Source organism: Rattus norvegicus, chromosome Y (assembly GCF_021556685.1).
Source record: "Rattus norvegicus strain SHRSP/BbbUtx chromosome Y, alternate assembly SHRSP_T2T, whole genome shotgun sequence".
NCBI classification, from domain to species: domain Eukaryota; kingdom Metazoa; phylum Chordata; class Mammalia; order Rodentia; family Muridae; genus Rattus; species Rattus norvegicus.
The window spans coordinates 8,724,396-8,796,484 of NC_141555.1; the positions used below are offsets into that span (position 1 = coordinate 8,724,396).

The 72,089-nt window shown below is 37.5% G+C and overlaps 1 long non-coding RNA gene across 2 annotated transcripts; it reads left to right on the plus strand.

Annotated features, from left to right (window-relative positions):
* Window positions 1-14,940: 14,940 nt before the first annotated feature.
* Window positions 14,941-36,203, plus strand: LOC147997955 (uncharacterized). Of its 2 annotated transcripts, none has more exons than XR_015647412.1 (3): window positions 14,941-15,231; window positions 35,684-35,785; window positions 35,965-36,138. It is a non-coding gene; the product is annotated as an uncharacterized LOC147997955 (long non-coding RNA). The 2 variants fall into 2 exon arrangements; XR_015647411.1 differs by lacking the exon at window positions 14,941-15,231 and adding an exon at window positions 31,809-31,954 and having other exon boundaries at window positions 35,965-36,203.
* Window positions 36,204-72,089: the final 35,886 nt, after the last annotated feature.

The following is a 72,089-nucleotide window of genomic DNA, read 5'->3' on the forward strand; positions in this document are numbered from 1 at the left end:
ATGTGAGTGTACTTTGTTTCAAAGTTAAAGTTTAGATATACGGGTTGATGACAACAGTCATCTCAGATTCACAGGGGATAAATACATCAGGGAGACATCTATTACATTACCTGCCTACTTTCTTTATTCCTGATGAAAACTCATCTCATTTGCAGCCCCTGCTGTGAGGGATGGATCAGAGAGTCTACAACCCAGTATCCATCTATAGGAAAGATAAATAACAACAACTCCAAATAGTATACACAATCGAAACTTTCTTGTAGATCTTGAAAAAAATTCAAAGAACAAACCCACATCCTAGGATATTACCACATATAGGAAACGGTAGCTGTAGTAACCATTCTCAGCGAATTTTAAACTTCTGCACCTAAGAATGAAACTGCCCCCATGAAGTTAAAGTTTTATTTCTTTGGGAAGAAAGTCAGTTTGCCTCTTGACAGTTGTGCCGTCTGTCCATCTCTAGAGCGACAGCCATGGTTTATGAATGTGTCCAGAAAAACACATACCAGTTTTCACTTCTTCAAAGAATTTCAAGAAGAACCTGAAAGAGAATATATGATGTTTTTGAGATGAAATATGGGAATTTAAATTAGCCAGCATTAATATGTTGTTAAAATTTTCTTCCTTCTATTAATAATTTTGACTATTCCTGCTATGAATAAAAAGACGGTTATGTAATGTCTATCAATCCCCAAAGCCTGAAACATTGTTGTAAAACTGTCTTATTTCTCCCTAACTTGGGTCTTTGGTCACCATACTTTTCATTGCCCATCTAAATTCTTTGTTCCTCAAGTAGATCAGAGGAATATGTGAGGGTGTCACTCTCATGTAGAAGACCAAGGAACTCTCTGTACTTGCATGTATTTGCTCTTGGGAGCATGCAAATAAATCTTTCAGTTCCAAGAAAAAAAACATGGCCGTCCAATGGGACACACATGAAACAAAATATTTCTTCCTGCCGTAACTGAACTTTAGCACACTTGGAACAATGCAGATAAAAATATAATGGAATAATCTTGTAATAATAATAATAATAATAATAATAATAATAATAATAATAATAATATAATTATAATAATTGAATAATCCTCTCAAGGGATCACGGAATAAGGAGAGTAAATATTGAGATGTGTTTTTCAAGTGATATTGTATACAGGAAAGCAAGTTTCAATAGGACAGACTCCTCACACATGAAAATCACTCAACCTACCATGGCTTTACAGAGAGAGTTGAGAACCAGAGTGGTCTTTTAGGACAAGAGAAAGATTCACCAACCTTCTAAAAAGAAATGCAACCCAGACAGTCTGTGTGGGGATGGTTAGCTTATGCATGCTTTCACACACACACACACACACACACACACACACACACACATACACACACACACATATGCACACACACACATAGATACACAGAGGTACACACAAAGAGACAAAGACAGACAAATTGACATACACACAGAGAGACATAGACAGACATACACAGACAAACACAGACACAGATACACATGCAAATACACAAACACACAGACAAACACTTGTATACTCACACAGAGACACACACACATACACACACACACATATATATATATACACAAACACAGAAACACAGACGATAACCAATATGCAGATACACACAGACAAAGACAGAGACATACACACACAAACACACATACACACACACACACACACACACACATACACTCATGTCTTGTCTCCTTCCTAGAGTGTACGGGTGCACAACAGGTGTGAAAGGATTAAGTGGACCAAGAAACAGTCAGTCAGAAGTATATTGGTCCGCGTGCAAGTGAATTTTGGTTTCTTCCAAGGATTTCAGTGTCACAGCTCTGTTAGAAGGTATTCAGGAATAGGCTATGGTTGTGTGCCTATATTTTACTACGGGTGAACAAGGGTTAAACAAACCTTAGAGTGCAGGAAGGATTTTCCTGTGCATTTACATCAATTGCAGGTTTAAGGTAACAGGAAGTCCTCATTTGCTATATCTTTATAATCTCTGTCCCAGCATCGGTCTGTTTTCAGGGATCTCCATTTTACCTCCTCAGGAATCGACTCCACCTAATGTGCCCAACCCTGATGTCCTACTTTCTGGATTTCAAAGGATTGCAGGTTCATAGTCTGCATTCTCTGTCAGATTAAATCCTCCGGAACGTGTCCCTCTGGACAACATGAATTAATCAGTGTTTCCATCGATTTCCACATTAACCCGTATGTCCCCTTTTTCTGGCTGTTTCTCTATGCGCCACGCTATCCTTCCATCTTCCCCGCTGACCCTCCACTTCTGTCCTCAGTCGCCCTCACTCACTCACAGAATCTGTTCCAGTTTTCCTTTCAGATAGGTCGATGCTTTTCCCCTCACGGGCCTTGTCCTCTCTTGTGTCCTCTCTGCATTTATGGATTGTAGATATAATATGATTAATCTCACAGCCGATAACAGGCATAGCTAAACCCCTGCCATAATTGTGTCTCTACGTCTCAGTTTCCTCTTGGGCTGATTTTTTTTCTAGTTTCATCTATTTTCTCTTAAGCTTCATGATATCATGCCTCGACCTCTATGATGCCATTCACCCACCCCTATGATGTCATGCTCCACACCTATGATGTTATGCTTCACACCCATATTGTCATGCCCCTGTCCCCATGATATCATGCGTTCGCCCTTGCTAGAATGTTTGTATATATTAACCAGGTAACATTCTGAATGCTGCTCTGTCACCACACACCTCAAGACATCCACCATTTTCAGTCCCTCCTTCTATCCTCTCCCCTACTTCTCTGAGAGAGTGGAGGACCCCTCTGGGTACACCCCCTCCCCTGACACATCAAGTCTCTGCAGCGCTAGATTCATTGTCTACCACCAGGTCCTGAAAATGCAGCCCGGGTAGGAGAACAAGATCCACAGACAGGCAACGGATTTGGTGAATCCACATGAGGACCATTGTGCTCCTCTGCCTCTCTCAGTCCTTCCCTCAGCTCTTCAGTGAGACTCACTGAGCTCTATCTGGTATTTGGCCATGGGCCTCTGCTTTGTGTCAGTCGGCTGCTCGGTGGAGCCTTGCAGAGGACAATAACGCTACCCTCCCTTCTGCAGACATTAATAATATCAGTGTTTGCCGTCTGCCCATAGGATAAGTCTCACATCCGGCCACTTATCCTTTCACCATTCCCTCATTTCCCCTTCCATTTCTGTCCCTGTGTTTCTTATAGATGGGGCAATTTCTGGGTCAAAATTTTGGCGTGGGTTTGTGTCCTTATCCTTCTACCTTATGTCTTCCGTGGCTATGGAAAGTGACCATTTCAGTATCCGTATTCCCACTTCTACGAGTCTCCACTAAAGTCACCCTAATAGATGCCGATGTAGCCTCACCCATCCCAGATTGCTGGCAAATTATAGAGATAGCACCCACCCTGGACAGTCACTGATTTCTCTTTATTCTCTTGGCCCTCTGTCCCACTTGCGCGTCTCTCCCAAGAAATGATTCTCAAACCACATTTCCCGTCCCATCCCCTAAGCCACCCAATCCTTTCCTTCCTACTGCCTCCTCTCATTATTTTATTCCTCCTTCCGTGTGAAACTCAAGCATTTTCTTGGGTCTTTCTTCATGTTTAACCTCTTTGTTTCCGTAGATCTTAGTGTTTGAATTCTGTACTTTATGGCTTATACCCTCTTTTAAGTGAGTATGTACATGTTATTTTGGGTCTCAGTTACCTCATTCAGAACAATACTTTCTCATTCCATATACTACACTGCATCTTCACGATGTCCTTATTTTTCATAGCTGCAGAGTATTCCATAGTGTAAATAAACCACATTTTCTGTAGCCATTTTTTGGTTGAGGGGCATCTTGGTTATTTCTATTTCCATCTCATTATGAAGAAAACAGTTAGCAACCTTATGGAGTACATGTCCTTGCGGTATGGCAGAGGTCTTTTCAGATATAAGGCCAGGAGTACTATAGCTTGGTGTTTAAGAAGAATATTCCCCATTTCTCAGAATCCACTGGATAGATATGCAAAGTCATTATTCGGATTTGTTCTTTCCCAGCAAATTTATTTGAATCCTGAAATTTATCTGCTTCCTCAAAGGAGGTTTCCCCTGACTAGACCTCTATCCTGGATTAAGGAGATCGCATATGAACCTTCTGTCCATTTCAACTGTTCAGTAAATACTAGAGACTATGACAGGGAGCCAGAGGGGAAAGTTGATACAGGAGTTTTGAGGGGTGGGTTAGGTAGAGAGGCAGAAGAGGGTAAGAGAGGTATAATATTGTCACTATATAATAATTTAATATAGTAACAGAATATAATAATATTAAGTATATTATATCATGAAAATAATATATAATAATTTGATATATTAATACAATATATCTCTATTTATTATTTATTATAATAATATAATTTAATAAATTAATATTGTATATTGATATTTATTATATATTATCATAATATAGATATATAAAAATTTAATATGCTAATATACTATATGAATATTAATTATATTATCATAGTGTTTGTATATAACAATTTAATATATTAATTTGTGGTGGAGAGTTGGCTCAGCCGCTAAAGGATAGGCTCACAACCAAAAATAATATATTAATTTATTATAACAATATTTTATATGTGTATACACACACACACACACACACACACACATATTGCATGGTATTTAACTTGCACAAATTTAACTCCAAGTGGAGCTCGCATGTTAATGGGAAATGCTGAGGGGAGAATATTTTTTTCAGTTCAGTTTGCTTATATGGTAGATCACTTTGATGGGTTTTCATAGATTGATCCACTCCTGCAGTCTCAGGAGGAAGCCTACATGATGGTACTGAATGGAGGTTTTGTTATGCCCTTGGATATTATTTTTGAGCACTTTACCTAGTATTTTTTCCACCAATGTTTAAGGGAAATTTGTCTGAAATTCTTTCTTTGTAGAGTCGTTTGTGATTTAGGTGTCAGGGCAACAGGTGTGTCATGGAATCAGTTTGGCGATTTTCCTCCTGTTTCTGTTTTTTGGAGTAGGTTTAGAATTCTTTAAAATCTGGTAGGAGTCTGTACTCAAACAATCTGGCACTGGGGCTCTTTCAGTGGGGAAACTTAATTAATGTTTGTGTCTCTTTAGGTGTTGTAGAGCTATTTACATAGTTTATCTAATCTGAATTTACCTGTGGTCAGTGTAATCAGTCTACACACTCATCCACTTCGTTCAGAGCTTCTAAATTTGGAGACAGTAGGTTTTTGAAGTGAGACCTAACGATTCTGTGACTATCATCAGTGTCCATTGATATGGCTCCCTGTTAATTTCTGATTTTGTTATTTGGATGCTGTCTCTCCACCTATTACATTATCTGTCTAAGGGTTTGTCTGTCTGGTTGATTTTCCCAAGGAACCAGCTCTTCTCTTTGTTGATCTTTGTATTCTCTTTGTTTCTGAAGGATCACTTTCACTCCGAGTCTGATCATTTCTTGTTGTCTCCTCCTTTAATATGTATTTGCTTCTTTTTTATTTTAGAGATTTAGGGTGTGTTGGGAAGTTGCTAGTTTGGGGGATCTCTGGTTTCTTTATGAAAATGCCCTGTGCTATATATGCATGTTACTCTTAGCACTGCTTTCCTTATGTCTCTTAAGTTTGTCGAAGCTGTGCCTTCATTTTCATTTAATTCTTTTAATGCTTTTTTTTTTCATGTCTTGTCTGAGCTGGTGTTTCTTCAGTTGCGAGCTATTGAATTTCAATGAGTTTATACACTTTTTCTTATTGTTGATGTCCAGTTTTGATCCATGATGATCTGAGAAGATTCAATGGTTAGCACAGTCTTTCTGTATCTGTTGTGTCTTTTTTAGAGTGGGATAACATGGTCAGTTCAGGATGAATTTCCATGTGGTACTGAAAAGAGATTGTGTAGTGTTGTGTTCATGTGAACTACTCTTTAGATATCAGTGAGGTCAATTTAATTGAACCCTGTATTAGTTACATCATTTATTTATTTTTTTTTTTTTAGTTTCTGTCTCGATGGCCTGGCCTTTGTGAGAGAGGGAGATTGATGTTCTCCACTATTAATATGTGAGGTTCGATATGATATTTAAGCTTCAGCAATATTTCTCTCAGCAATGTTTTTGTCTTTTGAATATAGACATCCAGAAGCGAGATGCCATTTTGGTGGATTTTTCCTCTGATTCATATGAAGTGTCCTTCCCCAACTCTTTTCATTATTTTTGGTTGAAAGTCTGATTCGCTGGATGTAAGAATGGCTACACCATCTTGTTTCTTGTGTCCATTTGCTTGGAAAATCTTTTTAAACCACTTAGTCTGAAGTTGTGTCTATCTCGGTTGCTAGATTGTGTTTCTTGAGTGCAACAGAAGGATGGATCCTGTTTATAAATCCATTGTGTTAGCCTCTGTCCTGTTACTGTTGAGTAGAGGCCACTAATGTTTAAAGGTATTAATGAGAAGTGATATTTAGTTAATGCAATTTTGATGTTGCAGGACCAGTTTTTTTTTTTTTTTGGTTGTATGTTTTTTGCCTTTTGTTTTTTCGATTGGGATGTTTGAGTGTGTATGTGAGAATTAGATCTGTTCTGTAGGGTGCATGGTTTTTTGGTTTGCATGTTTTTGTTTTTGTTTTTTAGGGGAGCTGTTAGAGTATGAATGTGAATATGAGATCCCTTCTGTAGGTTATGCTGTGTAATTATTAATTTCTAGTGGGAGGAAGGGATGGTTCAATTTCTGAAAATCTATCAATATAATCCACTATATAATGAAACTGAAAGAAAAAAATCACATGATATTCTCATTAGATGCTGAAAAGCTTACAAAAATATTCCAACTCCCTTTCATGTTAAAAGCATGAGAGCAATCAGGGATAAAAGTCCTATGCAGAACATTACAGAAGCAAGGGACAGAAAGCCAGTACCCATCATCAATCTAAATGAAAAACAACATAAAACAATTACATTAAAGTCAAGGAAAAAGTAAGGCTGCCCACTCTCCCTATTCAGTATAGTATTTGAAATTCTATCCAGGGTAAAAGCATGATTCAAATTTGCTTCTGACATGTAGTATTGCCAAGGCATGTGAAGGAGGAATGGCACAGAACTTTAGATCTCCTGGGGTATGGCCCACTCTTCAGCATAGCCTCGTTGGACCTTGGTGAGTCATGAACCCAACGAGGGCTTCATGCATTGTGTCACTCAGTTATTGTACTCGTATTTCTCTTAATCTAAGAAGTGCATGAAAATCCACGTGGAGCTTCCCGCCACTCAGAGGGCAGCATCATTTGCATTTGCAATAACAGTGGTCGAGGTCTTTTATGGATTGTGTCTGGGGCAGATCAGTGCTTTCATCATAGCCCGAGGAAATGTAGAATGGTCAGCGATGACCACCAACCTTAAAAACCATTTGGAAAAATAAATTGTTCGTGAAGCTGGCTAAGATCTTTTCCATAATGACTTTGATGTAAAAAACAATTTATTGAACAATTTGATGTTCGGAAGGCTGGGACCTTTTAAGGTAAGGGATCAAGAACATTGGCGGCACAGGCTAATGGTATGACTGTCACAAAGGCTGGACTGTTGATGTCTGATTTATGATCCAGTTTTACCCTCAGCATTCTGATAGGATTTAATAAGGATTGCCAATCACACATGTGCATTCTGATCATTTAAAGCAGATATGACATTTTTATACAGATGTTTATTTTTGTGTTTTTCTAAAGATTCTTATAGGAGTAATTTTAAAGATAAATAATACAATATTTAACCATTTCTCTGTATATTCAAATTGCTTACTTATGAAGTTATGCTGGCCTTTGCAGTAATTTGTTTTCTTTAGGTGTACTATGCAATATTTGTTCTAATACAGTATTTGGGTTTCACTTTTTCAGCACTATGTAAGAGAAGAAATCTAGAACATGATCACATTTGTGTAATACAATATTCAATAAATTAATGGTCTATAGGGAAAATACTGCCTGTTGGGAAAAAGTGAAAACTTAGAAAATTGAATTGTGTGTCACAGGAATAAACCTGTGAATAAAAATATTATCTACAAGAATCTCCTATCCTCCATGTTCCTAAATCTTTTCTACCCATGCCATGCCCCTGGCTAACTTTCTCCATTCAAAGCATGTAACCACTAATGAAGAAAAGAGAAGTCTCTAGATTTAGAGAGATGGAGTACCTAAAGTTTTCCACTGTGGCACAAGAGACACTCTTGGAAAAGGCACTCTCAAAATGGGTCAATGTAAGGAAAGCTGTTTAGCAGGTAGGCCATGACAGTTCTTAGTGACATCATCATTATTCACTCCATGAAAAATCTCTTGTAACCTTGAGAGCCCTAGCTTCTTCTGTGAGGTCACAAGTGTTGTTGTGACAGCACCTGCCTCTCAGATATTCCTTCAGTACCTCTAGGGCTTACGAATTGTCCTTTAATTCAGAGTAAACAGCCCTTTTTGAGGGAGAACAAAAAGATGAAGTGATCAGAGATGGCGAGAAGGAAGCTGCTCTTCTGTTTTGGCATAAAAAAGGAAGAAATACATGGTCCATTGGAGAGTTCAGTGTGTCCTGTGTAGGTGTATATTGGGTTCCCTGAAGAGACTGCCTTTATCTGAGCCTTCCACATATGGGAATCAGGAGATGGGACATTCTCAGAAGCATCTGGACTTCCCTGTTCTTATGGCTCCTGGAAGTCAGAGGGTTTATATCATTCATTTCTCTATTCCAAAAGCCAAGTTTTGGGAAAGGCACAGTTGTTTTCCTGAGACCTCATGGCCTTTATTCTTTTTGTGAAGAAGAAAAATGTCCTAAGGAAGAAGGGATGGACAAGTATTGTGTCCTCAGCTCAGAGTAAACTCCTCCATGTTTTGGGTCCCTATAATGCAGAATGTGTCTGACACTGACTCAACTTCTAGTTGAGATTTCATCACCTCAGTCTTTCACTAGTATTGCTTTAACTATCATTCCCTGACAGTGACTCTTTAAATTTCTGAGTCAATATGTGAGATTAGCTAGCACGTTCTTTTCTTCATTTCTTCCATTTTCTCATTTTTTTAGCAATTTTATTGCTTATTTAAATGGATATTTCTATATTTACATTTCAAATGTTATTTTCTTTCCCAGTTTTCTGTCAATAAGAGCTCTAACTGATCCCCCTCCCCTTCTTCTATAACCTCTCTTACTGCATTTTGGCATTCCTTTGACCTGGGAGTCAAACCTGGGAAAGACTAAGGGCTTCTCCTTCCATTGTTGCCCAAGAAGGTCATGCTCTGTTACATATGCAGTTGGAGCCATAGTTCTGTCCATGAACAGAATATTGGCTTAGTACCAGAAATCTCTGTTTCTTTGGCATTGTTTTTCTTATGGAGTTGAAAGCCCATTCAGTTCTGTTTGGAGCGATGAGCCTGATGCCCTCCGTTGTTGATGTTATTGTTATGGTTAGAATTAAGTATGACTATTTTCATGGAAAATCACCAGCCAGCTGCAAAATACTAATACACATCTGGTGGTCAAGAAAAATAATAATATTTTAAAGTTCTTCTGCTGACTAATAATATGACAAACCTGTCTCATTTCTGATATTATGTCAACATCAGCTGATTCCCTGACCATACCAATATTGTATCTTTGGCCTGTGTAAGTGTTTCTTACTTCTCCCCTCCCTGTGTTACAGTTGTTATGGTATAAATTCAGCCTTGAGGTAAATAAAATTGTTGACTTAAACAGACTCTTATCTTAACGTCCATCTTTGCAACCCTGGTCCCCAATCTATTCCATGCACCCTCAGACCTCTCCCTTACAAATGTCACCCAAGGTGTGGCTCTTTGCAGGTGTCCCGGAGGAGAAAGTAATTCCCTGAGAGTAGGCTGGTCTGTCTTCTTTGTCGAAGCCTTTCCTCCAGTTAGAGCTTTTGCTCCTACCACCCCACCCCTCCCAGAGCTTTTGCTGAGTGATGGGACAAGCATTCTACAGTCATCTTTTGTGACACGACTCAGGAAGTCACTCAGGACACAAAAAATAGTGTTAAAATTTAAAAAAAAAATCTTAGATTTTGTAAAAATATTTGTCACCAGGAGGGAACAATTGATTCAAAAGATAGTAGAGAGTTAGTGATTGCTAGTGGATAGGCTAACCCTTTTACTGAAATCTACCCTCTGTAATGAATAAAAGTTGTGTGCTTTTTGGGTACAAAGTTGCCTCTCCTTGTTTTGATGAGCAACCACAAATACATGGTTTAAAAACCTTATACCCTCATGCTACTGCAGTGGTCACTTTGTAAATCTGTGCTCCGTTGTTGCGCTCCAGAAGTGGTCCACTATGGGGTCATACAACATTTTGGTGCATCACAGGAACTGTCCTCCTTACAGACCAAATTTAGCTAAGAGATCTAACGTAAGCTCGAGCAAATCTGTTTTGTGTTTTGTGTTACTTTCTGTTTTGTCTCTGTGTCATGTCTCGTCTTTGTTTCATGTTGACTTGTGTTGTCTGCCTCTGCTATCTGAAGGGTATGAATCCCACAGGAGACGGGTTAGAGTCCACTTTGTGGTTGCTATTTGTCCTGTAAGGTGCTTATGGCTGTGACAGGTCGACTTGCTAGTTGTCACAGGCCATAGGTCCTAGAGGATGCTCTAGGAGGAGAAAGGAATCTAGGGGACACTCTAGAATCTTATTGGAAGGTGGGATCAGATGGTCTGCCTCATCCTAGTGGCAGCTAAGTTTAAGTTGCATTTTGGGCCAGGTACTGAAGGTAACAGGCATCTGTGGAATTCATTTATAGGATGCTTTTTCTTGGTCTTCTTTGTCCATTTTGTTTTCTTTGGTATTGTCAAGTGTCCTTTTTGGCTTTTGTTTCATTTTTGGACTTGGACTGATGATATTGTTTGAAATCTTGTAACTGTTTGCTTTGTTTCTCAAGAAGTTTTACTTGGTCCCCTTGGTGCTTAACTTGGAAAATAACTTGCTTGAGAGAAATTGTTTTCTGCCATGGAGGCTGCCTTATCTACTGGCCCTATAGCAAGTGAGGAGTTGTTCTTCAGCATTAAGTCACCTTCCTTGTTAGTCATCATTGACATAGACAGTGACTCTGATCCTATCACTGCAGCAGTCAGTTCTTGCCCCATGGTCAAAATGCCCCAGGTTGGGGGTCAGGGTAGTCCCTAAAATAGTTTCAGAAAGACTCTGCAGCAGACTGTGAGGAACTTGGTTTTTCAAGACAAAACAGGCTTTACTCTAGGATGACAAGAGGAGAAAGTCTTGGCACCAGCTCTTCATCTTACTCTAACTGGAGGCTGTGGCCAAGGTAAGGATAAATGTTTTTTTTTGTTTGTTTGTGTGTTTTTTGTTTTTTGTTTTTTTTTCTCCCGTGGCCCTATAACTAAGTGAGAAGGCTTGGTGAAGGACTACTACTGCAGTCCTGGGAGGGCTATACTTCTATTAAAGATCAGTACTCCAGTGTTAGTCAAATATGTATTGGTTGGAAGAGGCAAGAAACCCAACGCAATTGTGACCCTGCCTCAGGAATGGCAGCAGAAAGAGTCCTTAAAACCAATTGCTTCTAACTATAGCTTACTCTCTGATACCTGAGGCTTCAGTCGGATAACACCTCCCTGGGCAAGCCCCCCTTCATTACTCAAATGCTATTTTCTCCTGGTATTTTGGCACAAGGTCATCAGGCATGTCTGACAGCCTGGAAGAAATTTCCCCCCTAACGCAGACAAACCATAATATTATTTTTTCAGCCACTTGGCATCCAGCACTCAGGTCCTAACCATCTCTCCATCATTTTGTTATTAAGTCTTACTGGAAGTCCAGTGTCCTTCAGAGGCTGGGTCTCTTGATAGGCAGAGCCACTGAGCTGACTCTAAGGAGCTCAGCTCAGCTGAGTCCAGAGAGACAGCTTGTAACAGACCAGCTGCCCCTCTGCTCTCCTTTTGGTTTCACAGGCACAAAGCTTCCGCTCAATTATGGGCTGGCTTTTTCGCCCCAAGAAAGCTGGCTCATTTAGCTGTGCAAATGAATGCTATTTGTCACCGGATCTGGTTGTTCCACCAGCTCTCATCAGGCCACCCCTAGCATTCTTGCCTGGCCCCTTACAGCTCTTCTTAAGAATTTTATCACCAAGACACTGTGTTCTATATCCCATCCTGCTTATATGCACGTCCCAGATTCATGTAATGAAGGTCCTAATTCTAAAACAAAGGGATGGTGCATCCCCCTAAATATTAAATTTACCTCCACGGTCTGAACCAGGATTGGACAGACAGATATAGTTGGGGTCTTAGAATGCTTCATTCAAGTGCTGATACAAAGATTATATTTAGTATAAAATTGTTAAAAGTGACAGTGCATTTCTACTGCCACGCTTTTTGACACTGATCCAAAGAAGGAGCCCAGAGAGGCATTGAACATGGCACAAGGTACACATGACTTGATCTATAGCCTGCACTCCACTGAGAGGACCTGTTTCCTCAAAGATCTGCACTGATTCAAGCCCACTGCCATCGCCCAAGAAGAATTAGAAGCCTACCACCCACTCCAGGGCAGCTAAAATATGTATTCTTCAACAATGCAATACCTTCCCTAGGATTTGACTTTTTGGATAATGTAATTATGATTGTTGCAGGAACACAAATTGTATTGACTATTTGATTTATTTTGAAAATTTAAAAAAAATGTCAATCAGCATGTTATTTTTCCTTCTATGTATCAACACACTTTTTATTTTCCAGTTATTGATGCTGTGCTTTAATGACATGGGGTTTGCTTATTTCTTATTTGAAATGCATGGGATACCTACTTATCTCTTTGTCTTTTGCCTATATATTTTGGACCTGGACATTTAGTCATTTAACCAGCCTTGTTATATAACAGGGAGATAATGTAGCAACAAATTATTCAATTATATCACCATAGGCTAACTCTCAATGATGCTTCGATGAGGGTCAAACTCACCCAAAAATCTCCATCTCAGTCCAGGCAAGGACATTTTTGTCCTTCAGTCAAATGAGACCAACATTCTTTTCTGCCTACTGTCCTGAAGCCTTTGCTGAAAAACCAAAAATTCGCTGCATGCTGAGCTGGACAGTCAACGACAGATAAGAGAGTCATATATTCATTATTAAAGGGCCTAAAACAGGAGTTCTGACATTAGCTGCTGCCTTATCCCATGATGGGTCCTGGCTACAAGATTCTCTTGGCCATGTGACAAATAACACCCCAACCTAAGACAGTCGCACTTTCCAAGGGTTTCATTCCAGTACATGTATGGCCATTGGTCACTTTTACATGTGAATATAGGTAAGGGGGAGATCTTGGTTGCAATGCCCTTGAAGCCCTCCAGTGTAGATATTATTATTATGGTTAGAATTAAGTATAACTAGATTCACGGAAAATCCCCAGCCAGCTGCAGAAGACTATAATACAAATCTGGTTGTTAAGAAAAATAATAATATGATAATGTTGTCCTGCCGATTAATTATATGACAAACATGTGTACTCTCTGATATCCTTTCAACATCAGATCTGTGAATAAACAAATCCTGTGTTCTTGCATTGTGTAAATGTTTCTTAGTTCCTCCCCTCTGTTATCCCTGTTATGGTATAAATTCAGCCATGGAGAAAAATAAGATTGACACCTTGTTCATACTCCTCTTGGCATCCTTCTTTGCGTCCTTTGTCCCACATTCTCTTCCAGGTACCCTCAGAACCCTCACTTACACAGCATTTGTAATCCTTTCTCAAAATCTACCAAAAACAGATTAGTTGTCAGTAAACTAGATTGCCACTAGCATTCACTTCTTTATTTGATATGCTCTAGCTGTGTCTCCCAGGAAAGATCTATATCCGGTACCTGGCAGCATGCACTTCATAGCTTCATGAATCATATGTAGTTTTGGCGGAATATATATGTGCATTTGGTGTCTCCTACAGCAATGAAGTTAGGAGAATTTTAGCATGGTTTCTATGCAACTAGCTCAAGAATGTTGAATCCACTAATGACAATGCCAGATAATCTCACTCCTGTTCTTATGAACCTATTGAAGTTGAGGTTTACCTGGACCTCAAGCCATTCCACTCACTACCCATCCTCATAAGTATTATGTTTGGCCTGAAGAAATAATCATGGCAAAACATCCAAAACCCTCAAGACTGACACTGGGAACAGACTTAGGTAGATATGAGAGAACTGATACATAAATGGAAAGAGAACCAAATTCTATAATCCATGTTGTCCTAGGTTTTATTGATATCTTGTATTTTTTGGATAAAATAAGCATTTGGGAGTTTATCATTTGAAGTAGGTACACAATATTTACACTGTTATATTCACTCTATTGCTGTACCCACTTTGTTGCCAAAATCACTGAAAAAAAATCGAATTGGAAAACAGATTTTTTGATATCACATTCAGGAATATATATAAAGTACACTCTCAAGGAATGTTCAATTAGAAAACGAAATACAATATTCACTCATTTAAAGGTCTGTATGGTAAATCCAGGTCTTTGTGAAACAGAGAAAACCTAGGAAATGGAACTGTATGTCACAGGAATGAACCTGGTAATAGAATTATGATCCAGAAGAATCTCCTGCATTCTATGTTCCTAGATGTTTTCTACTCATGCAAAGCCCCTGAATGACTTTCTCCCTTCAGACCATGTAAACACTAATGAAGGAAATAGAAGTCTCTAGGCTTAGAGAGATGTAGTACGTAATGGTTTCCACTGTGTCACAGGAGACACTCCTGCATATCGCACCCTTGAATCTACTCAATGTAAGGAAAGCTGTTCAGCAGGTAGGCCATGGCTGTTCTCAGTGACATCATCATTAGGCTCTCCCTGAAAAATCTCTTGTATCTTGGAGAGCCCTAGCTTCTCCTGTGATGTCACAAGTGTTGTCATTACAGAAACTGCACCTCAGATATCCCTTCAGTACCTCTAGGGTTTACTAATTGGCCTCTAGTTTAGAGGTAACATCAATTTGGTAGTGAGAACAAAGAGGAAGAAAAGCTCAGAGTTGGGGAGGACAAAGATGGCCTTCAGTCATGGTATAAAAAAACGGAAGAGATATGTTGATCCTGGGAAATCTCACTGAGGCCTTGGTAGGAGTGGAGTAGGTAAGATGAAGTGATAGAATTCATCTGAGCCTTCCACACATGGGATCAGGGGCTTGGATCCTGTCAGAAGAAATGGACGTCCCTGCTTCTAGTGGTTCCTGTAAGTCAGAGAGTTTATATCATTAATATCTTTATCTCAAACGTCAGCTGTTGGGGTAGGCACTGTTCTTTCCTGAGAGCACATGACTTTAATTTTTTCCCAGAAGAAAAAGGTCCTAAGGTAGAAGGAATAGACAAGTATTGTGTCCTCAGCTCAGAGTAAACTTCTCTATTATTTGGATACCTATTGTGCAGTTTGTGTCTGATACTGGTATTTGGAAGAGAGACATGTTTCAAGGTCATCATATCAGTCTTTCCACTAGTTTTACTCTGACTCCTATTGCCTGAGAGTTACCCTTCAGATTTCTCAATGTGTGTTATTAGATGGCAGTTTTTACCTTTATCTTATTTAATTTTTTTATTAGCCAATTTTTATTGCTTTTTAATTTTATTTATCCATAATTACATTTCAAATATTTTTGCCTTTCCCAGTTTCCTGTCCATAAGATTCCTAACCAATCCCCCTACCTTTCTTGTATAATCCCCCTCAATGCCCTTTGAAATTCACATGAATTGGAAAAAAAACCTAGTTCAGAGCAAGAGCATCTCCTTCCATTGGTGCCTAACAAGGCCATTCTCTGCTACATATGCAGTGGGAGCCATAGGACGATCCATGTACAATCTTTCAATATTCATATAGTACCAGAAAACTCTGGTTCATTGACATTGTTTTTCTTATCAGAATAAAATCTCCTTCAGCTCTTGTTATCCTTTCCCAAAATCTACCAACAAGAGATTTGTTTTCAGTTCACTGCTTTGCCACTATCATTCACTTCTGTATTTGACATGCTCTATTGTGTCTCTCAGGAAAGACCTATATCCGTTTCTTCTAATCATGCAATTTTAAGATTCATCAATCTTATCTATGTGGTGGCTGATATATCTATCTATATAGCTATGAGCTTAGATGGAATTTTAACATGGATTCTGTGAAACAAGGTCAAGAAAATAGTATCCACAAAGGACAGTGCCAAAAAGACTCTCTCCTGTTCTTATGAACCTAATGAAGCTGAGGTTTCACTGGACCTCAAGCCTTTCCTCCTCCTGTACATCCTCCTGAATCTTATGTTTGTCCTGAAGAAAGTATCATGGTAAAACATCCAAAACCCTCAAGTATCTTCCTTGGAACACAATAAGGTAGATAATGAAGAACTGATACCAAATGGGACTAGAGAACCATTGAATTCCATAGTCCATGTTGTCCTTTGCTTTGCTGATATCTGGTAAGTTTGGGATAAAATAAGGGTTGGGGAGTTTATCATTTCAAGTAGGTACACCATATTTACATTGTTATTTTTATTCTAGAGCTGGGCCACATTTGTTGCCAAGATCATTGCAGAAAATGGAATTGGAAAACAGAATTTTTGAGTACACATTCAGCAATATTTATAAAGTCCCATATGGAGGAATGTACAATAAGAAAGTGAAACAAAATATTAATTCAATTGAAGGTCTGTAGGGAAAATACTGGCCTTTGGGAAACAGAAAATAACCTACAAATTGAACTGTATTTCATGAGTGTACCTGGGAATAAAATTATTATCCAGAAGAATCTCCTCTACTCCATGTTACAAGATCTTTTATACCCATTCCAAGTCCTTCACTAACTTTTTCAATTCCGAGCATCTAACCACTAACAAAGGAAAGAGAAGTCTCTAGTTTTAGAGAGATGGTGGATGTAACAGTTTGCACTTTGTCACAGGAGACATACTTGGAAAGGGAACCCTCAAATCTGGTCAATGTAAGGGAAGGTGTTCAAAGGGTAAGCCATGGCAGTTCTCAATGATATCATCATTAGGCCCTGGCTGAAAAATCTCTTGTAACCTCGAGAGTATTATCTTCTTCTGTGATGTAACAAGTGTTATCATGACTGCATCTGCCTCTCAGGTATTCCTTCAGTCCCTCTAGGGTTCAGTAATTGGCATCTAATTCAGAGTATAGAGCCATTTGGGAATGAGAACAAAGAGGATGAAGAGAACAGAAATGGGGAGAAGGAAGCTGCCTTTCTGTCTTGGTATAAAAAAAAAGGTAGATATATGTGTGCTTGGGAAAGCTCAGTGACTCCTTGGTAGGGGCTGAGTGGTATTGCTGAACAGATAGCATTGATCTGAGCCATCCACATATGGGAATCAGGAGCTGGGGTCCACGCAGAAGCATCTGGACTTCTCTTTTCTTATGGTTCCTGGAAGTAGAGAGTTTATACCATTCATTTCATTATTCCAAAAGCCAAGTTATGGGAAGGGCACAGTTGTTTTCCTGACATCACATGGCCTTTACTCTTTTTGACCAGAAGAAAAAGGACCTATGGAAGGAAATAAGGACATGTATTGTGTCCCTAGCTCAGAGCAAACTCCTCCATGCTTTGTGCATCTGTTGTGCAGTTTGTTTCTGTCAATGATCTCTGGGAGAGAGAAGTGGTTCTAGTTGAGATTTCACCATCTCAGTCTTCCCATTATTATGTCTCTAACTTCCATTCCCTGACAGTGACCCATTAGATTTCTGAGTCAACAGCTGTGCTTAGCTGACAGTTTTCTTTTCATTTATTTCTTATATTATTTTTTATTTTTTCAAATTTTATTTTTTTAAACAAATAAATTTCTATATTTACATTTAAAATATTATTTCCTTTAAGAGTTTCCTCACATAATATCATTAAATGGTCCCTCTCCACTTATTCTATAAACCACCTTATTGTCCCTTCACATTTCCTTTAACTGCCAGTGAAACCCAGGTAGGACCAAGGCCTTCTAATTCCATTGGTGCCCAACAAGGTAATCCTCTGCTACATATGCATTTGGATGCATATGTCTGTCCAAGTACAGTCTTTGAATATTGGTTTATTACCAGAAAGTTCTGGTTCATTGACATTGTGTTTCGTAAGGGGGTCAAAGCTCCTTCAGCTCTTGTTATCCTGTCTCAGATTCTACCAACAAGAGGTCCATTTCAGTTCACTGGTTTTCCACTAGCATTCACTTCTTTATTTGACATACTCTATCTGTGTCTCTCAGGACATATCTATATCTGTTTCCTGGCAGAAAGCAATTTTTAACTTCATCACACTTATCTAGATTTGGTGGCTGATTTTATATATATATATTAATTGGTGCCTCCTACAGATATCTGGTTAGGTGGTTAGGTATAATGTTAACATGGATTTTGTGCAACTTGGTCAAGAATGTAGAATTTACAAATGACAATGTCAAATAGTCTCCCTCCTGTACTTATGAAGGTATTGAAGTTGAGGTTTCACTGTTCCTCATGCCTTTCTTCTCCCTGCTCATCCTCCTGTTTTTTTTATATTTGGCCTTAAGAAAGAATCATGGTAACACATCTAAAACCTTCAAGTCTGGCCATGCGAACACAGGAATGTAGATAATGTAGTACAGATATCAAACATATCTAGAGAACAGAAAAGTATAATTAATGTGGTCCCTTGCTTTATTGATGTCTGGTAATCTTTGGATAAAATAAGGATTTGGGAGTTTATCATTTGAAGTATGGACATAGTATTTACACTGTTTTACTCAATCTATAGCTGGGCCCACTTCATTTCCAAAATCATTGCAGGAAATGGAATAGGAAAACAGAATTTTTGAGTACACATTCAGTAATATTTTTAAAGTACCCTACCATGGAATGTATAATAAGAAAGTGAAATACAATATTTTTTCACCTGAAGGCCTGTAGGGAATAGAATTGTCTTTACAAACAGAGAAAACCTAGAAAATTGAACTGTAAATCACAGGAATGGACATGGGAATAAAAATATTATCCAGAAGAATCTCCTCTACTCCAAGTTCCTAGATCAGTTCTCTCCATTCCAGGACCCTGACTAACTTTCTACATTCAGAGCATGTAACCACTATTGAAACAAAGAGAAGACTCTAGCTTTAGAGAGGTGGAATACATAATGGTTTCACTTGTGTGACAGGAGACTCTCCTGGAAAAGGCACTTGTGATCCTGTCAATGTAAGGAAAGCTGTTTAGAGGAAGGCCATAGCAGTTCTCAGTTACATCATCATTCGGCCCTCCCTGAAAAATCTCTTGTATCCTGGAGAGCCCTAGCTTATCTGTTATGTCACAAGGTCTGTCATGTCTGCAAACGCCTCTTACATATTCCTTCAGTACCTATAGGGTTTACTAATTGGCCTCTAGTTCAGAGGAAACATCAATTTGGCAGTGTGAACAAAGAGGATGAAAAACTCAGAGATGGGGAGAACAAAGATGGCCTTCTGTCTTGGTATAAAAAAAGGAAGAAATATGTCGAACCTGGGAAATCTCACTGAGTCCTTGGTAGGAGTTGAGTAGGTACGTTGAAGAGATAGAACTGATCTGCTCCTTCCACACATGGGACCAGGAGCTGGAGCCTGTCAGAACAATCTGGACCTCCCTGCGTCTAGTGGTTCCTCTACGTCAGAGAGTTTATATCATTAATATCTTTATCTCAAAGGCCAGGTGTTGGGAAGGACACTGTTCTTTTACTTAGAACTCATGGTTTTTATTTTTTTGCTCAGAATAAAAAGGTCCTAAGGAAGAAATGAAAGACAAGTATTGTGTCCTCAGCTCAGAGTAAACTCCTCGATTATTTGGATACCTATAGTGCAGTTTGTATCTGTTACTGGTGTTTGGGAGGGAGACGTGTTTCTAGTTCATCATATCAGTCTTTCCACTAGTATTACTCTGACTCCCATTGCCTGATAGAGACCCTTTAGATTTCTCAGTCAATATGTATGATTCGATGGCAGTTTTCTTATCTTTAACTTATTTTTTTTACTTTTATCAAGTTTTTTGCTTTTTTAATTTGATTTTTCCATATTTACATTTCAAATATTTTTCCTTTCCCAGTATCCTGCCCATAAAATCCCTAACCTATCTCTCTACCCTTCTTGTATAATCCCCCTTACTGCCCTTTGATATTCTATTCAATTGGTAATAAAACCTAATTTAGACCAAGGGCATCTCCTTCCATTGGTGCCCACAAGGCCATTCTCTGCTACTTATGAAGTTGGAGCCACAGGTCTATCCATGAACAATCTTTCAATATTCGTATAGGACAAGAAAACTCTAGTTGGTTTCTCAAAATCTACCAACAAGAGATCTGTTTTCAGTTCACTGCTTTGCCACTACCGTTCAGTTATGTATTTGACATGCTCTAGCTGTGTCTCTCAGGAAAACCTATATCCGTTTCTTCTAATCATGAATTCTCAGATTCATCAATCTAATCTAGTTTTGGTGGCTGATCTATCTATCTGTCTATCTATCTATCTATCTATTTATCTATCTATATCTCTATATCTATCTATCTATATCTATCTATATCTATTTACATATCTATCTATTTATATCTATCTACCTATATATATTTACATATAAATATATACATAATATATATATATGTATATATATATATATATATATATATGTATATATATATCCTACATCTATGATGTGAGATGGAATTTTAACATGGATTCTGGGAAACAAGGTCAAGAAAATAGAATCCACAAATGACAGTGCCAAATAGACTCTCTTCTGTTCTTATGAACCTAAGGAAGCTTAGGTTTCACTGGACCTCAAGCCATTCCTCATCCTGCACACCCTCCTGAATCTTATGTTTGGCCTGAAGAAAGTATCATGGTAAAACATCCAAAAACTCAAGTCTCTTCCTGGCAATACAGTAAGGTAGATAGTTCAGAACTGATATCAAATGGGAATAGAGAACCGAATTCTGTTTCTTTGGTTTACTGATATCTGGTAATTTTGGGATAAAATAAGAATTTGGGACTTTTTCACTTCAAGTAGGTACACAATTTTTACACTGTTATACTCATTCTGTACCTGGGCCACATTTGTTGCCAAAATCATTGCAGAAAATGGAATTGGAAAACAGAATTTTTGAGTACACATTCAGCAATATTTATAAAGTCCCATATCGAGAAATATACAATGAGAAAGTGAAATACAATATTCATTCAATTGAATGTCTGTGCAGAAATGACTGGCCTTTAGGAAACAGAGAACACCTACAAAATTGAACTGTATTACACAAAATGTACCTGGTAATAAAATTATTATCCAGAAGAATCTCCTCCACTCCATGCTACAAGATCTTTTCTATCCATTCCAAGCCCTTGATTAACTTTTTTCCATTCAGAGCATGTAACCACTAATAAAGCAAAGTTAAATCTCCTGCTTTAGAGAGATTGAGTTCATAAAGCTTTCCACTGAATCACAAGACACATACCAGGAAATGTCACCCTCAAATCTGGTCAATGTAAGGAAAGCTGTTTAGCAGGTAGGTCATGGCAGTTCTCAGTGACATCATCATTAGGTCCTCTCTGAAATATCTCTTGTATCCTGGAGAGCCCTAGCTTTTTCTGTGATGTCACAAGTGTTGCCGTGACAGCAACTGCCTCTCAGGTATTCCTTCAGTACCTTTAGGGATTAGTAATTGACATCTAATTCAGAGTAAACAGCCATTTGGGAGTGAGAACAAAGAGGATGATGCAATCAGAAATGGGGAAAAGGAAGCTGCCCTTCTGTCTAGGTCTAAAAAAGGGAAGAAATATGTGTGCTTGGAAAAGCTCAGTGACACCTTGGTAGGGTTTGAGTGAGTTTGCTGAACAGATAGCATTGATCTGAGCCTTCCACAAATGGGAATCAGCAGCTGGGGTCAACTAATAAGCATCTGGACTTCTCTGTTCTTATGGTTCCTGGAAGTCAGAGAGTATATCATTCATTTTATATTCCAAAACCAAGTGATGGGAAGTGCACAGTTGTTTTCCTGAGCGCGCATGGCCTTTATTCTTTTTGACAGGAAGAAAAAGCCCTAAGGAAGAAAGGAAGGACAAGTATTGTATCCGTAACTCAGAGTAAACGACTCCATGCTTTGTGCATCTATTGTGCAGTTTATGTCTGACACTGATATCTGGAAGAGAGAACTGCTTCTAGTTGAGAATTATCCATCTCACTGTTTCCACTATTATATCTTTGACTATCATTCCCTGACAGTGACTCATTACATTACTGAGTAAACAGCTGTTTTTAGCTGGCAGTTTTCTTTTCTTTTACTTCTTATATATTTTTTTTATTTTTTACATATTTTATTTCTTTTATTAACCAAGTAAATTTCCATATTTAAATTTAAAATATTATTTCCTTTAAGAGTTTCCTCCCAAAAGATCCCTAACTTATTCCTCTCCACTTTTTCTATAAACCACCTTACTCTCCCTTCACATTTCCTTTAACTGAGAGTCAAACCAAGGGAGGACCAAGGCATTCTAATTCCATTGGTACCCAACAAGGCCATCCTCTGCTACATATGCAGTTGGATGCATAGGTCTGTTCATGTCCAGTCTTTGAGTGTTGGTTTAGTACCAGAAAGCTCTGGTTCATTGGCATTGTTGTTCTTATGGGGTTGAAAGCTCCTTCAGCTCTTGTTTTCCTTTCTCAGAATCTACCAACCAGAGGTCCATTTCAGGTCACTGGTTTCCCAATAGCATTCACTTCTTTATTTGACTTGTTCTAGCTGTGTTTCTAAGGGCATATCTATATCTGTTTCCAGGCAGAATGCACTTCTTAGCTTCATCACTCTTATTAATTTTGGTGGAATATATATATATATATATATATATATATATATATATATATATATATGTGTGTGTGTGTGTGTGTGTGTGTGTGTGTGTGTGTGTGTGTGTGTATATGTGTGTGTGTATATATATATATATATATATATATATATATATATATATATATACTTTTGGTGTCTCCTACTGCTATTTTATTAGATGGTTAGGTGGAATGTTTACATGGATTCTGAGCAACTAGGTCAAGAATGTAGAATTTACAAATGACAATGTCAAATAGACTCACACTTGTACTTATGAAGGTTTTGAAGCTGAGGTTTCACTGTTCCTCAAGCCTTTATTCTCCCTGACCATCCTCCTGTTTCTTTTATTTGGCCTTAAGAATATATCATGGTAACATATCTAAAACCTTCAAGTCTAGCCTAGTAACACAGGAAGATGGTGTAGTATAGATATGAAATATGACTAGAGAACCGAAATGTATAGTCCATGTTTTCCTTTGCTTTATTGATGCCTGGTAATCTTTGGATAACAGAATGATTTTGGAGTTTATATTTGAAGTCGGTACACAATATTTACACTTTTATACTCAGTCTAAAGAATGGCCCCCTTTGTTGCCAAAATCATTGCAGAAAATGGAATTTTAAAACTGAATTTTTGAGTACACATGCAGGAATATTTATAAAGACCCTATCCAGGAATGTACAATAAGAAATTGAAATACAATATTCATTCAACTAAAGGTCTGTAGGGAAAATACTGGCCTTAGTAAAATTAAGAAAACATAGAAAATTAAACTGTATGTCACAGGAATGGACCTGGGAATAAATATATTATCCAGAAGAATCTTCTCCACTCCAAATTCCCAGATCACTTCTACCCGTGCCAGGCCCCTGACTAATTTTCTCCATTCATTGTCTCTATCTTTAGAGAGATGTAGAACGAAAATGTTTCCACTTTGTCCCAGGAGACACTCCTGGAAATGGCACCCTCAAATCTGGTCAATGGAAGGAAAGCTGTTTAGCAGGTAGGCCATGGCAGTTTTCAGTTACATCATCATTAGGCCCTCCCTGAAAAATCTCTTGTATACTGAATAGCCCTAGCTTCTTCTGTGATGTCTCAATTGTTGCCGTGTCTGCAAATGCCACGCAGGTATTCCTTCAGACCTCTAGGGTTTACTAATTGGCCTCAAATTCAGAGGAAACAGTCATTTGGGAAGGAGAAAAAAGATGATGAAAAGATCAGAGTTGGGGACAACGAAGCTGATCATTTGTCTTGGTATAAGAAAAGGAAGAAACATGTCATCCCTGGGAAATCTCACTGATTCATTTGTAGGAATGTAGTAGGCTTGTTGAAGAGGTAGAATTGATCTGATCTTTCCACACATGGGATCAGGAGCTGGGAGCCCCTCAGAAGCATCTGGACTTCCCTGCTTCTAATGGTTCCTGAAGTTAGAGAGTTTATATCATTAATATCTTTATCCCAAAAGCCAGGTGTGGGGAAGAGCACTGTTCTTTTCCTTAGAGCTCATGGTTTTTATTCTTTTTGCCCAGAAGAAAAAGGTCCTAAGGAAGAATTGAAAGACAAGTTTGTGTCCTCAGCTCAGAGTAAACTCCTCAATTATTTGGATAACTATAGAACAGTATGTGTCTGATACTGGGAGAGAATATTGCTTCAAATTTTGACTTCTTCATCTCAATCTTTCCACTAGTATAATTCTGACTATAAGTCCCTGACAGGGACACTTTCGACTACTGAGTCAATAAGTCTGATTAGCTGCTAATTGTCTTTTTTTTCTGTATTTCCTTCTTTTATTTATTAGCAAAATTTGTAGCTCTTTTACTGGATATTTCTATGTATACATTTAAAATGTAATTTCTTTTTCCATTTTCCTGTCCATAAGATTCCTAACTGGTCCGCTTACCCTTCTTCTATAACCCCTTTACTCTGCCTTGACATTCCCTTGAACTAGCAGTCAAAACTAGGGAGAACCAAGGGCTTATCCTAACATTATTGACCAATATCTCTCTACTCTGCCATATATGCAGTTGGAGCCATAGGTCTGTCTATGAACAATCTTTGAATATTGGTTTATTACCAGAAAGCTCTGGATGTTGAACTTGTTGTTCTTATGTGGTTGAAAGCCCATTCAACTCTTGTAGTCCTTTCTCAACATCTACAATGAAGGGGTCTGTTTTCAGTTCTCTGGTTTGCCACTAGCAATCACTTCTGTATTTGACATGCTTTAGCTGTGTCTCTAGTGAAAGATTTTAACCATTTATTGGCATAATGCACATCTTAGCTTCATCAATCTTATCTAGTTTTGGTATATATATATATATATATATATATATATATATATATATATATATATATATATATATATATATATATCACATACACACCCACACACATACACTTTCAGTAGCTCCTACAACTATGAATTTTGGTGGTATATTTACATGGATTCTGCACAACTAGGTCAAGAATATAGGATCCACAAATGACAATGCCAAATAGATTCCCTCCTGTTCTTATGAACCTTTTGAAGTTGAGGTTTCACTGGACCTCAAGCCATACCTCTCGCTGCACATCCCCCTGAAACTGATGTTTGGACTGAAGAAAGAATCATGGTAAAATATCCAAAACCCTCATGTCTTGCCCTGAGAACAAAGGAAGGTATATATTAGAGAACTGTTATCTAATAGAACTACAGAACTGCATTCTATAGTCCATGTTGTCCTTTGCTAAACTGATGTCTGGTAATTTTTGGATAAAATAAGGTTTTGGGAGTTGATCATTTGAAGTATATACACAATATTTCCACTGTTTATTCACTGTATAGCTGGGCAAAGTTTGTTGCCGAATTCATTGCAAAAAAATGGAATTGGAAAAATGAAATTTTTGAGTACACATGCAGGAATATGTATAACGTCTCCTGTCAATGAATGTATAATCAAAAAATATAAAACAATATTCACTCAATTAAAGGTCTGTAGGGAAATTACTGGGAAATGAAAACCTGAGGAAACCTAGAGAATTGAACTGAATTTCAAAGGATTGGACTTGGGAATAAAATAAATCGCCAGAAGAATCTCCTTCACTCCTTGTTCCTAGATCTTTTCTACCCTTGCCATGCCCCTGACGAACTTTCTCCATTCAGAGCTTTTTGCCACTAATGAAGGAGAGAGAAGTCCCAGGCTTAGAGAGATGTAGCATATAAAGGCTTCCACTGTGTCACAGGAGACACTCCAGGAACGGGCATCTCCAAATCTAGTCAATGTAAGGAAATCTGTTCAGCAGGTAGGCCATGGCAGTTCTCAGTGACATCATCATTAGGCCCTCCCTGAAAACTCTTTTGTATCCTGAAGAGACCTAGCTTCTTTTGTGATGTCACAAGTGTTGTCCTGACAGGAACTGCCTCTCAGATATTCCTTCTGTACCTCTCTGGTTTACTAATTTGCTACTAATTCAGAGTAAACAGCCATTTGGGAGTGAGAACAAACAGGATGAAGAGATCAGAGATGGGGAGAAGGAAGCCGGCCTTCTGTCTTGTATAAAGAAATGAAGAAAGATGTGGTGTATGGGAAAGCTCAGTGAGACATGACTAGGCATTGAGTGGGATCATTGAAGAGATAGCTTTGATCTGAGCATTCCACATATGGGAATCAGGAGCAGGGAGCCTCCCAGAAGCATCTTGACTTCCCTGCTTGTTATTTTTCTTGGAAGTCAGATAGTTTAGATCATTAATTTCCATATCTCAAAAGCCAAGTGTTGGAAAGGGGCAAAGTTGTTTTCCTGAGAGCTCATGGACTTTATCGTTTTGGGCCAGGAGGAAAAGTTCCGTAGGAAGAAGGGAAAGACAAGTATTGTGTCCTGAGCTCAGAGTAAACTCTTCCATGATTTGGATTCTTATAGTGCAGTTTGTGTCTGTCACTGATATCTGGGAGAGAGATGTGCTTCTACCTGAGACTTCATCATCTCAGTCCTTCCACTAGCATTACTCTACCATTCCCTGACAACGACTCTTTAGATTTCTGAGTGAATAGTTGTGATTAGCTGGCAGATTTCTCTTCCTTTCTTTCTTTCTTTTTTTTGTTTTTTGGAAATTATATTGCTCTTTTCATTGGATATTTCTATATTTACATTTAAAATATTTTTCTTTTCCCTATTTCTTGCCATTAAGTTCCCTAACTGGTCCCCCTCTCCTTCTTCTATAGCCACCCTTTAATGTGCCTTCACATTCCCTTTAACTAGGATCAAACCTAAGGAGGACCAAGGGCTTCTCCTTCCATTGGTACCCAAACAGGTCATCCTCTGCTGCAGATGCAATTGAGGCCTAGGTCTAGCCATGTATAGTCTTTGAATATTGGTTTAGTATATATATACATATATACATATATATGTATATATATACATATATATATTTATATATATATTATTGTATATATGTATACATATATATATATTATTGTATATATGTTATTATTGTATATTGTATATTGCCACATTGTATTATTGTATAATGTTATACATTATTATTATTGTATATATATGTATACATATATTATTGTATATATGTATACATATATATACAATAATATATATATTGTTGGCTCCTACAGCTATGACGTTATGTGGAATTTTAATATGGATTCTGCGCAACTAGGTCAATAATGTAGAATCCACATATGAAAATGTCAAATAGACTCCCTCCTGTTCCTTTGAACCTATTGTACATGAGGTTTCACTGGTCCTCAAGCCATTCTTCTCCCTGCTCATCCTCCATTATCTTATTTTGGCCTTAAGAAAGAATCATGGTAAAACATCCAACCCTCAAGTCTGGGCACAGGAACACATTAAGGTTGATATTGCAGTACTGATATCAAATGGGACTAGAGAACTGAATTCTATAATCCATGTGGTCCTTTGTTGTATTGATGTCTGGTAATCTTTGGATAAATTAAGGATTTGGGAGTTTATCATTTGAAGTAGGTACACAATGTTTACACTTTTAGATTCACTCTAGAGCTGGGCCCCCTCTGTTGCCAAAATCATTACAGAAATTGGAATTGGAAAACTGAATTTTTGAGTACACATTCAGGAATATTTATAAATTCTCCTATCGTGGAATGTACAATAAGGAAGTGAAATAAAATATATATTCAATAAAGGTCTGTATGGAAAATATTGGCCTTTGGGAAACAGAGGAAACCTAGAAATTTGTACTGTATGTCACAGTAATTAAACTGGGAATAAAAATATTATGTAGAAGAATCTCCTCCACTCCATGTTCCTAAATCATTTCTACCCATGTCAAGACCCTGACTAACTTTCTCCATTCAGAGCATGTATCCACTAATGAAGCAAAGAGAAGTCTCTAGCTTTAGAGAGATGTAGTAAATGAAGGTTTCCACTGTGTACCACGAGTCACTCCTGGAAAGGGCACCCTTGAGTCTGGTTCTCAAAAGGAACGCTGTTCAGCAGGTAGGCCATGGCAGTTCTCAGTGACATCAACATTAGGCCCTCCCTGAAAAATCTCTTGTATCCTGAGCAGCTCTATCTTTTTCTTTGTTGTCACAAGTGTTGTCGTGACAAAAACTGCCTCTCAGATATTCTTTCCTTACCTCTAAGATTTAAATATTGGCCTCAAATTCAGAGTAAACAACCATTTGGGAGGGAGAAAAAAGAGCATGAAGAGATCAGAAAAGGGAAGAAGGAACCTGGCCTTCTGTCTTGGTATTAAAAAGAAGAAATATGTGGTCCATTGGAAAGCTCAATGAGTCCTGTATAGGGGTTGTGTGGAATCACTGAAGAGATAGTCTAGACCTGAGCCTTCCACATATGGGGATAAGGAGATTGGAGCCTCTCAGAAGCATCTGGACATCCCTGCTTGTTATGGTTCCTGCATATCAGAGAGTTAATATCATTACTTTTTTATTCCAAAAGACATGTTTTCATCTTGGCACATTTGTTTTCCTGACAGCTCATGGTTTTTACTCTTTTAGTCCAGAAGAAAAACCTCCTAATGGAGAAAAGAAAGACACATATAGTGTACTCAGCTCAGAGTAAACTCCTCCACGCTTTGGATTCCTATAGTGCAGTTTGTGTCTGACACTGATATCTGGGAGAGAGAAGTGCTTCTAGTTGAGAATTCATCATCTCAACCTTTTGACTAGTATTACTCTGACTACCATTCCCTGACAGTGATTCTTTAGATTTCTGAGTCCATAGATGTGATTAGCTGGAAGTTCTCTTTTCTTTTATTTCTTTCATTTTCTTTTTATTTTTATCAAAATTTATTGGTTTTTTAATTGGATATTTCTATATTTACATTTCAAATGTTATTTCCTTTCCCAATTTTCTGTCCATAAGATCCCTACCTGGTCCTCCTACTCTTCTTCTCTAATCACCCTTACTGTTCCTTGTCATTCCTTGAACTATCAGTCAAACGTATGCAGGACCAAGGCCTTCTCCTTCCATTGCTGGCCAACAAGGCCATCCTCTACTACATATGCATTTGGAGCCCTAGGTCTGTCCACAAACAGTCTATCATTATTGTTTCAGTACCAGAACACTCTGGTTCATTGACATTGTTGTTATGGGGTTTAATGTACCATCAGCTCTTCTAATCATTTCTCAAAATCTACCAACAAAAGGTCCGTTTTCAGTCCACTGGTTTGCCACTAGCTTTCACTAATCTATTTGACATGCTCTAGCTGTATCTGCCAGGAAAATCTGTTTTCTGGCAGCATGCACTACTTCTTAGCTTCATCAATCTTACCTTGTTTTGTGGTGCATATATATTCTCTTGTATTGCTCTGACTATCATTCCCTGACAATGACCTTTTAGATTTCTCAGTCGATAGATATGATTAGCTGGCAGTTCTCTATTCAGGTATATTATGCTAGGCTAGATATGGAAGAGGCTTTGATGAAGGACAAGGTCACCTACACATCTCCTCCTGCCCAGGTAAGGATATTTTTGTCCTTCAGTCAAATAAGGCCAACATTCTTTTCTGCCTAATGTTCTGATACCTTTGCTGAAAAATCAAGAAATTGTCACCCCTGTGTTCTAACCTGGACAGTCAAAGAGGGGTCAGAGAGTGATATATTCACAAATGAAGGGCCAAAGACATGGGGCGGGGCGGTGGCTTAGTTGCTGCCTTATCGCATGACGCATCCTGGCTAAAAGATTCACTTGGCCATGTTACAAATATCACTCCAACCTAAGACAGACAAAGTTCTCAAGGGGTTCATTCCAGGACAAGCACGGCCATTTGACACCTATTCATTTGACTATAAGTAAGGGGCAGATGTCGGGAGTGATGCCATTGAAGCCCTACATTGTTGATGTTATTATTATGGATAGAATTAACTATGATTGGGTTCACGGAATATCTCCAGTCAGGAGCAGGATCCTATTACAAATCTGGTGGGCAAGAAAAATAATAATATGATAAAGTTGTCCTGATGACTAATAATATGACAAATCTCTGAACTTTCTGATATCCTGTCAACATCAGCCGATTCCCTGACCACATGAATATTGTGTCTTTGGCCTGCATTAATGTTTCTTACTCCCCCCACCCTCTGTTACCATGGATATGGTATAAATTCAGCCATGGAGAAAAATAAAATTGACGAGTGGTTCAGACTTTTGTCTTGGCGTTTTTCTTCACGTTGCTTGTCCCCAATTCTCTTCCAGGTACCCTCAGACCCCTCACTCAAACAGCTCTTGTAAACTTTTCTCAAAATCTACCAACAAGAGTTGCATTTAAAGGTCACTGGTTTGCCACTATCACTTACTCTGTATTTGACATTCTCTAGCTGTGTCTCTCACAGAAGATCTATATAAATTTCCAGGCAGAATGCACTTCTTACCTTCATTATTCATACCTAGTTTTGGTGATATATATATATATATGTATGTATGTATGTATGTATATACATTTGGTGGCTCCTACAGCTTTGAGGTTAGGTGGAATTTTAACATGGATTCTAAGTGACTAGGTCAAGAATTGAGAATCCACAAATGACAGTTCCAAATATACTTCCTCCTTAACTGTTGAAACTATTGATGTTGAGGTTACCCTGTACCTCAAACCATTCTTCTCCCTGAACCTCCTCCTATATTTTTTATTTGGCCTGAAGAAAGAATTATGGTAAAACATCTAAAACCCTCATGTATGGCCATGGGAACACATGAAGGTAGATATTAGAGAACTGATATCTAATGGGACTTCAGAACCGCACTCTGTAATCCATGTTGTTTTTTGCTTTACTGATCTCTGGTAATTGATGTATAAAATAAGGATTTGGGAGTTTATCATTTGGAGGAGGTACACAATATTTACACTGTTATATTCACTGTATACCTGAGTCCCCTTTGTTGCCAAAATCATTGCAAAACTTGAAATGGAAAACAGAATTTTTGAATACATATTCAGGAATATATATAAAGTCCCATATAAAGAATGTACAATAAGAAAACGTAATAAAATAATCACTCAATTAAAGGTCTGAAGTGAAAACACTAGCCTTTGGGAAACAGAGAAAACCTAAGAAATTGAATCATATGTCACAGGAATGGTCCATTGAAAAAAAAATATTATACAGAAGAATATCATCCACTCCATGTTCCTAGAACATTTCTACCCATGCCAAGCCCTGACTATCTTTTTCTGTTCAGAGCATGTAACCACTAAGGAAGCAAGTGAAGTCTCTAGCTTTAGAGAGATGTAATACATAAAGGTTTCCACTGTGTCACAGGAGACACTCCTAGAAAAGGCACCCTTAAGTCTGGTCAATGTAAGGAAAGCTGTTCAGCAGGTAGGCCATGGAAGTTCTCAGTGATATCATCATTAGGATCTCCATAAAATTCTCCTGTATCCTGGAGAGCCCTAGCTTCTTCTGTGATGTCACAAGTGTTGTCATGTCTTCAACTTCAACTCAGATATTCCTTCAGTACCTCTAGGGTTTACCAATTAGCCTTCTATTCAGGGTAAACAGCCATTTGGGATGGAGAACAAAGAGGATGAAGATATCAGAGATGGGGAGAAGGAAGCTGGCCTTCTGTCTTGGTATAGAAAAAGGAAGAATTACATGGTCCTTGGGAATATTCAGTTATTCCTGGTAAGGGTTGTGTGGTTCCACTGAAGAGATAGCCTTGATCTGAGACTTCCACATACGGGAATTGGGAGCCGTATTACTCTTCAAAGCATCTAGACATCCCTCATTTTAATGGTTCCTGAAAGTCAGAGAATTAAAGTCATTAATTTCTTTATTCCAAAAACCCAGGTTTTGGATTGGCACAGTTGTTTTCCTGAGAACTCTTGTCTTTTATTATTTTTGCTCTGAAGAAAAAAGAGCTAAGGAAGAATGCAAAGAAAAATATTGTGTCCACAGCTCAGTGTAAACTCCTCTATGCTTTGGATTCCTATAGTGCAGTTTGTGTCTGACACTGACATCTGGAAGAGAGAAGTGCTTCTAGTTGAGACTTCATCATCTCACTCTTTATACTAGTATTACTCTAATTACCATTCCCTGACAGCTACCCTTTAGATTTCTGAGTCAATATGTGTAATTAGCTGGCAGATTTTTTTTCTTTAATTTCTTTCATTTTTTTGTAATCTTTAGCAAATTTTATTGCTTTTTTAGTTTGATATTTCTATATTTGCATTTCAAATGTTATTTTTCCCAGTTTCCTGTCTATAAGAGCCCTAACTGGTCCACCTAACATTCTTCTATAACCTCCCTTGGTGCACCTTATATTCCCTTCAACTGAGAGTTAAACCTTGGTTGGACCAGGAGCTTCTCCTTCCATTGGTTCCCAACAAGGCCATCCTCTGCTACATATGCAGTTGGAGCCACAGGTCTGTCCATGTACAGTCTTTGAATATTGGTCTATTACCGGAAGCTCTGGTTCACTGGCATTGTTCTTCTTATGGGATTGAAAGCCCCTTCAGCTCTTGTACTCCTTTCCCAAAATATTCCAAAAAGAGTTCTGTTTTCAGTTCACTGCTCTGCCACAATCATCCACTTCTGTATTTGAGAGATTCTAGCTGTGTGTCTCAGGAAAGATCTATATATGGTTCCTGGCAGCAAGCCCTTCTTAGCTTCTTCAATCTTATCTGGTTTTCGTGATATATATATATATATATATATATATATATATATATATATATATATATATATATATATATATATGGATTTCATGGAAGTCTAGTGTCTCACATTGGTATAGACCAATCTTTATGAAGTCTGAATAGAACAATTGGCTTCAGGCTTCATTCTTAGTTACTGGGATTTACAGGCATTCATTTATACCTTGTCTTCTAGATTCACAAATTATTTTCTGGCTTCATATAGAAAAGGCATAGTGTTCTCTCTCTCTCTCTCTCTCTCTCTCTCTCTCTCTCTCTCTGTATGTGTATTTCTCTGTCTCTCTGTCTCATCTCTCTTTCTCTGTCTGCCTATCTGTCCTCTTTTTCAGCTTTCGTACAACCGTCTTTACTAATGATAACATATTTCATGTCAGTTTATGCACTTGTTTTTCTCATAAGCCCCTGTGTGATCTGAACTTGTTGTCTACTGGAAAACCACAATTAAAAATAGAATTGATGTCCAAATCTACTAGACTTGAACTTTAACAACTGAGAAAATGTAGAATATTCAACAACTCCCAACAAGCCTAGGGGTCAAGGGTCATGTATGGAAGGAAAATATTCAGAGATCAAAGAAATGCATGCCTGGCTGATCATGGACTGGCTTCTATTTACAGGGACAGCCATCATCAGGAGAAAGGTAACATGGGGCTTTATTAAACATGCATCATGTAATAACACCTAGTCTCTTCTCTTACGTTACCCTTCCTTGTCTGTATTTTCCTAATGGATGTTGTACATAAGTGTAGTAGTGACTGCCTTGCAGGAGTATAGAAGTTATCACATGTGGCACCCAAATGAAGAATTTGACTTTTCTTCCCTAGCTGAATCTAATTACCATTGACCTACAACATCTTTTTCCCTGTGACTTCTGCTTTGTTTTGTGTGTGTGTGTGTGTATGTGTGTGTGTGTGTGTTTGTGTGGTGTGTGTGTGTGTGTGTGTGTTTATCTGTCTGTTTTTCTGTCTTTGCCCCGTCTGTCTGTTTCTTCCACATGATACCTCTCTATACTTCAGTTTCACTTCTTAATTGCTCATTCCAAGATTGACCCATCATGCTTTCTCTGAGTGTTTGCTTTTGATGACTCATATTACACCTGTGTTAATCTACCTGTAGCCAGAACTGTGTACCACTGACCATATCACAACCAGCCTCATGGCTAAAATATGTAACTTTCAAGGCTTTGAGGGAAGTTTTTATCAGAATTTAAAAGTTTTCTGTATTTTTTTACTCCCCTGTCCAAACTGATGTAGTCTGTGGATCTTCCCCAAGTCGTTGCTTAATTTTATTATCTGTGTACCTGGCCTACTGAGAAGACATCATCCCAACTCTCCAATATTACTTAGAATGAGGAATGGATGAAGAATTTGGAGATATTGGTCATTTAGCTACAGAAGATTTCCCCTGAGATGGATTAAATATGTCGAATCAATGCATCACTGACAAGCATTCTGAACAATGTCCTCAGTTTATTTTCTTCTTTGTCATTTTGAGTGTGCTACCTAAGGTGTGGAGGACCATTTGTGGGTTGTGTTTGAAAATTGAGTCTTCACTATTCATGCATGAAGGTGGTAAAAATACCAGTGATAGCTCTGGGTTAGAAGGGATAGTGAGAGAAAGTCTTACCTTGTGTCTCAGGAAAAGATCCTGGAAAGGGCAACTTGGCTTGTCTATTTGGATAAGATCTACTTAATGGGTAGTTATGTGCTGTTGAAGGGGACTCTATTCTGGATACTCTAATGTATACTGGAATTTCCGTGGTATTCTCTGTGATGTTACTAGTGTTATGGAAACAGAAACTGCCCTTGTGGCATTTAGTTAGTATTTATTGGTTTACCCACACAAATGTTTTTCAGGATGATCAAGCTTTTACAGAGAAAACAGAGAGCATGGAGAGACCAAAGAGAGAGGAAGAAGAAATTAAGATACTTTCTTGTTATAGAAGTGAAAACATAAATTATCTGGTGGAAAAGGGCGAGTGCGAGCAGTGTGCTGGTTCTGAGGAGCTTCCTAGAGGAGGTGGATTTGGCTAAGGCCTTCTAGGAGTAGGACATATGACCTGAAAGCTCTGGATTTCTAAAGAATAGACACAGTTTCAGGAATATCTGATGAATTTTTGGCAGAGAGCCAGGAATTTTTAAGCATGCATCTATCTACTGTGAGTTCCTTAATTTCATACTGTATGAGGAAGAATACCAATAAGTGCCACAGGGATAAAGGCCTTGACCCTCAGGGTAGATTATTGAATGATATCTTCAGTGGATTCCTGGACATGCCATTGGAATTTTATGATAAGATTGGAGACAGGACTACTCCCTTGGACATGCATCAAGGTCTCTTACTCTTTGTCTTGAACATACATGATTAAGGCTTGGTGGTCCTAAACACTGTGGACTCCATTGCTTATCTGCATCCCATCAGATACAAACTGAAAATGTCCTCAATATCTTCTTGTCTTGGCAAGATTTTGTTGTTAAGTGCCAGGGGGCCCACAGAAGGGACTGAGGCATAGTTCTAGGGATCATGTTTGGGAGAAAGAAAATAGCTAATAGGTCCAGCTTGAAGAGAGCTTTCCTGCTCTTTCAATGCTTCCAATTGTCTGTAGACTTCCCCTTTCATCATGCTTCATTGGGGGCCTAACATTTTCTCTCCTGTCTCTGGGCCATTACTAAGCATGTTTCCTTGTGTTTATCTACAGGGTCAGCTGGGAAGTAGTCATCCCAACCTTCCACCATCAATGAGCAAGTACAACAGATTAAGATGTTAGAGAAATTCACTAATGAGCTCCAGAAGTTGACCTGTGAGTTGGGTTAACTCCCAGTAATGCTGACAATTGCATTTGGACAAAAGATAGTCATTATGCCCAGTTTTTTGTTGGCTGTCCTGACCCCTCTGTGTTAACCACAGTTTTCTCACATCACAGGAAAATGCAACTGTAATGTCCTCATGTACAAACTAATTTTCTTATGTTCCTCTCAGATGCAGGACATGAAGAAAGGATAGGAGTTTGATAAGAAGCTATTTAATTTCTCAGAAAATCAGAAGCTTCGTTTTGAAAAACAGTCTTGGGATACAGCAAGTAATGTGTGAGCTTTCATCATGGATTTCAATAAACAGAGAACACATGTTCTGTGTTCAGAAAAATACAAAAAGCTGGTCAGCTACAGAAGCATAGTAACTTAAACTTAGATAAGTAAACTTTTATTTATTTATTTTGAAGATGTATTTTATTTGATTTGCATGATTATTCTGTAACTGTCAGACACAACAGAAGTTGGCATCAGATGCCATTATACAAGGTTATATGCCACGATGTTTTTGCTGGGAATCAAACCCATGACCTATGGAAAAGCAGTCAGTGTTCTTAAATGCTGAATCATCTTACCAGCCTAAATTACTTTTGATGGTGATGGTGATGGTATTGATGATGGTGTTGGTATTGATGATGATGATGGTGGTGGTGATGATGATGATGATGATTATACTGCAACTCTAAATGGATCAAGACTTACCTTCCTCCAATGTTCTCTCCCCTATCCTGTCTCAAGAAGAACCTACAATAAGGAAGATACCATCAGAGCTGCCCATCCACCCCAGCACTAAAGAAAGAAAAGATTTACTTTGATTTGGTTAAGGATATTTTCTTGTTGACAGGGCTCAAAGCTTCAGACCTGAAGCCAGGTAGACTATGGAAATGTCGGCTCCTTTTGGAGGATTCTGCTTATCTTGGAGTAACTGGGAAATAGTGAGCAAGCATAAGATGTTGATCCACCACCTTATCCCTTGCTGAGAATAAAGTCTCCTGAGAACTGTGTAATCAGGGTATGCAGGCATGGCTAACAAGTCAATCCACGTGGGTAAACGTTTGTCCATTAGGTATACAGGGGGAGCATTTCATTGACTAAGCTGAATGTATCTCCTGTCCACTACGTTCTAATCCCATGCAAGGAAAGTTTTGTTGAATTTGTCTATCTTGTGGCCCAGGAAGTGTTTTTCACATTCTGTATGCAGTTTCTTCACTGATATGAAACTTGTGAGAATGGATGGAGCCAAGGAAAGCCACAGAGAACAACATTCTACATTCTAGAAAATCAAGGCCTTCTCAAAACAAAAAAACAAACAAACAAAAAAAAAATCCTGTTATCTATGAATTCATCAGTGAGGTAAATTGCAACCAACCTCTGGTCATGCAACTGATATCTTGTACACAGTCCTGTTGACTAACTATTTGATAGAGGAAAGAAAGCATCAAACATTAGCATGAGATATAGAAAAAAAGACTTAAAAATATCAGAACTCTGATACCTAGCCGTAACTGGTCCCGATGAGGGTCACAAATAACATGAAGGGTATTATCTTGAGCAAGATTTACTCTGCTGGAATTCTCAGATGTTCATATGTGCCTGAAAATCTGTCACAGAAGACTGTATTGATATCATACTCTAGTCCAGAAAGACCATACCCAAAAGTATATTATTCCTTCTGCAGTACAGTGTTGCAACTACTTCAAATCACACCTTTGTATGTGAGGCTGAAATTAATGTTCTACATTGATGAAAGCATTCACTCAATTCTTGTCTTAGTAATTTTTTTTTAATTTGGAAAATGGCTGAGAATTCATCAGTTCCACACCTGAACTAAAGTAACTTTTCCTCTGACTGTATACATAGAGGACATCTGAGTAGTAGGTGACAATTTTAGTCGGTGATGTCCCCCATGGATCTTTTTGACCTGAATAAGAAACTATAGTCATATTTTAGCTGAGGGAATCATGTAGTATCCAAAACATTACAGGATCTGTCTGCTGTAAATATTTTTCTTTTACACAGTTGAAGGACGGTGCATAAAAGTCTGTATATCAAAGTTTGAAGATATTACACAATGCATAGATGAAAATATTTTCATTTAAAAAGGTGAAGGAAGGTGTATCAAAGGCAGTATATCAATGGTTGTTGATATCACACCATTCATACATGAAAATATATCAAAAAGAATTGTGTAGGGCTACACAGATTTATCTAGGTATCCCTAATCAATTCTAATTCAGGAGGGACAAGAAATCACTTCACATGGAAACTTAAAATAATCTGATGCTATGGTATGTAGACTGTTAATAGATAATGAAAAACCACCTAAAAAGCACATGAATATATACCAGGTGCTATTCACAAATTATCCAGAGGCAGTTTGCAACATACATTTAGCACAAAGAGATTGATTCCCCACTTCACAGATTCTGATCAGAACCATTGACTATTAAGAAATCTATATTAGAACTCACTTGCATATCACATGTCTGTATAACTAGGTAGTCACAGCAAACATGACATTCAGGAAGCATAGCTTGAACTTTTCAACAGTGGAGGGAGTGCATGTAATGTTTGAGGTTTGGGCAGGCAACTCAATAGTCCAAAATACCACTTGGTTTTGAGTTTAGAGGACAATAAATACATAATGAGTTTGGGGAGAAAAATTTGAATCCAAAGACTCCAAAAATTATTTATCAATCATCTATGAATCACTATGGAGATTAGTGGATATTATGAATTTAGTCTGTGCCCCAGAGGTATAAGTAAATGGTGCAATTTGAAGTGAGTAGATATGCTAAAGAGGCATGCAAAACAAAGGAGGCCACCGTATCTTTGAACAAGTGTGCTTTTCCAAAACGTAGCACGATTTACTGTGGAGTGACCTAGACACTAGACACACACACACACACACACACACAAACACACAAACTCACACACACACACACTCACACACACACACAAACACACACACAAAAAAACATAACCCACAAATAATTGACTTCTTCTGTGCTGTGTGTGGCATGCTCGATTTTTCCAAGATATGAAGTGTATACGCCACAGGTTAGTTAAACCCAAAGTCAATGAAAAATGTAGAATTCCTCCTCCTTTATTGAGAAAGCATTCTGTGCATAAGTAATTCTTACATTTTAAAGTTATAGAGGGATGACTTGAAAACAGTAACTACTTAATCCCACTTTAAAACAGCATTTCAGAGATGTGTAGTGCTTCAATTTTGATTTTATGGAACTGTCGTCGTTCAGTTCTCATGATTGTAGTATTAAACGAGGCCATTTCTAGACATAATTCTGTAGGGACAGTAAGAGCTTGGACAATTATTCAAGTTGAAAAACCTAAGAACCCATAATGACAACAGATTAATTCAAAATGGAGAAACTTGTGCTTGGGTAAGATCCTGTACCTAAGACTGAACAGCTGGTTCAAAGCCAATGACAAACATGGCATGTAAACAATCACTACTGGATTACTAAAATAAAGAAAGCTATGGGCTTCAGGAAATATGCACGAGGAAGACTTTGAATAGTAGATATTATATGCTATAAATTTAATGGTACACATTGAGAGGATGAATTTTTGAAATGTTTATCTCCTTAGGAGTGTAAACATTTGAGCTAAGTAAATGCTGTAGCCTAGGTAGGAAAGGGAAGTGAGTTTCCATTCAGACACTGGAATTCCCTTCATGCCAAACATGAACATGGGAGGGTTTCGAAGAAATGTTGAAGCACATCAAGAGCTTCTCAGCACCCAGGAGGAGTCTGAGAGGATTAATTTGTTCTTGTTCTGAGGGATTTAAAAGTTTATAATTGGAAATCAGTCAAGAGAATTTCAAAGTCTAGAAACCAAATTCTGAACAAGTCTCATATTAGCTTTGGAAGACCGTGACCTGTAAAGGCCCCAAAAAGCCACAGCTAGAGTCACCTTTTAAAATATATTACAATTGGTGACTGACTGCCTTTCCACTATGTTCCCAAGTCCAGCCACAGGGTACGACTGTGGTGCTAAAAGTTCAGCAAGAGAATTCTGCTTAACTTAATTACTGTGTTTTGTGTTTGGTTTGAGTTGTGTTTGCTTCAGGTATTAGTATTGTTGGTTTGTTTGGAATTTTTTTTATTCATTCTTTAATAATTTTTGTTCTTTTGGTGAATTTGCAGTTCTGTTAATGTCATGCCCATTACATTATGATTGTATCATTTAAGCCCTTTTAGAAAAAAAATTAATATATTTTTCAGAAAAAATGTGTCTTTCAACTCATAAGAAACATGTAATTTCATGTGTATTGTTGCATCCTGTAATCCCATAAACCATATGCAGAAATATTTCAGTAAAACTTGCAGGGATCTTGGGATTCACAACTGTTCCCAACATGCCAGAAGTAAACATGTAGATTGGTCTTTCGATGTGGCTAGTGTGGCGTACTCTGTATACCATATTCAAGATGGAAAAAGTATCCATACTGTATCCTTGTGGTCATATATTTAGCTACTCCTAAAATACAGCTCTTTAAGAATGATCACATAGAACAAATTAATGAGAAAATCAACAGTATTGTTCTATTGATTGTCAGGAAATGAAAACATTCACCAATGATTTAGAAATAAAAATCAGAAAATCCGATCTAATCTGTCTCTGGTTTCTTGATATATAGTCTCAGTGCGAACCACATAGAAGAGATAATGCATTCCATGTTTTTAAAAAACTTTTTTATCCTTAGTTTTTATGTTGTTTGCCTTGAATATGTATTTGGTGCCTATTTTGGATAGTTGTTTGGCTCAATTTATTATCATTACTATTATTATTGCTATTATTTCTTTTATACATAAGTGTTTCAGTTGATTTAAGTGCTATGTACCACATAAATGCAATTCCTACAGAATCCAGTCATTGTCCATGAATTCCAACTGGAACTGGGTTATCCTTTTGGTTCCTTGTTAAGTGAATGCTCAAATGGATGAACTATCTCTCCAGGCCCTGCCCATGACTTTTATCCTTCCTTTTGTACTGTATTAGTTGAACTGGATCAAACTCAACCAAAAAGAGAAGTTTTGTGAGAACTACAGAAATACATATATGGTATAGGAATACTTATTGTCTAAACTGCCAGTCATCCATGAGGGCATTAGTAGATACAGAATGATACCTCAGCATCTCCTTTTGCAAGGTTTGGAGCAGAACTGTCAATTCTCATCCTGTGTAATGATGTAGATTAGGCTCATCAGATTAAATTGAGAATTGAAAAACTCTCCTGAGCATGAAAGTGTTAAGGAAATCATGCTGATGTATCATAAATGCAGTCCTTAGAGCAGGATTCAAACTAGTCTGGGTGTATGCATCCTGCAGCAGAGACTACATATCTTTGGTGGAGAATGATTCAGTTCAAAAATCAGAAGGGAGAAGGATGGTTGATATTGATCTAGTAGATCTCACAACATTTAAAAATTGGTTCTTCTAGATCAATGAATGACTCTTGTAAAGCAACTCCTGGAATGAACTTCTGAAACCAACCTTCAGCCAGTAAAATAATGTGTGAAAGAAGAAATTCTGCATCTCTCCAGACTGTTGCTTCCAAAGCAACAGCCAAAAGTGTCCATCCTATGAATGATACATAGATATATACACATTATAGCGGGAGGGACACAGGGTTTCTTCAAGTCCATGAATGAGGTATTCAGCAGTTGACCTGGCTCAGCAATTAAGGAAATTTTTGCCAAATTTGAGACATGAGCTCCTTCCCTATGAGCCCCATGATTGAAGCAAAGAACAAATTTCAGACAATTACTCTCAGATCTTTTTTTTGGTCTTTTTTTTTTTTTTCGGAGCTGGGTACTGAACCCAGGGCCTTATGCTTCCTAGGCAAGCGCTCTACCACTGAGCTAAATCCCCAACCCTTTGTCTCAGATTTTTATGTAGTTGTGTTTCCCTGGTCTTGGTCCACAGAAGGAAGGAAATCTAGCTTTCCTATTCTTGTTTATTCTACAATACTTCTTTGTGATGCACTCATGCAAATATATTACTGTGCTTTTCTTTGATATATTACTTTTAGTATTTGGATTCTGTTGCCAATAATTATAGGAAATAAGAAGCACTGTATCAAAGCATCATATGAAAATCATGCTAAGAGAATGGGACCATTGGTAATTTGTAACTGAGCTCAAACTCTTACTAGACACCAACTGCTGAAAAAGGTCTTCTCTAGATTCCTGGTGTAGAAGCTGGTGTTCCCTAACAGAGTGGAGAGGATGAATCTCTCTGTACAGAGAAAATGGATTTAGCACAATGATCACAGGCTGTGGACCACAGAATTTAACAATGGATTGATATTTGGAAAGTCCAAGAATCCAGTAGTTGATCAGTCCGCAAGCCTAGATGTCTCACCTGGTCATTATTATATGGTTAAATCTTCTTCAGTAAGTAAGTTCTATTGTCTGTGAGGGTTTGGTAGCAATGTGAGTGCAACCTTGAAAAAGTAAAAGCTTCTTTCTTCCATGTTTTCTATGGGCTTCAAGTAGAATGCATTGTTAAGAATACATAGGGATTGCCATTTTTTCAATAGACCAGTACCTTAAACTGAACATTCTTTTCAGGGAAGCTGCAGCCTCACACACGGCTCAGGAGTATGGAACTTCAAGACCCAGTCTGGGAAGATTTTCCTGTTCAACGACCCCACCTTCCAGTATTGCAGAAATACCAAAGAAGTCCTCAATCAACTCCCTTTCAACCATGATCCTGCGGGATTTGTAGACATCACAGCCACTAACAACACCAATTCAATTCAAGATTACTTACAACAGCTCACTGGAGTGAGAATAGTCCCTTGGGTCTTATAGATAATCAAAGACTTCATAGGCAGACACAGTGATCTAATCTCCCTAAAACAGAATGGGGAGATGATGACGGGGCCGAAGCAGATTGTAGCTCTGCTGTTATGAAAAGGGTGGCAGTAAATCCTATGCTGACAGTTTCATTCAGGCATGCTGAAGCCAGTGCACCTGGGAGTTGTTGTGCATCATGGAGGAGGACAGTATTTTCTAGTGACTTGGATTTTCAAAAAAATTGGCCTTTATTCTATTACTCAGTGCTTAAATATGATGCTATTTGCATGAAACCATGAGGTAGGGAAGCGTAACAGATCACACAGGATTGATTATCCATTCTACATGTGCTGACATGTCTCTACCTTTAAGCCCATGTTTAACAATCCAGTGTATCTAAACCTCCAGTGAATCAATTACTGTTTTTCTACCATGCTGTTCTGCTGATGCCATTTTGCAGAAGTCCACTTCCTAATGATTATATAAAACAATGAATATTGTGAAGTAGTTTATGATCTACACACAGGCCTTTCCCACTTCTGCATTTCCAATTCTCAAATGGTGTTCTCAAACTTTCCTTCCCAGAAGCACAGAAGTCCACAATGGTATTAGGATGCTGTTTGAAAAATCAGATGAAGAGTTTTAGCATAGTTGTTCCTCACTGTAGCAATATTAACGTAGAAGGCCGAGCGTATGATGAATTCGGCTCTGTTCAGAAACTGGTTAATTGCCAAGACAATCCCAAAGAATTGTGAGTTGATTCTAGTCAGAGTCCCAGAAAAGTCAAATATGAAATTCAAAATTTCAGAGCTCTCTTTCAAAGACTGTCTATGAAAGAAGTTGCTGGCATAACACTGTCCAAAACTATTTATTCCATTCACACTTTTACATTTTGCTTTAATGTCACATTATTAACCATGGAACTACAAGTCTCTTCTCTGGTCTCCAATGAGAAGGATTCATTCTTAAAAGAGATGTATCTGCAGGTGACTAAAAAATAAAAATAAAGAATAGATCTTGATTAAAGTTTTGGGTTAAAGATGCAACATCCTACCACAAAGATCACATTAGAAGCAGATTTGACATATACATACATACATATATAAGAAAGCTGACCTGGTTGAAGATTATTTTTAATGTAGGCTTGAATCTGTTCACAAGGATTTTATTAAGAATATGTGTGTATCAATGTAAATTAGGCTATAATACTCAGTCTTCCTCTCTTTCTGTCAGTCGTCTATAATTCTTCCTCTTTCTGTACCTCTCTGTTTACCTCATTTTCACACTGTCTCACGCTCTCTCTTTTGTTCTCTGTCAATTTTTGGATAATTCCAGATTCAAAATAGAATTTTAATGTATTCAATCCTTTTGTCTACTTTATGGAATCGTCTAAGAAAATTTCAATGCTCTTTAAATGTGTAATCAATTTTTTAAACTGAATACATGGGGTCTTATGGTATTTTAGGAGGGTGATATTAAATGCCCAATTCTGTGTCATTGCTCAGTATAGTGCTGTTTAAATTATGCATATTAAGGTGATTTAATGTTGGTATATCCAATACATCCAGTAAATCATTAATGGTTTAAAGAATATTCTAAATTTGGGACTGTAAATATAAAAGTGTTTTCTCCATGTCTCCTCTCTTCTCTTTAATTGTGTTAATTCTATCCATTCTTTAACATACTTGGTCAGAGGTTATGACAATCTTGTTAATAATTTCCATGTATGAACTCTTCCTTTCATTCATTATATTACTGTCCTCATTTTATTGATCTCTGCCATGATGAGTTGCATATACATGTTATACCCCTTCCACAAGACTCAAAAGCCTCCCTGAAATAAGGTGCAAAGAGACTGTAGGTGCCCAAAATGTGGGGGTGATCATAGGGAAATCGTGTCTTCTGGATACACAGAGTGCTCACCTCATGGCACATAGCAGCTGTGGTTCTCTGCACAGCTTCAAGCCTGTCAACAGTCCAGAATGCAGTGTAAATGCCTGAAAGCTGTTACTCCTAACTGACACACTATGGACAGTTAATGTCTTCTGATGGAGGGTTGAACAATTTTTGTAATGGATCATCATGGGTTTATTAAACAGTATTTTAATGTAGAAGATATACAAAGGTAGGATTCAAAGAAATATAGTGATGTAGGTAAAATAAAAGGGAAAATTATCATCAAAAATTTTGGTGGAAATTCTCAAAAAAATAAAAGAATTAATGTATATTCCTCAATATTATCTACAAAGAGAATGTTTTACATTATAGGGATGTTTCTTAAAATGACTTACTGAATTCTGTTAGTTACAACCGATCTGCCAATTCTGTGAGTATAGTGAGAGCACATTATGTGATTTGACTTTACTAAATTTAAAATGGCTCTTTTCAAATATAGTAAGCATTTTTTCCATGTACATGTTCAGCAATTGGCTTTTGAAAATCATAATGAAAAAACAAAAACACTGTATATACAAAAACATAATTAATTGGGTACATATCTAAAATATTCACAGTTGAAGAAACTTAAACGACTAAGAAGCTAATGCAAAATATATATCATCCTTTTCCGTTCCAGAAATGCAAATCAAAATTATTCTGACAATTTTTCATCCCTTTCAGAAACCTTAGTTTAAAAACACATGAGCCAACTTATCATTACTGTGTTATGGAGAGAGGAGCACATTGCTATTCTCCTGGTGGGAATGCAAACTTCTACAGCAACTTTAGAAATCAGTATGATGTTTCTTCATGAATGTAGAAATGGGTACACCTATAGATATAACTCGAGTACATATATCCAAATCTTGAATTATTCTAGTAGAGAGATCCTTGATTATTTGGAAATATTCAAGTTGTTCTTTAGCAAATGAATGCATAAGGAAAATATGGTGCATTGACAGACTGGAAAAGGAAAGCATGTAATTTTCAAGAAGGTGAATTGATCTTGTGAAAGTCATTATACATTACTTAACCCAGATCAAAAAAGGAAATGGGATACTTATTCACTTTATCCTGAGTGTTAATTCAGAAAACTGTGTATCTGTATGATCAATTTAGTGTGTGCTGTCCTCATTATGGGAAGTACAAGTGTACTTATGAATTGCTGAGGGACACTGTCAGGAACTGTAATGTCAAATGTGAAGAGACAGGGAAGAGGGCGACAATGGAGGGAATATAGAGATGTACAGCTGAAAGTGAGAGAAATTTGAGTCATAGATATGGAAGGAAACCTAATGGAGCAGAAACACTTTTTTTTTTAATTTTATCAAGGTTAATATCAATTTATTATAGGTACAGGGACAGAAGATAAAATATTGATTGGTTTTATCTATGTAAAATTTCAATAAGAAGTACATCTCAGAAATTATGGATTTCAGCTTTCAGTAAACATGTAGTACACATAATGACTGTATAGTCCTTAAGGAGTGAGGTGTGAATGTCTCCCTTGGAAACATAAATGTGTTATATTATAAACATTATATGTATACAATATTCTATTTATTTCTTTACATTTCAAATGTCATTTCCCCAATTTGTTTTTCTTCATTGAATCACCCAAGCCATTCTGATGCTCCTTTTTTCTAAGATTGTGCTCCCCATCTACATGCCCACTTCCACTTTTAGTCCACTACCATCCCCCTTCTCTGGGATACGACGTCTCCACAGGACCATTGACTCCCTTCCCAGATATGCAGATGAGGCAGTTGTCTTCCCCATATGCTCTGCTATCTATATAGCAGAAGTCTTGGACTGGCGAAAGCATACTCTAGGAGGTGGAAAATTCTGAATGCTAAACTTAATTGATCCTGTTGTTCTTCATATTGGCTTCCAATCCCCTCCAGATCCTTAAGGTTTCCCCTAATTCTTCTTTTGTGGCTGTCAGGTGCTGTCAAATGCTTAGGTGTTTCTGCATCTGTCACAGTCAGATGACGGCAGAGCCTCTCAGAGGCCATATTAGCGTCTTATCTGCAAGCACACCTTGACATAAGGAATAGTGTCAGGATTTAGAATCTATGGGTGAAATTGTTCTTTTGGCAGGGTGGTTTCTGAAGGGACTTTCCTTCAGTCTTTGCTCCATTTTTGTATTTACATTTTTTTAGATTGGATATTTATAGGTAAAAATTTGTGAGCTGTGTGGGCAGCACCATCCCTTCACTGGGGGGCATGTCTAGCTTCAGGAGGCAGTTTCCAGTTGTTCTAACTTTTTGCTGCTCAGTATTTAAACTATCACCATCACAGTAAGTTTCTGGGAGACACTTGCATCCCTGGCATCTGGGATTTTCCTGGGGATACCCAAGTTCACCACCCACCATGGATGCTTATTGTTATTTACTCCACATTTCCTCTAAATTTATTGTCTCTTTTAATTTTGCAACTCCCACCACGTTGTCCATCATTTTCTACCTCTAGCTAAGTTCTTCCAGCCCTCTGCCTTACATGATTATTTTTCTCCCTTCTAAGTGTGTTGCAGGCACCTACTATTTGGCCTTCTAAAATGTTATCCTTTATGTTATAAAAGAGTTGTGTAGTGGGCATTTTGTTAGCAGGGTAACATCTACTTGTCACTAAGTGCATTATATGTTATGTTTTTTTCGATCTCTGTTACTTCTCTATTTTCCAGTTTCATCCTTTGTCTACAAAGTTCTTGGTGTCCTCATTTTTAATACCTGAGTAATGTTCCATTGTTTAAATATAGCACACTTTCTGTATTTATTCCTGAGTGGAGATAAGGTATATCATGATTGTTTCCACCATTCGACTATTATATGTAAGGATGCTGTGAATACCTTCAAACACATGTCCTTGTTATGTGTGGATCAAGTTTGGGTATATGTGTTGAAGTGAGTGGTAAAGCTGGGTTTTCAAGTAAAGCTATTTGCAGTTTTCTCTGTACCTCCACACTGATATCCAAAGTGGCTATCCAGCTACTAATCCCACAAGCATTGGAGGAGTGTTCCACTTTCTCTACATCCTAGCCCACTCTGCTACTGCATCAGTTTTTTGTCTTGGCCATTCTGATTGGTTTAACAAAGATTCTTACGTTCATTTTGTTTTGCCTTTTTGTGAACTAAGGATGTTGAACATTTTTCGACATGTTTTTCACCTTTTGAGATACCTCAGTTGAGAATTCTTGGTTAGCTCTCTAATCCAGTTAAAAAGTTGGGTTGCTTGGTTATCTGGGAATTTACCATTCTGAGTTATTTCTATATTTTTTTTATTTTGGCATGCTCTCAGATTTAGGTTTGGTAAAACTTTTTCCAAATGTGTAGGTTGCTGTTTTCCTATTGGCAGTGTACTTGGCTTTAAAGAAAATTTTCAGAATGATGGGATTTCATATATTAACTGGTGCTCTTAGAGTCTGAAACTTTGGTGTTCTATTCTGAAAATTTTCTCGTGTGCAAATGTGTTCTAGGCATTTTCTGACACTGTCCCATCTGTTGACTTCTGCATATCTGATTGTGTGTGGATTTCCTTGATGTCCTTGGACTTGAAATTTGAAGAAAATATAGAAATGGTTCAATTGGCACCCAGCTCTATCTAGACCACCAGTTAGGGTAACATCATTACTTAGAACGATTTGTGTTATGTATAACCTCCTTAGTCATAAGGGAAATGCAAATCAAAACAACCCTGAAATTCCACCTCACATCAGTCAGGATGCCTACGATCAAAAACTCAGGTGATAGCAGATATTGGAGAGGATGTGGAGAAAGAGGAAAACTCCTCCATTGTTGTTGGGATTGCATCCTGGTACAACCTCTCTGAAATACTGTCCTGAGTTTTCTCAAAAATTGTACATTGCACTGCCTGAGGACCCAGCAATACCTCCCCTGGGCATATACCCAAAAGATGCTCCAACATACAACAAACACACATGTTACTCTATGTTCATATCAGCCTTATTCATAATATTTAGAATCTGGAAAGAACCCAGATGCCCTTCACCAGAGGAATAGATACATATGACATATATTTACACAATGGACTACTACTAAGCTATCAAAAACAATGAGTGCATGAAATTCATAGTCAAATGCATGGACCTAGAAAATATCATCCTGAGTGATGTTTCCCAATCACAATAATACACACAAAGCATGCACTCATTGATAGGTCGATGTTAGCCCAAATGTTCAAATTACCTAACATAAAATGCACAGACCACATGAATCTCAAGAAAGAGGGCCAAAATGCAGATGATTCACTCCTTCCTTAAAAGGGTAACTAAAATATCCATAATAGGTGTAGGGAGGCATTATTTTTAGGAGACTGAAGGAATGGCCATTCAGATTCTGCTGGACTTGTGCCCCCATGTATATATATATAATCAAAACATGATAAGACTGATGAAGCAAAGAAGTACAGGCTGGCAGGAACTGTATATTGAACCCTCCTGAGAGACACAGCCAGAGCACGTGAAACACAGAGACGAATGCCAGCAGGAAAATCACTGAAATAAGCATAGGACCCCCTTTGGAGGAATTAAAGGAAGGACTGAAGGAGCTAAGGGACTTGGAACCTCAAAGAAAAAACTGCCAGCCAACCAGATCTTTCAGGTACTAAATCACAACCCAAAGACTACACATTATCTGACCCTGGGCTCCAACTCCATATGTAGCAGTGAATAGCCTTGTTGGGGCACCATTGTGAAGCCCTTGGTCCTATTAAGAATGGACACTTAATGTAGGGGAAAGTACAGAGGGGTGCTTTAAGGAAGGGAGTGGATGTGGACGGGACAACCATATTATAGAAGGGGAGGGGGAGAGGTTTGGGCTAATGGCCTGGAACCACAGAAAAGGAATAAAATTTGAAATGTAAATAGCAAATACCCAATTTAATAAAATTGGAAAAAAGAGTAATGTTAAACGTCAAAAATCTAACTCTTAAATAAATATAGCTTTTGAGATTTTAAAACATTTATTTCCTATGGAGATTTATATTGCGTACACACATGGAATAAAAGTGTTCAGCACTATATAGCTAGGTATATGGAGCCTGAGAACTGAACTCAGATGTTCTAGAAATACCTTTCAGAATAATTTTAAAAAGTTTTTGAATTATTTCTACATTTATCTGACACTTCTTTATTGATTATGTCCAATTGCTGTTAAAAAGATACAGAGAAGTTACTTTTTCTGTTTACAAACATTGTTACACATATTCTAGCACTGACTCAATATGAATTATGGTGGATATTATAAGGTATTAATAACCTATTGTCTTCCTATAAATGTAAAATCTGTACCTATTAATTTATTGGATAATTGATTTTTATTGTATGAAATATAAAAATCTGCATTTGCATGCTATTATCATTTACATAAAATATTAATTTAATTGATTGTAATATGGCCCATTTGTAGTGGACCATGGGAGAAATGTAAGGATTGCTGAAATGCGTACAGTCTTCTCTTTGTTAAGCTTTGTATGTATCAAAATATATTTAAAAAATGTAGAGTGACTGATATTGATATGTAAAAACGAAGTACTTACGTATGGTGTCCTATGCTGTGAAAATGATAAGCAGTCTCAATATTCAAGATTTTTAATATTTAAAGGAAACAAAGTTATGTTAGAGTGCTTTTAATGGAAATCGTTCTGATGAGATAATTGGGCCTTAGTAACGGATGCCCACAAATATGATACACTTCTATGCTTATTACTATAAATTGATAATACCTCGATTAGGCAAATGCTGTATGAAGTTTCATCCACTATACCCCTGTTTAGAGATTGCATATGTTAGAGATGAATAGGGTTATCTTCGGTTCCTTATTGTATTTTCTTTAATTAAATGAATGTTTTCAAAAAGAAATATTAAAGATTATAGCCATACCTGACAGATATTTGTCACAGGTTTTTGTTAGTGTTCTCACTCTGTGTAATTTCACTATGGAGTCATCCAATATTGTTAGTATATATGAGTCATCCATCACATTAAATCATCCACTAACATTTTGCATGTTCAAATTAGAAACATCCATATTGATACCTGTACCAACTTTTAACTTTATTTCCTTTTCTGCCCTATTACAATTTGATGCCATTTTTCTAGTATTTACCATGGATTTGTAAATAAACCTGGTTATGTAATCCACTCAGAATCACTTGGAAATATTCTTCAACATCTTTCACTCAATATGAAAGTTCAAGTCTTTTTCACTTTTTTTGTTAACAATTGCATGAAGCACTTCCCTACATGAGGTCTTCTACAAGCTCTGCTTTCTCTTCCAGAAGTGTTCTGCCTATGCTTCCTGTCACATAGACAGCTTTCAGTTTTAGGTCTGAGTAGAACTAGCACTTTGTAACCACTTTGTTTTTCTTGCCTAAGGTTTCAATGGAACAAACTCTTGGTACATAATTTATTTGCGGAAAAATAGAACATTTTATTTTCTCAAGTAAAGAGCAACTATAAAATGATTGATGTTGAAAATGGTACTGAAAGCAGAGAAGGGGATAGTGATCACATTGGTGACAGAGAAATAATAGTTACTGGTATGAGAACAATGTTAGTAAAGATAAAAAATGATTCATCGTGACTAATTTTCATGAGACCACATGAGAATTTGTTAGAGACTTAAATATAGTGATAGGAATTGAGGTAGAATGTAGAGCTGGGTGGAAAGTAACTGAAGATTTGAACTTGGAGACAAAGTATGATGTTTTGCATTAAGTAACAAAGACAAGATGATAGGAGATTTTGACAGATTAATGTAAAGGAACCTAAGTATTTAATCTCTGTTAATTATCTGAGGGGAAGTGTCAAATAGACATTTTATTTTAAAGATTATGGCTGATAAATCTTCCTTTAGGTATTAAGATATGAACATAATTCACATTTAAAATTTTGCTTTATATAAGAAGATATTTTCAGGCTTCAATACTAATTATTTCATGATTGAGATTCTGAGTATGTGACATTTGTCTACTTATCATCTGTTCATACATCTTTCATATATGTAACTATGAATGTATGTATGTATATATGTATGTATGTATGTATCTATCACTATGATCTATCACATATAGCAATCCATTTGTTGTATTTTCTACCTCACATAGGTCCGTTAGTATCCTGAAATTATATCATACGCTGGAAAACTAATTAGATGTGCCTGATGCTAAAACACATACACAGTCACATTACCAAACTAAATGAAGAAATTTGATAGTATAAAAATTAATTACATACCTTGAATTTATTTTCTTAACTGTAACTTTAAAATGAATCAAAATTTATGAAACAGCATTTAAAATTCTTGAGTACCAATGTATATATGAGAAAAGTTACATAAAATTAGAAAGTAGAGTTCATTTTTATGTTACATAAATACATACATATATATATATATATATATATAAAACACATACACATACAAATATATATGCATATATATAGATGTGTCCACCTATACAAATATACATATACACATGTATAAACATATATACATCTGTCATTACATACACATACACAAATATACACATATACACATATACAAACATTTATAAATATGTCCTTATGTGCACATACAAATATACAAATATATACACATATACATATACACATACATACATTCTTTTACAAACCAAAAACCTTGCTTTTGAAAAAATTTGCCTAGGCAAAATCTATATGGTTTAGCCAAATAAGAGAAAAATGATGTTATTGTCAAACGGCTTTGTTTGAGTACTCATTTCTGCTTTTTTAACATGATGATGGTTCTACAAATCTGATTTTTGGTACTTGGAGACTATATGTACTACACTAACTCATTCATACTCTTATTCCAAAAATAAGTGATTACTTATTATGTTTCCAATACATGTCTAGAAAATAGGTTTATAAAAAATACAGTTTCTGCTTTCCTTCAAGGGCGTCAACATCTAGTGAGGATATAATCAAATATCATTATTTATTAAGAGTATAATCTACACTAAGTATTTTCCTCATATTCTATCATTTTGCTCCTCTAAAACTCGATTTAGGTATCAGTACACTTAATTTTTTAAATACAAGAAACAAAAGTGTGAAAAAATCCCCTTGAAAATCAGGAGTACCAGAGTTAAAATCAAGTTCACATAATATATTGCTCAAAATCATTTTTAAAAATGTATTATACTTGCTGTCTTGAGTCACCAAGTTCAATAATTTTCTTAGTAAAATATAAACCAAAATATAAGCAAAGGGAAATACATTAATAAGATACAATTACAAATTGTTTTTCCACTCACTTATTACCTTTCATATCTTTACATTTAACACAGAACTAGAAAAAAAAAAAAAAACTCTTCCACAAATTCCCAACAACTGCTTGGAACGGATGGAATTTTAAAGATGAAAATTGAAATAAAACTGTCAGTTTGTGACTCTGCTGTTAGATGCTTGAAAAAAACAGGTATATTTAGGTTGAGTTTCTACAATATAAACCAGACTTACCCTACAACTAGATGGCATGTACTTATGGCCAAAAAGAATAGTAAATTAGCAGGTGAGTTCCATGTCTTACACACAATATTTCATAAACTTGCTTGAAATCTTAGTTTTGATAATTATCATCTTGACCAATATCACCTTAAGTCTAGCATATTCAAAAACAACTTGTTATCACCTTTTGTTACCTAACTCTACTTTTTTATACAAGAGTAAGAATAAGTAACTGCTATTGAGGTGGTTGTTAAGGGTTTGCAGTACCATTACAGCTCATAGGTTGTGTTTTTAAACTTGTTATATTGGAAACATGGTCAAAGCATCTACTCTGTCTTGAATTTTCTGAACTGATCACATACTGGATTACCCATTTCAACATTAGCAGCAATAACTGTAAAGGATTGGGATAGTCTCCATCCCTATGAAGAAAAAATGATGTACAGGATTACTCAGCTACAGTAATGTATTTGTAGCAGCAGCAAACATTTCAAACATATTATATTGTTCCAATGGAAAGTTGGCTACACAGATTAGGGTAAACAAATAAAGCAGAAGTCACAATGTTTGTGGATCTTGAGTCCCTGCTGATTTCAATTCCGTAAGATGGGAACAGCATATAACTTCTCCCTTTCTTTGCTACTTACAGAATCCTGGCTGTTCTACTAGGTTGTGCCACTGCTGCTGTTTCCTTTTTGTTATGACAACTCTATAGAATTGAACTACTAGTGTATTCATGAAATGTTTGCTAATGGAACAAGCTGCCTCTGCTAACCCGTGTAATGAAATTCTGATTTCCAGACAACACAGATGGGATTTGCTCCAATGAACCTTTTTAAACAGGTCCACAACCACTACCCCCAATACCCCCATTCTTTTTTTTTTACCTTGGGTGGGAGGAGGGCTACAAAGGATGTTAAAGTTTTTAAGAATCATCATCAAACATTGATATTTGGAAAAAATAAAGTTTTAATTTGAAAATGTATCAGGTGTGGTCTGTCCTTTGAGTGTAATATCACTGAGGCATTTGATGGATGCTGCATGGAATGACCCTGACGATACCAAGTTAACTGCAAAAAGACAGGTATTTTCTGGTTCTGCATATATCAGTGAATATAAAGGTTTTATCAACACTGGTAAGAAGCACGAGGTTTGGGGTCTGGGGGAGACAGAAGGAAGATGGTTACTATGTGTAAAATGCATGGCATCTCACCTTCATTTATTCAAAGAGGTATGGATAAGAGAGGAGTTGAGAGACACACACCAGAGATGCTGAGCACTATTCCAAAAACGGTAAAGTCGTAAGTTTTGTGCTGCATACATTTTGTTACTAAACCAAACCAAAGTAAACAAAAACAAATAAAGACCCAACTATGAGTATGTATAAAGATCTGACTGGATGATTTTGGCTGAGGCACTCAATGTTCAACACTAAATAAACAATCTAAAATAAGTGATGACTCACTCATGGACCTGGCCACCAAGTAATCTTGGCAATAGTATTTTGAAACAGCATTGAATCCCATGGAAAGTGTTCATTACACAATATTTGGAAAATATTTGCATGCTTTTTTTTCAATGGGAACCAAGCTCTGATTACATGTGTTCATGCATTTGTCTGAACATTCAGCTTACTGAGGTCCAGGCTCACTGACCATTGTTTTTCCTGCTGCAAGGACAGCACTGACAAGAGTGAATCATAATAAGCTTTTGTCCAGTGAATGAAGAAGGAAGTAAGGGATTAAATACCAATCAAAGAGTACACATGGAGGCATCCATGACTTCAGCCACATATATAGAAGAGGATGGCATTGTCCACCATCAATAGGAGGAAAGACCTTGGTCCTATGAAGTCTGGTTTCCCTGGTGTAGGGGAATGCCAAAGTGTTGAGGTGTGAGTGGGCAGGTGGGATTGGTAGCAAACTCACAGAAGCAAGGGAAGGGTGGATGGTAGAGAGCAGAATCAGGAAAGGATATAACATTTGAAATGTAAATACATAAAATATCCAATTATAAAGAAGGAATTTAGTGAGAAAGGAACAGGAGGCTTACCTCAAAGGAAAGAAAGAGCTTCTAGATGCTGGTATAAGTTAAAAGCTTCAAGCATTTTTGTTATGTATGAAAGGCAAAGGCCAGCAGAGTATAGTATTTCATGTTTTTAAAGAAAAGCAAGTGAAATAATAGTTCCATTTTCTTGCAGTAACATACAGAATAATTGGAAAGATAAATAGACATCTGATGATTTCATTAGTTAAATTATCATTGACATATCATCCAACATAGCTTAAACAAATATCAGAAAGGTTTTCATGGGATAAGGTAGCAACAGAGTGTACTGGGTCAGTGTTGGGATTCAGATATTGCCAATGTATTTTCAGTCACATACATTAATTTACACTGTGAAAATATAAAATTAATTGATTAATTATTTAATATTAATTGATCAAATGAAATCCAAAGAATATAATGCCTTACATGAAGCAGTAATGTCTGTGGATATGACTTTCACCCTTAAAACAATATTAGGAAATGAATTTATTTAAAAAATATTTTAAGGGTGCTGTCTTATAGTTCTGGAATACAGCATCTAAAGTCTTACTGTCTTGGACAAAATACTGATTCTCCATCATCTAATCTCAAAACAAATAAGAATGTAAAGAGACAAGTGCGTCTGAGAAAACACTCACTATAAAATATACATTCAAAAGAATACTAGAAATATTCTAGATGTTCTAATAGGACATAAGGATGATCATTTTAGAATGGATTCATATTGCCATACAATATATTTTATTTAAAATTTAAAGATCACACGTGTGAAGTTTTTTTGGTCAGAACTGTTTTCCAGCTAGTATGCATTAACCTTCTACCAGACTTACCTCTTTATTTCTAATTAACTAATTTATATGACAACCTTTCAGATGCCATATTTTTGTCTGCTCTATGATAGCAACAACCATTTGTGTGCCAGTGAATTTTCAAATAGGTAGAGCCAGAATAAATCTGATGTGACATGGTGAATGGAGTTACAACAATAGCTAATGTTTACAAGATATATTTTAATATTAAGTACAGGCATAAAGGAAACACAGTAGTACATATATTTTGCAAAATTTATTTGTAAATATTTTGAGTTAAAAATGCAAAAGCATGTTATTTCCCAAAATGAGAATACTCGATTGCTAAATGCCAGAAAATATGACATACTTATTCTGAAGTGCAAGGGAATGCAAAAACAAAATTAACAAAAGTAATTTGATGGAACGGCTATGGTATATGCAATATTTCTATGTCACAGTATTATTCCTTTACATTAGTACTCCTTGATACAGTAAAAACCAAAATAATCAAACTGCATTTTATTTCTTGTAAGACAGCTTAAAAAGAACCCAAAAGCTATCCTTTTAAATTCTTTTCAAAATTATATACCTACCGTTAGATAAATATGTCCTTCAATAAGAGTGGAATGACTTTTTTCTAAAGTACTTTTGCTAACTTGAGACAATCAAAAATGAATTTTGCTTTCTTTTTCCAAAAGTCAATACCAATGTACATGAAGAAAAGTCATCAGTAGTGAGAAAGATAATTGCCGCAGTTCTTCAGTAATAATTTCCTTTGGTAAGTGGAATTTTAACCACTATGTTTCGGAATTAATCTAAATTTTCTCATTTCCATCAGTAGAAAAAGAAGATATCATGATTTAAATAAATGAAAGACACTGCTACGGTATAATCCCATTAAAGTAAAACAATATCTGGCAGCTACAGCAACATTTCCAAGCAATTCAAATTGATATTCTTTTTTTCTTTGGAGCTGGGGACATAACCCAAGGTCTTTTGCATGCTAGGCAATCGGTCTACCACTGAGCTAAATCCCTAAACCCTCCAATTGACATTCTTTCACAATTTATTTTTAGATTAACCGCAGTATACAAAATACTCCCATACTTACAGTAATATCTTCAGAGTTAAGTTCACATTAAATTCAAAATTTCTCTCTAGATATAGAGTCTTATTAATTAATCTTTTATTCATTTGGAAGGAATAAAAGAACATGGATTGTGTTGGGTACAGGTCACAATCAGAAGCATCAACCCCTGTATGGTAATCTAATAATAGATATAAATTTCATTTCTTCTAAGAATGTTTAAACAAGATTCTCTCCTTTTAGTATTCCCAGTCTCTTGATTTCTTTTTGGAAATCACAGATCCCATAACATTTGGGTTAAAAAATGTTCACTATGGCATAATAATAAACTTTGTCTTAGAAATTCTCTGTTGCTTGCTATCTCTGAATAAGGAAGTTTGAATCAGATAAAGGAACTTGACTCCACAGTGATGACATACTTCTCTAATTAGCTTTTGCACACTTTTGCCCATAATACCTTGTCTTAGCCAGAGTTTCTATTGCTGTTATGAAATATCATGACCAAAATGGAAAAAAAGAAAGTTGGGGAAGAAAGTGTTTATTTTAGTTTACATTTTCTTTTTAATATTTTATTTAATAGAATTTTACAATACAGATGTCATCTCTCTCCCAGCCCATACTCTGACTCTTCTACATCCCATGCCTACTCCCCTCATGCCCATCTGAATTAAGCTGTATCCCACTCCACCCCCAGGCTACCAGACCTCTCAACTCCCTGGGGATTCAAGTCTCTTGAGGGTTAAGTGCATCTTCTGTTGTTGTGTCCAGAACCAGCACTCCAGTCTTACAGGGCTCATATTAGCTGGTGCATGATGTTGCATTGATGGCTCAGTGTCTGAAAAAAAAGAAGACTGGGGTCCAGGCTAGTTAACACTGCTGGTCCTCCTACAGGGTTGCTCCACTCCTCAGCTTCCTCCAACTTTTCCCTAGTTCAACCACAGGTGTTAGCAGCTTCTGTTCATTGGCTGAATGTAATTGTCTGCATCTGACTCTTTCAGCTGCTTGTTGGGTCTTTCAGAAGGCAGTCATGTCAGGTCCCTTTTGTGAACATGACAAACATGAGTAATAGTGTCAGGCCTTGGGGACCTCTACTTAATCTGGTTCCCACATATGGTGGGTCACTGGAATTCCTTTTACTCAGGGTTGTCTCTGGTTTTGTCCCTGAAGTTCTTTCAGACAAGAATAAATATGGATCCGTCTTGATTTGTGGATGGCAACCTTATCCCTCACTTGATGCTCTGTCTTCCTCATGGAGGTAGTCTCTACAAGTTCCCTGTACCCACTCCTGGATATTTCACTGATCCTGATAATATCTTACCTCTCAGGTCTCTGGAATATTCTAGAGCCACCTCCAACCTTTTAGCTTCTGAGGTTGCCTGTTTCCATTCATTCTGCTGGCACTCAGGGGTTCAGTCCTTCTCCCCACCAATACCTGATCATGTTCCCCTTTTTCCCTTACTATCTCCTTTCTAACACAGGTCCCTCATATAGACATCCAGAATTGAGATGCCATTTTGGTGGATTTTTTTTCCTCTGATGCATATGAAGTGTCCTTCCCCTTCTTTTGATTACTTTTGGTAGAATGTCTGATTTGCTGGATGTTAGAATGGCTACACAATCTTGTTTCTTTTGAACATTTGCTTGGAAAACTTTTCCAAATCCTTAGTCTGAGGTTGTGTCTATATCGGTTGCTGGATTGTGTTTTTTCAGTGCAACAGGACAGATCCTGTTTTTAAATCGATTGTGTTAGCCTGTGTCCTTTTACTGTTGAGTAGAGGCCATTAATGCTTAAACGTATTAATGAGAAATCATACTTATTTCATGCTATTTTGATGTTGCAGTAGCAAGGTTTTATTGTTTGCACTTTTTTTGGTTTTTGTTCTTTTGATTGGGAAGTTTGAGTGTGTAAGTGAGTATTAGATCTGTTCTGTAGGGTGCATGGTTTTTTTGTTTGCATGTTTTTGTTTTTGTTTTTTTGGAAGTTGTTAGAGTATGCGTGTGAATATGGGATCCCTTCTGTAGGTTATGCTGTGGAATTATTAATTTCTAGTGGGAGGCAGGGATGGTTCAATTTCTGAAAATCTATCAATATAATCCACTATATAATGTAAGTGAAAGAAAAAAATCACATGATAATCTCATTAGATGCTGAAAAAGCTTGGAAAAATATTCCAACCCCCCTTCATGTTAAAAACATGAGAGCAATCAGGGATACAAGTGTTTTGCAGAAACATAATAGAGGCAATGGACAGCAGGCTGGTACCCAACATCAACCTAAATGGAAAGAAACATAAAGCAATTCCATTAAGTCAATAACAATGTAAGGCTGCCCACTCTCCCCACTCAGTATTGTATTTGAAATTGGCATTTGCAATAATAGTGGTCGAGTTCTTTTAGAAATTGCCTCTGGGGAAGATCAGTGCTTCCATCATTGCCTGAAGAATTCTAGAATGGTCAGCGATGACCACCACCCTTAAAAAGAATTTGGAAAAATAAAATTGTTCATGAAGCTGGTTAAGATGTTTTCACTACTGACTCTGATGTAAAAAACAATTATGGAACAAATTGAAGTTCGGACAGCCTGGGACCTTTTAAGGTCAGGGATCAAGAACAATGGTGGCACAGGCTAATGGTGTGACTGTCACAAAGACTGGACTGTTGATAACTGATTTCTTACCCAGGTTTACCCTCAGCTTCCTGATGGGTTTTAATAAGGATTGCCAATCACAGATGAGCATTCTGATCATTTAAAGCAGATATGACATTTTTATACAGATGTTTAGATTTCTGTTTTTTTTAAAGAGTCTTATAAGAGTACTTTTAAAGATAAATAATACAATATTTAAACATTTCTCTGTAAATTCAAATTGCTTAGTTATGAAGTTACATTAGCCTTGTGAGGAATTTCTTTTCTTTAGATGTACTATGTAATATTTATTCTAATACAGTATTGGGTATCACATTTTTAGCACTAAAGAAGAGAAGAAAACTAGAACATGATCACATTTGTGTAATACAATATTCAATAAATTAATGGTCTATAGGGAAAATACTGCCTGTTTGGAAAAAGAGAAAACCAACAAAATTGAACTGTATGTCACAGGAATGAACATCAGAATAAAAATATTATCAAGAAGAATCTCCTAAACTTTATGTTCCTAAATCATTTCTACCCATGCCAAGTCCCTAACTAAATTTCTCCATTCAGAGCATGTAATCACTAATGAAGACAAGAGAAGACTCTAGCTTTAGAGAGACGGAGTACATAAAGTTTCCACTGTATCACAAGAGACTCTCCTGGAAAAGGCACTCTCGAAACTGGTCAATATAATAAAAGCTGTTCAGCACGTAGGACATGGAGGTTCTCAGTGACATCATCATTAAGCTCTCCCTGAAAAATCTCTTGTAACCTGGAGAGCCCTAGCTCCTTCTGTGAGGTCACAAATGTTCTTGTGACACCACCTGCTTCTCAGATATTCCTTCAGTACCTCTAGGGTTTACTAATTGGCCTATAATTAAGAGTAAAAAGCCATTTTTGAGGGAGAGCAAAGAGGATGGAGGGACCAGATATGGGGAGAAGGAAGCTGCCTTTCTGTTTTGGTATAAAAAAGAAGAAATACATGGTCCATTGGAGAGGTCAGTGAATCCTGGGTAGGTGTTTAGTGGGTTCCCTGGAGAGACAGCCTTGATCTGAGCCTTCCACATATGGGAATCAGGAGATGAGAGCCTCTCAGAAGCATCTGGACTTCCCTGTTTTTATGGATCCTGGATGTCAGAGAATTTATATCATTCATTTCTTTATTCTGAAAGACGAATGTTGGGAAGGGCACAATTGTTTCCTGAGAGCTCATGGCTTTTATTCTTTTTCTCAAAAAGAAAAAGGTCCTAAGGAATAAGGGATGAACAAGTATTGTATCTTCAGCTCAGAGTAAACTCCTCCAGGCTTTGGATCTCTGTAGTGCTGTTTGTGTCTGAAACTGATATCTGGGAGAGAGAAGTGCTTCTAGTTGAGATTTCATCATCTTAGTCTTTCACTAGTATGACTCTAACTACCATTTCTTTACAGTGACCCTTTACATTTCTGAGTCAATAGGTGAGATTAGCTAGCATTTTCTTTTCTTTTTTTCTTCCATGTTTTCATTTTTTACCAAACTTTATTGCTTATTTAATTGGAAATTTCTATATTTACATTTCAAATGCTATTTTATTTCCCAGTTTCCTGTCAATAAGAGCCCTTACTAATTCCCCTACCCTTCTATAACCTCCCTTACTGCACCTTGTCATTCCCGTGAACTGGGAGTCAAACCTGGGAAGGACCAAGTTCTTCTACTTCCATTGGTGCCCAACAAGGTCATCCTCTGATACATATGCAGTTGGAGCCACAATTCTGTCCATGCACAGAATATTGGGTTAGTACCAGATATCTCTGGTTCTTTGGCATTGTTTTTCTTATGGAGTTGAAAGCCGCTTCATTTCTGTTTGGAGCGACGCTCTTGACACCCTCCATTGTTGATGATATTACTATGGTTAGAATTTACTATCACTATTTTCATGGAAAACCCCAACCCAGCTGCAAAGTACTAATACACATTTGGTGGTAAAGAAAAATAATAATATTTTAAACGTCCTCCTGACTAATAATATGAAAATCCTGTGAATTTTCTGATATTATGTCAACATCAGCTGATACCCTGACCACACCAATATTGTACCTTTGGCCTGAGTAAATATTTCTTATTCTCTTCTCCCTCTGTTATCCCTGTTATCAGCCTTGGAGGAAAATAAAATTGTCGCCCTGATCTGACTCCTATCTTAACGTCCTTCTTTGCGACTCTTGTCCCCAATTCAATTCCAGGCACCCTCAGATCTCTCAGTTACAAAATGCACCCAAGGTGTTGCTCTTTGAAGGTGTCCTGGATGAGAAAGTCTTTCCCTGTTAATAGACTTGTCTGTCATCTTTGTTTGTGGAAGCCTTTGCTCCCCCTTGGAGCTTTTGCTCCCACCCCCAACCCCCTCCCTAAACTTTTGCTGAGTGATGGGACAAGCATTCTACTCTCATCTTTTGTGACAGGACAAAGAGAGTCACTCAGGAAACAAAGAATAGGTTGAAAAATTTTTAAAAAATCTTAGATTTTGTAAAAATATTTGTCCATATTTTAGACACATACTGCTCTATAAGTATCCACATAATTGTGTAGTTTACTCTTAGCTGAGGACACAATACTTGTTTTTCACTTCTTACTAAGGACCATTTTTTCTGGGCAAAAAGAATAAAAACCATGAGTTCTAAGGAAAAGAACAGTGCCCTTCCCAACACCTGGCCTTTGGGATAAAGATATTAATGATATAAACTCTCTGACTTCCAGAAACCATTAGAAGCAGGGAAGTCCAGGTTCTTCTGAGAGGCTCCCAGCACCTGAATCCCGTATGTGGAGGGCTGAGGTCTCTAGTGAAAGATCTATAACTGTTTATTGGCAGAATGCACATCTTAGCTTCATTAATATTATCTAGTTTTGGTGCCTGATATATGTGTATATATGGTGGCTCCTACAACTATGAATTTTGGTGGAATATTTACATGGATTCTGCGCAATTAGGTCAAGAATATAGGATCCACAAATGACAATGCCAAATAGATTCCCTCCTGTTCTTATGAACCTGCTCAAGTTGAGGTTTCACTGGACCTCAAGCCATACATCTGCTGCACATCCCCCTGAAACTGACGTTTGGACAGAATAAACCATCATGTCTTGCCCTGGGAACACAGGAAGGTAGATATTGGAGAACGGATATTTAACAGAACTAGAGAACTGCATTCTATAGTCAATGTTGTCCTTTGCTTAACTGATATCTGTTAATTTTTGGATAAAAATAATGATTTGGGAGTTGATCATTTGAAGTAGGTACACAATATTTCCACTGTTATATTTACTCTACAGCTGGGTCAAGTTTGTTGACAAATTTATTGCAAAAAAATGGAATTGGAAAAATGAAATTTTTGAGTACACATGCAGGAATATATATAATGTCCCCTGTCAATGAATGTACAGTCAAAAAATGTAACACAATATTCATTCAATTAAAGGTCTGTAGGGAAAATACTGGCACATGGGAAACTGAGAAAACCTAGGGTTTTGAATTGTATTTCACAAGACTGGACCTCGGAATAAAATTAACCTCCAGAAGAATCTCTTTCACTCCTTGTTCCTAGTTCTTTTCTACCCGTGCTAAGCCCCTGACTAACTTTCTCCATTCAGAGCATGTGACCACTAATGAAGCAGAGAAAAGTCTCTAGCTTTAGAGAGATGTAGCATGTAAAGGTTTCCACTGGGTCACAAGTGACACTCCTGGAAAGGATACCCTTGAATCTGGTCAACGTAAGGAAAGCTGATTAGCAATAGGCTATGGTAATTCTCAGTGATATCATCATTATGCCCTCCATAAAAAATCTCTTATATCCTGGAGAGCACTAGCTGCTTCTGTGATGTCACAAGTGTTGTCTTGTCAGCAACTGTCTCTCAGATATTCCTTCCATATATCTATGGTTTATTAATTGGCCTCTAATACAGAGTAAAGAACATTTGGGAGGGAGAACAAACAGGATGAAGAGATGAGAGATGGGGAAAAGAAAGCTGGCCTTCTGTCTTGGTATAGAAGAAAAGAAGAAACATGTGGTTCTTGGGAAAAGACCCTGGGAAGATGGCTTTAGTTCTTTTGTTCTCTGGATTAACTGAGCTATTGGAGAAGTTGATGAACATCCTAAAGACCTTTGGAGAGATGGTAAAGTTTGCAGATACCCCTTTTTAGATTTTGATGGTCCTGGGGATTGTATGGATGATGGTAAATGTTTCTGAGGAAGAGTACTAGAGCCAGATTGATTTTTCAATGCTTTAGGATACATGGAAGTTTTCTGATATACTTGGGCTAATGGCACAAGGTCTAAATGATTTTTTTCGATATGGACTTTCCCTCAGACCTTTGGAAATATAAAATTTTTTTGAATTTTTGAAGTCTAATTTTCAAAATGACAAATCACTTTGAGCATGGAGAACACTTTCTGGAGCCCTAGAGAGGGGTGAAGAAATTCCCTGAAACACTAGAGCAGATGGTGAACATGCCTTTTTGGTAGAAGAAGGAGGTACTTGAGCATCTTAGGACAATATGGAATGTCCAGCATCCCCCTGTAAGGATTGGCAACATTCCACAATACCTTCGTCATTTTTGGAAAATCCCATGGTCCTTTGGACAGATGGAGAAGGTGTAGGACTCACCTGAGGAGTAGTTGTAGCTTTTGGTGTCTCTTTGGCAGCAGAAGATGGCACAAGATCCCTTTTGGCAGAATGGGGAATGTTGAAACTGTCTTCCTTAGAGGAGAAATTTCTCAAGACTCCATTAGAAGGATCAAATCTTAACCCTTTTTTTTTCTAGAAACTTGATGCCGGTCGTCCATTTTGGTAGAGGGAGAATGTCGACCATTTCTCCCCAGAGTGGACATGTGGAATAAATTTACTTGGGTAGATGGAGATAGTTGTAAAGAATGCTGTTCAGATGTAGTAGATACGAAGACATCCTTCTCAGATGAGGAAGGTCTTAATATACCACGTATATGTTTAGAAATCCTGACTGTGACGTCAGAATTGGGGGAAGGTATTAGAGCTACTTCTGAAGATGTGACCTCACCTAAAGCATCATGGATATATGTGAGAGGTCTGAGAACCTCATGAGCAGACAAGGATGTTTCTAGACATCGTTGTGTAATTGTGGACATTCCAAGAAAAATTTATTCTGCTGGAGAAGAGGAAACAGACTATTGTATAGAAGTGTCAGATTCCTAGCATGCTTGATAGGCAAAACAGTTTCCTAGGCCCCTTCAGAAGATTACGTAAAATCCAGAACCTTTGAGGTATATGGGAGATGTTCTGGTTCTGCATGTGGGTATAAAGAAGACTGGAAACCCATTGTGCATATTTGGAAGAGTGTGTAGCATCTTCTGTCGTTGGGGAAGATGGTTGATCTTGAGGAGATTAAGAAGTTTCTATAGCCACCTGTTAAGTTTGCGGAGGTCATATGCATTCTTTTGCACAAATGGAATCCAAGGAATCACTTTCCTTAGATGTCGAGGATGGTTCAGACACTGGTGTTTGCATATCATGTTCCAGCACTCATGGTTCACATATGGTTGGATCCATAACCATCTCTACAGATGGAATATGTCCTAGATCATCTTTTGTACATGTGTCACATCCACAAGACATTTCTAAATATGTGGCCGTGGGTTTAACTCCTTTTGTAGATGTTTCTTGTCCCACAGTCCCTTTATGAGATAGAGTACTACTCAGAGAATCCTGCTAAGTTTTGGGAAATTCTAGCAATTCTGATGTATATGTGGAGAATTTTGAAGCCTCTCCTTACAAGACAGAATGACCTAGAGTCCCCTGAGGAGGTAGGGAATGTTCTATCTTCTCTGCACTTTGTATAAATATTGAGTCTTCATGGCTCATTGACTGTGTGTTATGATAAACTTGGCTCTTCTGGGCCTGAGGAAAGGTCAGGAGAGTCCGTTTGGGTGGTCAATTATATTTGAATAATTCTTTTGTATAGGGACATAGGAAGCAATGGGAGAGATGTTGAGGTTGCTAGATCACAATTTTTATATGCATCAGGCAAAAGAGTCCCTTGGGTGGACTCAGAATTTTCTACCACATCTTGCATGGGTATGGAACTCTCAAGAGGCCCTTTTGAAACTTTCAATGGTCCTTGATCTAATGGTGTACATGAAGAAATATTTGTCTCTTCTTGGGCTGGTATGTGTGTTAGGAGGTTCACTTGGCGATTTGTGACTGCATTTTGTCCTCCTTGTACCATAAGTGATGATTAAATCAATTTTTAATAGGGGAGGACATTAAAGGTCCTCTTGGTTTTATAGGGAAGTTCTGAAATCCCCTTTGTCAGCAGAATCGGGATTCAAACTCACTTTACCCAAAGCAGATTGCATAAGGCACTTTGTTGAAGATGGGGGACATCTTTGTCTGTATTTCTTATATTTTGTAAAAATATTTGTCCATAGTTCATCCAGGGGGTAACATTGATTCACAACATAGTACCCAGTTAGTGAATGTTTAATGATTTGATTAACCCGTTTACTGAAGTCTACCCTCTGTAATGAATAAAAGTTATGTGCATTTTGGGTACAAGTTTGCCTCAACTTGTGTGGATGAGCAACACCACATACGTGGTTTAAAAACCTTATACCTTCATGCTACTGCAGCGGTCATTTTGTCAATCTATGCTCCATGGTTGGGCTCCAGAAGTAGTCCACTATGGGGTCTTACAATATTTTGGTGCATCACAGAGAACTGTGGTCCCTCCAGACCACAATTGGTGAAGAGATCGGAGGAAAGCTCAAGCAAGTCTGTGTTTTGTGTTGTGTGTTACTTTCTGTTTTGTCTCTGTGTCATGTCTCATCTCTGTTTCATGTTGACTTGTGTTTTTTTGCCCCAGATGTCTGAATGGTTTGAATCCCCACTGGAGAAGGTTTAGAGTCCACTTGGTGGTCGCTTATGGTCCTGTAAGGGGAATATGGCTGTGACACATAGATTTGCTTGTTGTCACAGGCCATAGTCCCTAGAGGATACTCTAGGAGGAGAAAGAAAACTAGAGGACACTCTAGAATCCCATTGGGAGGTGGGATCAGATGGTCTGCCTTATCCCAGAAGCAGCTAATGTTAAGCTGCATTTTGAGCCAGGTACTGAAGGTAACAGGCATCTGTGGAATAGGATTCTTTTTCTTGGTCTTGTTTGTCTAGTTTCTTTTCTTTTGTATTGTCGAGTGCCTTTCTTGGCTTTTGTTTCATTTTGGACTCGGACTTATGATAGTGTTTGAAACCGCGGAACTATTTCCTTTCTTTCTCCAGAAGTTTTACTTGGTCTACTTGGTGCTTAACTTGGAAATAATTTGCTTGAGAGAAATTGTTTTCTGCCAGGGAGCCTGCCTTATCTGCTGAGCCTATTGCAAGTGAGCAGTTGGTCTTCAGCATTAAGTCACCTTCCTTGTTAGTCCTCATTGACATAGACAGTGCCGCTGATCCTATCCCTGCAGCAGTCAGTTCTTGCCCCTGTGGTCAAAATGCCCCAGGTTGGGGGTCAGGGTAGTCCCGAAGATAGTTTCAGAAAGAGTCTGCATCAGACTGCGAGGAACTTTTTTTAGCCAGACAAAACAGGCTGTACTCTAGAAAGTCAAGAGGAGAAAGTCTTGGCATCGGCTCTTCAGCTTACTCCAACTTGAGGCTGTGGTCAAGACCAGGATCATTGTTTTCTTTTCCATGCCCATCTAACTCAGTGAAGCGGCTTGGTGAAGGGCTACTACTGCAGTCCTTGAAGGGCTATACTTCTATTAAAGATCAGTACTCCAGTTTTAGTAATCTATTTATTGGTTGTAAGAGTCAGGAGACCCAACGCAATTGTGACCCTGCCTCAGGAATGGCAGCAGAAAGAGTCCTTAAAACCAATTGCCTGTAACTATAGGTTACTCTCTGATATCTGAGGCTTCAGTTGGATAACACGCCCTTCAATTCTCAAATGCTATTTTCTCCAGGTCTTTTGGCGCAAGGTCATCCAGCATGTCTGACGGCCTGGAAGAAATTTCCACCTTAATGTAGATGAACCATACAAGTATTTTATCAGCCACTTGGCATCTAGCACTCAGGTCTTAACAATCTCTCTATCCTTTTGTTATTAATTCTTACTGGCAGCCTAGTGTCCTTCAGAGGCTGGGTCTCTTGAGAGGCAGAGACACTGAGCTGAGTCTAAGGAGTTGAGCTGAGCTCAGGACAATCAAAGTCCAGAGAGACAGCCAGTAACAGACCAGCTGCCCCTCTGCTCTCCTTTTTGTTTCACAGCACAAAGCTTGTGCTTGATTATGGGCTGGCCTTTTTGCCCAAAGAAACCTGGCTCATTTAGCTGTGCGACTGAATGCTATTTGTCCCCTATCTTGTTGTTCCACCTGTTCTCACCAGGCCACCCCCTAACATTCTTGCCTGGCCCCTTACCGCTGTTCTTAAGAATTTTATCACCAAAGACACTGTGTTATTTTACTTAAAATATATTCCATCCTGCTAATATGCATGTCCCAGATTCAATTCTGAAGGTCCTACTTCTGAAAAAAAGGGATGGTGCATCCCCCTAAATATTAATTTACCTCCACGGTCTGAACCAGGATTGATATACTTGGGGTCTTAGAATGCTTCAGTCAGGTGCTTATTCGGAGATTATATTACTATAAAATTGTTAAAAAGGACAGTGCATTCTTACTGTCCTGCTTTTGGGCACTGATCCATATAAGGAGCCCAGGGAGGCACTGAACATGGTGCAAGGTACACAACTTCATCTACAGCCTGTACTCCACTGAGAGGACCTGCTTCCTCAAAGAACTGCACCACTTCAAGAAGAATTAGAAGCCTACCAACCACTCCAGGACAGCTAAACTATGTATTCTTGAAAAATGCAATACCTTTCCTAGGATTTGACTTTTTGGATAAGCCATTATGATTGTTGCAGGAACCCAAATTGTATTGTCTATTTGATTTATTTTGAGAATTTAAAAAATGTCAATCAGCATGTTATTTTTCCTTCTATGTATCAACACATTATTTATTTTTCAGTTATTGATGCTGTACTTTAATGATATGCGGTTTTCTTATACCTTATTGGACATTCATGGGATAGCTATTTATCTCTTTGTCTTTTGGTTATATATTTTGGGCCTTGAACATTTAATCATTTAAACAGCCTTGTTAAGTAAAAGGGAGATAATATCATAAGCTAACTATTGACGATGCTTTGATGAGGGTCAAGTTCATCTACAAATCTCCATCCCAGTCCAGGCAAGGACATTTATGTCCTTCAGACAAATGAGGCCAACATTCTTTTCTGCCCACTGTCCTGATGCCTTTGCTAAAAAACCAGAAAATTCTCATCCCTGTGTGCTGAGCTGGACAGTCAGTGATGGATAAGAGAGTGATATATTCATGAATATAGGGCCTAAGACAGGAGGGCCGACATTAGCTGCTGCCTTATCCCATGATGGGCCCTGGCTACAAGATTCTCTTGGCCATGTGACAAATAACACCCCAACCTAAGACAGACGCAGTTTCCAAGGGGTGCATTCCAATACATGCATGGGCTATGGTCACTTTTATATTTGATTATATGTAAGGGGGAGATGTTGTTTGTGATTCCCTAAAAGCCCTCCATTGTAGATGTTATTATTATGGTTAGAATTAAGTATGACTGGGTTCATGGAAAATCCCCAGCCAGCTGCACAAGACTAATACAAATCTGGTGGTCAAGAAAAATAATAATATGATAATGTTGTCCTGCTGATTAATAATATGACAAATCTGCAAACTCTCTGACAGCCTTACAACATCAGTCCGTGACCAAACGAATCCTGTGTTTTTGCCCTGTATATATGTTTCTTAGTTCCCCCTCCCTCTGTTACCCCTGTTATGGTATAAATTCAGCCTTGGAGAAAAATAAAATTGACTCCTTGTTCAGACTCTTGTCTTGGCATCCTTCTTCGCATCCTTTGTCCCACATTCTCTTCCAGGTGCCCTCAGAACCCTCACTTACACAGCATATGTAATCCTTTCTCAAAATCTACCAACAACATATCAGTTGTCAGTAAACTAGAATGTCACTAGCATTCATTTCTTTATTTGATATGCTCTATCTGTGTCTCTCAGGAAAGATCTATATCCGGTTCCTTGCAGCATGCACTTCATAGATTCATCACTCATATCTAGTTTTGAATATATATATATATATATATATATATATATATATATATATATATATATATATATACATATATAGTGTCTCTTACAGCAATGAGGTTTGGAAGAATTTTAGCATGGAATCTGAACAACTAGGTCAAGAATGTAAAATCCACAAATGACAATGGCAAATAATCTCACTCCTGTTCTTATCAACCTTTGAAGTTGAGGTTTAACTGGACCTCAAGCCATTCCTCTCACTGCCCATCCTCCTAAGAATGATGCATGGCCTGAAGAAATAATCATGGTAAAATATCCCAAATCATCAAGACTGACACTGGGAACACAGGTAGGTATATATGAGAGAACTGATACTAAATTAAAAATAGAACCGCATTCTACAGTCGATGTTGTCCTTTGTTTTATTGATATCTGGTATTTTTTGGATAAAATAAGCATTTGGGAGTTTATCATTCGAAGTAGGTACACAATATTTACACTGTTATATTCACTCTAATGCTGAACCCACTTTGTTGCCAATATCAGTGAAAAAACAAGGAATTGGAAAACATAATTTTTAATATCACTTTCAGGAATATATATAAAGTCTCCTATCAAGGAATGTTCAATTAGAAAAAGGAATACAGTATTCACTCAATTAAAGGTCTGTAGGGTAAATACAGGTCTTTTGTAAATGGAGAAAACATAGGAAATTGAACAGTATGTCACAGGATTGAACCTTGTAATAAAATTATGATCCAGAAGAATCTCCTCCATTCTGTGTTCCTAGGTGTTTTCTACCCATGCCATGCCCCTGAAAAACTTACTCCATTCAGACCATCTTAACACTAATGCAGGAAAGAGCAGTCTCTAGTCTTAGAGAGATGTAGTAAGTACGTAAAGGTTTCCACTGTGTCACAGGAGACACACCTGCAAATCACACCCTTGAATCTATTCAAAGTAAGGAAACCTGTTCAGCAGGTAGGCCATGGCAGTTCTCAGTGACATCATCATTAGGCCCTGCCTGAAAAATTCTTGTATTTTGCAGAGCCCTAGCTCCTTCTGTGATGTTTCTAATGTCCTGAGAGCAACTGCCTCTTGGATATTCCTTCAGTAACTCTAGGGTTTACTAATTGGCCTCTAATTCAGAGTAAACAGCCATTTGGGAGGGAGGAGAAAGAGGGTAAAGAACAGAGATAGGAAGAAGTAAGCTGGACTTCTGTATTTGTATAAAAGTGGAAGAAATACTTTGTCCATTGGAAAGTTCAGTAAGTCCTGGTTAGGGGTTGAGTGGGTTTGCTGAAGAGATAGCCTTTATCTGTTACTTCAACATATGGGAATCAAGAGCTTAGAGCCTCCCAGAAGTATCTGGACATACCTGCTTGCTATAGTTCCTGGAAGTTAGAGAGTTTATATCATTAATTTCGATATTCTAAAAGCCAGTGTTGTAAAGGGCCCAGTTGTTTTCCTGAGACCTCATGTCTTTGATTCTTTATCCCAGAAAAAAAAAGTCCTAAGGAAGAAGAGAAAGACAAGTATTCTGTTTTCAGCTCAGTGTAAACTCAGCCATGATTTGGATTTCTATAGTGCAGTTTCTGTCTGAGACTGATATCTGGAAAGAGAAATGCTTCAAATTTGGACTTCATCATCTCAGTCTTTCCACCAGTATTATTCTGACTACAATTACCTGACAGGGACTCTTTAGATGTCTGAGTCAATAGGTCTGGTTAGCTGCCAATTTTCTTTTCTTTATTTCCTTTTTTTAAATTTTTTCCCAAATTTTATAGCTTTTTTAATTGAATATATCTCTATTTGCATTTCAAATATTTTTTTTCCTTTCCCAGTTTCCGGCCCATAAGATTCGTAACCCATCCACTTACACTTCTTCTATAACCCCCTTTACTGTGCCTGACATTCCCTTGAACTAGCAGTAAAAACTAGGTAGAAACAAGGGCTTCTCCTTCCATTGATGCCCAACACCGCTACACTCAGCCACATATGCATTTGGAGCCATAGGTCTATACATAGACAGTCTTTGAATACTGGTTTAGTACCAGAAAACTCTTGTTAGTTGAACTTCTTGTTCTTATGGGTTTGAAAGCCCATTCAGCTCTTGTAATCCTTTCTCAACATCTACAAACAAGAGGTCCATATTCAGTTCTCTGGTTTGCCACTAGCATTCACTTCTGTATTTGACATGCTCTAGCTGTGTCTCTCAGGAAAGATCTATATCCTGTTCCAGGCAGCATGTTCTTTTTAGCTTCAACAATCTTATCTAGTTTTGGGCCTGATATATCTATATCATCTATATCTATATCTATATCTATATCTGTATCTGTATCTG